Source organism: Chiloscyllium punctatum, chromosome 1 (assembly GCF_047496795.1).
Source record: "Chiloscyllium punctatum isolate Juve2018m chromosome 1, sChiPun1.3, whole genome shotgun sequence".
NCBI lineage: Eukaryota > Metazoa > Chordata > Chondrichthyes > Orectolobiformes > Hemiscylliidae > Chiloscyllium > Chiloscyllium punctatum.
Window position 1 is genome coordinate 133617101 of NC_092739.1, and position 72089 is coordinate 133689189.

The window sequence follows — 72089 nt, forward strand, 5'->3', positions numbered from 1 at the left end:
TCTGGGATGTGCAATGGTGATGCAGGCCGAGGTGACCTTGGGTGACAAAGAAACTGGGCTCAAGTAACCAGGTGAGAGAGAGAGAGAGAGAAGACGAAGGAGTGGGTTTTTGGAACAACTGGAAAAGGAAACAACAAAGGTTAAGAGAACAGCATTGTCAGATGGGTGCATTTCATATTAGAAACATTTTTATTGCAGTGATTAGTTATAGAGCCCTGCCTTGCAAGATAAGTTAACCACTACATTGAACAGCATTTTGTACATTTTGAGGTGTATTGGACCGCTTAACCCTTTTGAAAAAGGCTATAATGCATTCAGGACAGAAGAAAATAGTGCTTCAAAACTCTGTAATGTTGATCTGAAGTGATTTGTAGCCACAGCCATTTAAATTTGGAAGGAAGAATCTGCTTTGTAGTTTTCCCATAGAGTAAAAAACAGACACTGCTTCTGCTTAATTAATAGACATCAGGAGTATCTTGGGGAAGAATAACATAACCACCTTTATTTTGAAGTCTCCAATTTTTGTATTTCTATTGATCTGCTTTATTGGAAGTGTAGAGGTAAAAACAATGACTACAGATGCTGGAAACCAGATTCTGGATTAGTGGTGCTGGAAGAGCACAGCAGTTCAGGCAGCATCCAAGGAGCTTTGAAATCGACGTTTCGGGCAAAAGCCCTTCATCAGGAATAAAGTGTAGCAGACCGCAAAGAAGGTTACCTCAGAGTACAATGGGATCTTGATCAGATGGGCCAATGGGCTGAGGAGTGGCAGATGGAGTTTAATTTCAATAAATGTGAGGAGCTGCATTTTGGAAAGGCATATCAGGCAGGACTTATACACTTAATGGTAAGGTCCTGGGGAGTGCTGCTGAACAAAGAGATCTTGGAGTGCAGGTTCATAGCTCCATGAAAGTGGAGTCTCAGGTAGATGGGATAGTGAAGAAGGCATTTGGTATTCTTTCCTTTATTGGTCAGAGTATTGAGTACAGGAGTTGGGAGGTCATGTTGCAGCTGTACGGGGCATTGGTTATGTCACTGTTGGAATATTGTGTGCAATTCTAGTCTTCTTCCTATCAGAAAGGCGTTGTGAAACTTGAAAGGGTTCAGAAAAGATTTACAAGGATGTTGCCAGGGTTGGAGGATTTGAGCTACAGGGAGAGGCTGAACAGGCTGGGGCTGTTTTCCCTGGAGCGTTGGAAGCTGAGGGATAACCTTGTAGAGGTTTATAAAATTATAAGGGGCATGGATAGAGTAATTAGACAAAATCTTTTCCTTGGGTAGGGGGAGTACAGAACTAGAAAGCATAGGTTTAGGTGAGAGGGGAGAATTTTAAAAGGGACCTAAGGGGCAACTTTTTCATGTAGAGGATGGTGTGTATATGGAATGAGCTGCCAAATGAAGTGGTGGAGGCTGGTACAATTGCAATACTTAAAAGGCATCTGGTTGGGTATATGAATAGGAAGGGTTTAGAGGGATATGAGCCACGTGCTGGCAGGTGGGACTAGATTGGGTTGGGATATCTGGTTGGCATGGACGAGTTGGACCGAAGGGTCTGTTTCCATGCTGTACATCTCTATGACTCTATGACTCTAACAGCTGGGGCTATTATGAATGTGTTTAAAAAGTTACAGAAGAGTTTAAAAAGCTATAGGGCCACATCTATCAACTAGAAGCTGTGTTGACAGTGTGACAATTTTGAATGGTTATTAAAGAAGTACCTGCATTTGATATGGGTCATGAACAGAAGTTCTTTTTTTTTTGCAAGTGAATAACCACTTGAAGGGATTCAGGTTTTATTAATTGGTCAGGATTTGTCTTACTGATAACTCAATTAGTTTGTTAGACGTCTGCTTTTTATATCCCGTTCAAAGCATTTCTATTGGGTTGGTCCGTGACGTCAGTGACACCATCGACTCAGTTCCGATGAGTGGTATCACTGGTGGTGGAAGTGACGTCAGCGATGTCATCATCGGGATTCTGGTGAGTGACATTTCTGGGGGCAGAAGTGGCTGCGGCAGTGCCAAAATATCAAACCAGCAGGCAGCGGAGGGCGCTGTGGTAGGTTGGTGCACTGACCATTACACTGCTGAAGCCAGGCACCAACTTGGAGACATGTCCTCCTACTGCCCCATCGACCACAACCTCACCAACCATCACCAAACCTTCATCTCCCAGACCATCCAGAACCTCATCACCTCTGGGGCTCTCCCACCTAAGCTTCCAACCTCATAGTCTGAGAACCCCGCACCGCCCGATCCTACTTTCTACCAAAGATTCACAAATCTGTCTTCTCCGGTCGACCCAATGTCTCAGTCTGCTCCTGTCCCACTGAACTCATCTCTGCATACCTTGACATCGTCCTGTTCTGCCTTAATCCAAGAACTCCCCACCTACATTTGGGACACCACCAACAGCCTTCATCTCTTCCAAGACTTGCATTTCCCCGGCCCCTACGCCTTATCTTCACCATGGACATCAGGTCCCTAGACACATCCGTCCTCCTGATGAAGGCCTCCAAGCACTTTGTTTCTTACTCTCATGCTGCCTTCCACTGTAGTACCCTTCCACTGACACCCTCATCCGCCTGGCTGAACTGGTCCTCACCCTAAACAATTTTGCCTTCCAATCATCCCACTTCCTCCAAACCGAAGACACAGGCATGGGCACCCGTATGGGCTCCATCTATGCCTGCCTCTTTGTCGGGTACATGGAACAGTCCATATTCCCTAGCTACACTGGCACCATTCCCCATCTTTTCCTCCGCTACATCAATGACTGGATTGGTGCCACCTCGTGCTCCCATGAGGAGGTTGAACAGTTCATCAACTTCACCAACACCTTTCACCCCAACCTCAAATTCATCTGGACCATCCCAGACACCTCCCTCCCCTTCCTGGACCTCTCCATCTCCATCTCTGGTGACTGACTAACCAAGGACATCTACTACAGACCCACCGACTCCCACAGCTATCTGAACCACACCTCCTCCCACCCTGTCTCCTGTAAAAATGCCATTCTTTATTCCCAATTCCTCTGCCTTCACCACATCTGTTCCCAGGATGGCCAATTCCACCATAGAACATCCTAGATGGCCTCCTTCTCATGTGGTTGATGGTCGATGATGCCCTCCAGTGCATCTCCTCCACTTCCTGCACTTCCTCCCATGAACCCTACCTGACCCAACACAACAAGTACAGAACCCCCCGGTCCTCACCTTCCGCCCCACCAACCTCTGTATACATCGCATCATCCTCTGCCACATCTGCCACCTACAAACAGACCCCACCACTAGGAATATATTTCCCTCCCCACCCCTATCAGTGTTTCAGAGAGACCATTCCTTCTGCGACTCCCTTGTCAGGTCCACAACCCCCACCAGCCCACACCCCACTCCTGGCACCTTCCCCTGTCACCACAAGAAGTGCAAAACCTATGCCCATACCCAGCCCCTCACCTCCATCCAAGGCCCCAAAGGATCCTTCCACATCTGCCAGAAATTTAGCTGTACTTTCATCAATGTCATCTACTGTATCCGTTGCACCCAGTGTGGTCTCCTCTATATCTGGGAGACAGGATGCCAACTTGTGAATCATTTCAGAGAACATCTCTGGGACAGCTGCACCAAACTACCCCACCACCCTGTGGCTGAACACTTTAACTACCCCCCCATCACTTCACCAAGGACATGCAGGTCCTGGGCTTCCTCCATCGCCAAACTACCCGATGCCTGGAGGAAGAACGCCTCATCTTCCACCTTGGGACCCTGCAAGCACACAGGACTAATGAGGATTTCACGAATTTTCTTACTTCCCCTCTCCAATCTTATCCTAATCCCAAGTGTTCAACTCGGCACCGCCCTCTTGACCAGTATATCGTCTTTCCCATCTATCCACTCCACCCTCCTCTCTGACCTATCACCTTCTGCACCACCTTGTATTCCCAGCTGCCTTCCCCCAGCCCCAGCCCTTTCCCATTTAACTCTCAGCTCCGCCCAGTCCACAAGCCTCATTGCTGATGAAAGGCTTACTCCTGACACGTTGATTCTCCTGGTCCTCAGATGCTGCCTGACCTGCTGTGCTTTTCCAGGACCACACTCTTCGACAAAGCATTTCTATTGTCATCATGTGATTCTTGAGGACTGTACCTAGCAGATACTTGGTGAATGGTTATGATGCATTAAGAAAGTGAGGGAATAAAGAGGGATGACAGGTCATAGAATCTGTATAGTCAGGAATCAGGCCATTTGGCCCATCAAGTCCACACTGACCATCCGAACAGCATCCCACCCAGAACCAACCCCTACCCTACCCCATAACTTTGCATTTCCCATAGCTAATCCATCTAGCCTGTACATCTCTGGACACTATGGACAATTTAGCATAGCCAATCCACCTAACTGCACATCTTTGGACACATAGGTGTGAGTGGAATGGGAGCAAGTTGAATGGTAAGGTTAGGGGGTTCCTAAGAACTATTTTGGACAGCTATGATAATGACCCAGTTACCTGATGTGGGCCTTCTAACCAGCCTCCTTCAGTACTCTCACTCCTCTGACGTCAACTCAGGAGTTGGGAAACCCAAACACTGCCAGTTCACTTCTCCAGGAGACAAAAATATGGTGGCTGTGGCAGAGGTTTTGAGCTCATGTTTCCAAAGTTGAGAAATGGCCCAACACACTTCGCGAGCTCCATAAGAAAATCTGGCCATTGCTGTCACCCGTCACTTTGTATCCTAACTACTGATCCCATCCTACTGCCTGGTTCCTGTCTGAGACTTAGGCATACTGCTTATAATTTTGGCACCCTTTTTCAACCTGAGACCTCTTACAACCCCAAATCTTCTTCATGTCTAAGATGACATACTTCATTTTAGCATCGGTCTCTACCTCTGCCTCAGCTCAGCTGCTCAAATCCTCATCCATGGCTTTTCTTACTTCAAGTCTCAACTATTCCAATATTCTCTGGGCTAACTTTCTATTTGATATCCATCCACACACTCTGTTACCTAACTTGCATCAGGCCCCATTCTCTGACCACCTCTGCTCTCGTTGGCCTATATAACACAGAGTTTATCAATATCTTGAATTTCCATGTTTATCACGTTTCGTAATGCTGTCAAAACCCCTCATGGCCTCAGCCCATCCTGCTCAATTTCTGTGACCTTGAAATCAATGGTCCCTATCCCAGTCATAGAAATCTCTTCTCCCTTTAAGGATCATCAGAGGGGGTAAACACAGTAGCGAGGAAAGAGTAAAGTATTGAGCATCCTTGAAAATGGACAAACTATGAGACTTGGAAGAATTGTATCTGATACTATTAAGACAATCAAGGAAAGAAAAGGTAGGTTGTGATATAATTTTTTAATATTCACAGCATGCAAGCTTGCTGCTGGAAGACCGAAAGACTGCTAATGTTGTAGCTTTTTCTTTGGAAAAGGCAAAAGAGATAGATCAAGTTAGCCAGTCAGCCTTAGGTGGTTGTGAGAAAGTTATTGAGGGATAGTATAAATCTTAATTTAAATAGCACAGGTCAATTGAGGGCAGTCAGTACGGAGCTGTTCAGGGCAGGTTGTTTCTGACCAGTTTGAATGTTTTGATGAGGTACCAAGGAGGGTTGATGAGGTGTTAGATTAGGCATGAGAAAGTTTCTCATCGATTTGGAAGAGAGTTCAGCAATCAATTCATTGCAATGCGCCCAGGGAGACGGTGGGAATTATTTTGAATGATTTTGAAAGACAAATGATGTCCAGTACTGTGCCTGTGGTTGTCTGGAGGTTGTTTGTAGTTTGGCTCCACTTTTGTATAATAGTTAGACGTCTCTTCAGGTAACTCAGGGCCTGGTCTGTATTAGGGAGCTGTTCCTTTACTAATTTTAGAAGCTTTTAGTGTTATGATGAAAGTCTCTAATATGTTATAATTATTTGGGAACTTGGGTTCTAAACTGGAGGCAAATGGGTTTTAGTTATTAGTTATAGAGCCATAGAGTCACAGAGATGTACAGCATGGAAACTGAACCTTCGGTCCAACTCATCCATGCTGACCAGATATCCTAAATAAATCTAATTAGTTTTTGCCAGCATTTGATCCCTATCCCTCTAAACCCTCTATTCATATATCCATCCAGATGCCTTTTCAATGTTGTAACTAACCAGCCTCCACCACTTCCTCTGGCAGATCACTCCATACACGTACCACCCTCTGCATGAAAAGTTTGCCCTTAGGTCCCTTTTAAATTTTTCCCTTCTCACTCTAAACCTATGCCCTCTAGTTCTGGACTCACCACTCCATGGAAAGGACATTGGCTGTTCACCCTGTCCATGCCCCTTATGATTTTCTACACCTCTATAAGGTCACCCCTCAGCCTCCAGGGAAAAAGCCTCAGTCTATTCAGCCTCTCCCTCTAGCTCAAACCGTTCAACCCTGGCAAAGCCTTGTATATCTATTTCAAGTTTCACAACATTTTTTCTATAGTGGGGAGACTAGAATTGCACACAGTATTCCAAAGGTAGCCTAACCAATGTCCTGTACAGCTGGAATATGACCTCCCAACTCCCATACTCAATGCACTGACCAATAAAGGCAAACATACTAAACGCCCTCTTCACTATCCTATTTACCTGAGACTCCACTTTCAAGGAACTGTCAACCTGTGCTCCAAGTCTCTTTGTTCAGCAACACTCCCCAGGACCTTCCCATTGAGTCTATAAGACCTGCCCTGATTTGCCTTTCCAAAATGCAGAATCTCACATTTATCTAAATTAAGCTCTATCTGCCACTCCTCAGCCCATTGGCCCATCTGATCAAGGTCCTGTTGTAATCTGAGGTAACTTTCTTTGCCGTCAACTACACTTCCAATTTTGGTGTCATCTGCAAACTAACTAACCATAATCTGTGTTCACAATCTGTGAAGGTAAGTTTTTTTTAAAAAGTCAGAGGCTGCCTTTTTTTTAGCATTGAGTCAAAACATTATGTACAAAAAGCTAAATGATGAAATAAACTACCTGGTGAGATTAATGGCTATAGTGTTTACTAAATTAGGATATGCATTCCAGAGAGTCAGTGGAGAAGCCAGAAGCCTGAAGCAGTTCAGACGAAAAGATTCATTCAGTGAATCTGGTATTTAATAGCCTTAAAATAGTTAAAGGAAGTGGAAAATTCAGACTTTTTCCCTTAGAGTTAAGTAAGATAAGTTAGTGAGTTGGTCTGTCTGTGGGTCACACATAGAAATGAAATTTGCTGCAGCTCATAGGGCAAGCAGTCCTTGGCTGTTCCCAAAGGCAAAAGCAGCTTCTGCATGGTGTTCATTTTTTTGTTTACTTTTGCTGTTGCTGAATAACATGAATGTTTTCAACCATTTGAAGATTTTCCTGTATGTGATGGTCCTGCACTGAACAATGAGAATATTTTGGGGAATGAGTAGCACTTCCTTATATGAAATGGGAAGATGGATTGACACCAAAGATGGGTAAGCCATGTAGTCTGGTTCTTGAATAGCAACAGATTTACGAATGTGCACTTGCATTTGCAATGAAGTGTCAGCTGTGACACCTACATGTCCTGTGTTTAGGGTGAATGACAACTCCTGGCAACTTTGACCTGATGCATGGTTGGGCTATAAAGATGGTAGTAGCACCAGAAATCCAGGATGTTCCAGCAGCCTGTCCACCTGTGGTGACAGGGAAAGCACAACAAGCAGGGTATCACAGGGGCATGGTGCCGAGGTGATTCGGCTATATTCAGAAAATGGCATTATCAATCTCACAGAGAAAACCCTCCATGAAACTTGCCAAACCTGACACTTAGCTGCTTTCTGGTAAAACTCAGCCCTCAGTTGCAAACCAACAATGTTACCATGGATTTTTAGTGTGAAATGTCAAATCACCAATAACTAAGTGGATTGAATCACTAAGACAGCAATATTTCTGACACAACTTCGAGATTTCTACCTTTAACTGAAGATTTATAGATGCTAGAAGTGACAGTTGGGGGTTAGAGCAGATACTATCACTTTCATTGTCATTACTACAGCAAGCTCTTTGTTGTTAGCCTTCTATTTGTTCTTTCTAACATTTTTTATAAAACTTTCTTTTCTATAAATTTGTTCACATCTCTGAATGTGTTACTTCTTCATTTACTCTAATTCGGTGTCTATTTCCTTACCTTTCATTGGCTCTGTTTCTTTAATCTTTCAATAGTTGCCGTGATAAAGCATTGGACCCAACATTCAACATTACTGTACTGTACTTGTATTCTAATCAAGATCCTAGATATTTGTAGAGCAAACATATTGCAATATCAAAGGTGAGCATAAAAACTCAATTGCCATCTTTCACCAACAAAATTATGATTGAAGCAATTTCTGCCTGTAGATGTTTGTTCCATAATATAGATTAGCTGCCTCTTGAAAATTACGCTGGATAATTGAGAAGATGGATAATTGATAGACAAGCCTGAAATGATGATATGTTTGCTTGTTTGAAATTGGGTAATCTGCAATATGTGCTTATTATATTCATATTTATAATTTTGCTTGCACAAGTTCTGGCAACCATTTATCTAACAGATTTAGCTAGCATACAGCAATGTTTAATATATCTATAATATCTGAGAGTCGACAGAGATTGTTAAATGGTTCATTAAAAATACATATTTTAGTGACCATTTCTGAAGTGCTTAATAAGTACTTAATTAGCTTCTGTAGTGATTGTGACCAAGTCAGCCAGGTGGACCTCATAGAATATGAGTTCCCTGATTGGATCTGTTAATCTGGTCCAATCAGGGAACCCTGGCTGACAGATATAATCAGGAGTGTCAGAGGTTCTGTTCACTCTGAGAGCTGGCTCTGAGGGAGCTGGATCAATGTCAAGGACTTTCCACATGTAAATAAAGGTCGGCTTTGTGAAGGGTTATCAGTTTTTTTGGAGCTGGTTTAGTTCCCCACCAAAATCTTTCGAACTTTTTGATCCAGGAAGTATATGCCATTCCCCATGTGTAAATTGGCTGACTTTCATCAGCTCCCAGCGATGCTCTTAAGGACAGGATCCAGCATATTCAGTTAGAACAGAGTAGCAATTATTTACAATTTGCAGAATTGGTAACTATATATTACCTCACAATGAGCTTGGGAAGGTTGCAACAATTCTTCCTTTCATAGTTTGAAACATTTCTATTCACTTGCTTTTAATAATCTCCTCTGTAATAAAGAAAATCTCTGAAAATCTCTACGATCTTTGCTTCTGCCTTAGGCTTTCATTCAGGTATCACTTAGCATATTTTTACCACTTTGTAACTTCAAGACATGTGGTTTGATGTAGGGTTCTAAAATAAGCTTCAAATAAGCTTTCTGTTGTTTAGCTATTTTCCTCTAGAACTCCAGTCCTTTATTTACCTTATTATGGCTGTGTTAATCTATGTTGATACTTTTAATGCAAAACTGTTAAAAGCTCATCAGTCTGTAGGATGACCTATGTTTTTCACTTTCCAGACGCTGCCTGACCTGCTGTGTATTTCCAGCATGTTGTATTTTTATTATTGTTACTTTGAAATAAATATAAATTTGTATTGCTCAAAGATCTTGGTAGCTCTACTTCATTGAAATCCTCAATTTCCAAAAAAGTGATCATTTTACTCCACTTACCAGATGTGCCAACTGATGGAGTTGTGGTAATGTCACTGGTTTACTGATCCAGAATTCTAGAGTAATGTTCCAGGGAACTGTGTTCAATTTCCACCAGAACAGATGATGAAATTTGAATTCATTAAAGAGCTGATCTAAAGGTGACCATGTAATTGTTGCTAATTTTTATAAATGCCCATCTGTTCACTAATGTCCCATTAAGGAAGTTATTTGTCATCCTTTTTTGGTCTGGCTGGCATATGATTATTTTGTAATTACCCTATGAAATGACCTAGCAAGCCACTTAGTTCAAAGGGACAGTTAAGGACGGGCTAGCCAGCCACACCCACATCCAGTGAACGACTAACGACAGCTACATGTTTGCAAATCATTAGAAATAGGAACAAGACTTAGCTCCTCAAGTCTGTTCCATCATGACTCTTGACTCTCTGCTAAAGCAAAAAGTGTGCTTACTACAGCCCTTAGTATATATTTAACAACCATCCTCCACTACTGTTAGGGTAAATTTTATTGATTAATGATCCTCTGAGTGAAGAAATTTCTCCTAATTTCTATTTAAAACATGATTTCCCCATGTGTGAAAATATCCTCCATCTACCCTGTTAAGCCACCTCAGAATCTCATACGTTTCAATAAAATCACCTCTCATTCTTTTAAATTCCAATGACAGGCCCAACTTGCACAATCTTTCCATATGATATAACCACTTCATCCCAGGAATCAACCAAATAAACCTTCTTTGAATTAACTTTAAGGCATGTAAATCCTTCGTTAAATAGCAAAATCAAAACTGCACACAGAACTCTAGGTGTAGCCTCACCATTGCCTATAAGAAGTTGTAAGAAGCCATCCCTGCATTTATATACCTTTGCTCCTTTGCCAAAAAGGCCAACAGTCCATTTGTCTACAATTACTTGTTGTACCTGACTACTAACAATTTCTGTTTCATGTGCAAGGGCATCCAGTTTACTCAGTATCACTGCATTTTGGAGTCTCTCTCCATTAAAACAACAGTCTGTTTTTCTATTTTTCCTACCAAAATGGACAACCTCAGATTATCCCATATCATATGACATCTTCCAACGTCTGTCCACCCACTTTGTCTAAAGCACTTTGCAGATTCTATGTTGTCATACATAGTGTTTTTCTGCTTTTGTGCTGTCTGAAAACTGGCTGCAATGCACTCTGTCCTATTATCCTTAGTCATGAATATGGATTTTAAATAACTGAAGCTCCAACATGTATTACTCGAGGACTCTACCATCTACAGTTTACCATCCTAAAAAGAACCCAATTAATCTGACTCTTGTCAGTCAAAGCCATCAACCATGTCAGATCCATTTCCAGCATTTCTTCTCTCATTCCTCTTGCAGAACTGTGATAGGGTTTACCTTGTCCATTTTTCACCTCAACACCCTCCACATTCAAATCCTTCAAAACTTCAGTCACCACCAGCATGACACCACCCCATTGGGTGCATTTCCCTCCTCCTCCCCTCTCAGCAATTTGGAGTTTGTGGTCCCTCCACAACACTTTGCTCCACTTTGTAGAATACCTCCACTCAGTCTGCACACAAGACCCTAATCTTCTAGTTGCTTCCCATTTTAGTTCACCATCTAGCTCTGACACTCACATTTCTGTGCTCAGTCTATTACAATGTTCCTTTGGTGTCCAATGCAACCTGAAAGAACAGCACCTTCTTTCCCATAGTACAACCTTTGTATTCAATATGGAGTTTAACAATGCAAAGTCTTTCCTCAATTTTGGTTATTTTTCTTTGTCAAGTTCGAATGTGCGTTGAGCCTTCACATGCTTACTTTCAGACAGCGTGTCCTTTATTCTGCCATTAACACCTATTCGAGACCAATGCTCTGTTTCTTTGTTGCAACCATTTCACACTTTGTCTTTTGTTTTCTGACATCTTTGTCATTTCATCTCTCCTCTAACCTATGCCAGATCTTTTGTTTTACCTTTTGTTTTACCCTTTTTCAAAAACATAACATGCATGATCAACAGGGTTTTGTGCTGTGGTGGTATTGTTCCTATCTCTGGATCAGAAGATCCACATTCAGGTCCATTGACTTTACCCGTGATTTTTCCCATATAGTCCCTGATTTGAACTCTGTCGGTCACAGAATGGTTTGTTTGTAGTAATCTTCTCAACTTGGCTGCAGTTTAATGTATTTGTTTCCTACAAATCTTCCACTCTTTCGAAATATTACACCACAATAACTGAAACAGAAATTACTTCACTCATGAGTTAGATCATCTGTTATATTTTCCATGTTTGTTATAATGAAGATATTTCCCTAGAGAAAAAAATATTCGGTGATAACTAACATTGATGACCATTATACAATTCTTACTTACCTTTAAGCATTAATCACACACAACTCAAATAAAACAGAACAATGTTAACGAAACTTAAGTCTGACAATACTTGTAGAGAGAGAGAGTTAAAGTTCACTTGAGAATGTAACTTTAAAAAAAGTTCTGTGATTTACATATGAAAGAACTGAAGCCAACACGATCATTCTAAAAGATGAGAGGCTTAACAAGCAGTCCAGATCTTTTTCAATATACCATTTCAGTTGCATCACACTGTAAACTTTTGCTATAACTTCTGTGTCCACAATCACCTCCACAAACACTAGCTCTGAAAGCTAGTGTTCCCAAATAAACCTGTTGGACTATAACCTGGCATTGTGTGATTTTTTAACTTTGTCTACTCCAATCCAACACCGGCACCTCCCACATCATGTAGACAGAGAAACAGACTCTTCTTTGGAACTGCACACAGAACTGTTAGCTTTGAGCAGTGAAGTATTTCTATTAACTGTCTATTTTAATGCATCCATTTCCTTGGGATGAGTAACATCATTTTGCATAATTCTTGGCATTCAGGATTTTCAGGTCCATTTTTGTCAGACTACTGTAACGAACACATACAGTGCATTCCATACCCTAACTGTAGCTTGTGTGAAAGTTTTCTTTTTTGCAAACAATTTCAATCCATTTTCTAACATTTTCTAACATTTGCTTCTTTTCCAAACAATTTCAATCCATTTATGACTAAGAACAGTTTCTCCCTATCTACTCTGTCTGGACATTTTTTTTAGATCCCTACAGTGTGGAAACAGGCCATTCAGCCCAACAAGTTCACACCGACCCTCTGAAGAGTAACTCACCCAGATTCATTCCCCTACATTTATCCCTGACTAATGCCCCTAACCTACACATCCCTGAATGCTATGGGCAATTTAGCATGGCCAATTCACCTCACGTGCACATCTTTGGATTGTGGGAGGAAACTGGAGCACCCAAGGAAACCCATGCAGACACGGGGAGAATGTGAACTGATTTTGAAAACTGCTATCGAATCTCCTCTTTATCTTCTTCTCTCTAAGGAAAAATATACCCAACCTCTTCAATCTATCTGCAAAGCTGAAGTTTCAAATCTCTGGAACCATTGTTGGAAACCTCTTCTGCATTCCCTCTCCATGACATTCATTTTTCTTTCCTGAAGTGTGATGCTCAGATCTGTACATATTGCTGCAGCTGAGGTTTAACCTGTGTCTTGTATAACCACTGGCATTTTCAATGCACATTCCACCACTTTTTCCTCAATGTTAACAACTTTGTTGACACTGGCAACAGCAGGAATTCAGATGCTAAGTTGTCTTCATTAATAGGATATTATTAGCTGCCAGTAATTGGTGAGAAGCTCACTCAGCCGTTTTCGAGGGCAGTTAAGAACCAAACACATTGCTGAGTCTGGAGTCAAGTGTAGGCCAGCTTTCCTTCCCTAAAGGAAAACGTGAACCAGATGGATTGAAATGTGGCTGTGGTCACAGAGTTGTCCAAGGTCAGCTTTTAATTCTAGATTTTGTTGAATTCAAATTTTACAATATTGAGGTTCAGTCCAATGTCTCCAGAATATTAGGCTTATGTTCTGAACGATTAATCCAGTGACATTGTTACATTGCCTCACTACCTCCTCTTAGATAAGGGATAAGTCTTACTTTTTAATTTAACTGGTGAGCTAAGGGTGTCAGCTAACATTACAGTGCAGTACAGGCATTTCGGCCCTCAATGTTGCGCCGACCTGTGAAAACAATCTGAAGCTCGACTAACCTACACTATTCCATTATCATCGATATGTTTATCCAGTGACCATTTAAATGCTCTTAAGGTTGGTGATTCCACTACTGTTGCAGGCAGGGCATTCCATGACCTTACTACTCTCAGAGTAAAGAACCTACCTCAGACATCTGAGTTATATCTATATCACCCCTCAACTTAAAGCTATGTCCCCTTGTGCTAGCCATCACTATCTGAGGGAAAAGGCTCTCACTGTCCATTCTTTCTAATCCTCTGATCATCTTGTATGACTTTATTAACTCACGTCTTAAATTCCTTCTCTCTAACAAAGACAGCCTAATGTCCCTCAGCCTGTCCTCATAGGACCTTCCCTCCATACCAGGAAACATCCTGGTAAATCTTCTCTGAACCCTTTCCAATGCTTCCACGTTCTTCCTATAATGCAGCGATCAGAACTGTATGCAATACTCCAAGTGCGGCCACACCAGAGTTTTGTACAGCTGCAACATTACCTCATGGCTCCGAAACTCAATCCATCTAGCAATAAAAGCTATCACACTGAACGCCTTCTTAACAACCCTATCAACCTGGGTGACAACTTTCAGGGATCTATGCACATGGACACCGAGATCTCTCTGCTCATCTACACTACCAAAATCTTATCATTATCCCAGTTCTCTGTATTCCTGTTACTCCTTCCAAAGTGAATCATCTCATACTTTTCAGCAATAAACTCCATTTGCCTCCTCTCAGCCCAGCTCTGCAGCTTATCTATGTCCCTCTGTAACCTGAAACATCCTTCTACACTGTCCACAACTCCATCAACTTTAGTGTCATCCACAAGTTTACTAACCCATCCTTCTACACTCTCATCCAGGTCGTTAAGAAAAATGACAAACAGCAGTGGCCCCAAAACAAATTCTTACGGTGCAATAGCCTACCACGGGGAACCTTATCAAACACCTTACTGAAATCTACATACACCATATCAACTGGTTTACCCTCGTCCACCTGTGTGGTTACCTTCTCAAAGAACTCAATAAAGTTTGTGAGGCATGACCTACCTTTCACAAAACTGTGTTGACTATCCCTAATCAAATTATTCCTGTAGAGATGATTATAAATCCTATCTCTTATAATCCTTTCCAACACTTTACCGACAACCAAATTAAGGCTGACTGGTCTATAATTACCAGGGTTATCTCTACTCCCCTTCTTGAATAAGGGAACAACAGTTGCTATCCTCTAGTCTTCTGGCACTATTCCTATAAATAATGACGATATAAAGATCAAAGCCAAAGGCTCTGCAATTTCCTCCCTAACTTCCAGAGAATCCTAGGATAAATCCCATCTGGCCCACAGGATTTATCTATTTTCACACTTTCTAGAATTGCTAACACCTCCCCCTTATGAACCTCAACCTCATCTAGTCTATTAGCCAGTATCTCAGTATTTTCCACGACAACATTGTCTTTTTCCTGTGTGAATACTGACAGAAAATATTCACTTAGTGCCTCTCCTATCTCTTTGGACTCCACACACAACTTCCCACTACTGTCCTTGAATGGCCCTAATCTTACCCTCGTCATTCTTTGTGCTCAGACCTGTGCTTTTGCCTGTGCGCAGACTGTGACCTCTAACCTGCCTGTGCTCAGATCCCATGACCTCTAATCTGCGTGCACTTAGATCATGTTGTTATAAAGAAGATTATATTTATTATTGCTTGGAGAACTCAGGTTTTGAAGGAATGCGGAAAAAGGAATTTGTTTCAAGTCTTGTAGACAAACCTGGAGTTCTTTAAATGGGATCTTTGGAAGTTCACTATAAACAATGAAGATTATTTTTAAATAAGATGTCCAGTAAATCATATGATAACAGCTTGCTCTCCAGTAGTCATTTGTAGAGCTTTCTGAATAATGATTGGCTTGGAGAGGTCAAGTTTGTTTTATCTGTTCATTTGGAGGAAGCCCATTTATAGCAAGCTGAACTGGAGGACAGCCTGCCTCCTGCTCCCCTAATCTCTCCCATGCTCAGTTCGTGACCTCAAACCAGTCTGCTCAATCCTTGAAACCTCTGACCTCTGATCCCATGCCCAGGCCCCGTGCACTCTGACCAGGACCTCTACACCCTCTAGTGGATCCTCCAGTACACTACAGCCTCTAAGTAATATTCAAGTGCTACACTTCCCAACGGGAGGCAATTCTATTAATCCAGACACCCAGAGATACTTTGGTGATCTAGGTTAAAGTCCCACTATGGCAGATGATGGAATTTGATTGAAAAAAAAATCCTGAAATTAGAAGTCTAATGATGATCATGAAACCATTACTGACTGCTGGAAAGACCCATCTGGTTCACTAATGTTCTTAAGGGAAGGAAATCTGCCATCCTTACCTGGTCAGGACAACATGTGACTCCAAACCCACAGCAATGTGACTGACACTTGACTGTCCTTGTGGCAATTAGGGATGATCAATAAATAATGGCCTAATCAATGATGACCACATCCCAGTAACAACATTTTATAAGCTCCCAATGGATCCAGTGTACTCCTCCTTCCTGTTTATTACACTGTCAGTAGATCACCCACACTCTGCACTCACATCCCCTTACATCACACTCTCATTCGACTCTCATTGAGCTCATGAGCCTCCTAGACACATGGAACCCTGCGCACTCTGCTCTCAGTAGATTCTCCTTGATCTATGCTCACAATGTGTCAATCCATGCATTGAACTCCAAATGGATCTACACTCTCCCATAATACATTCCCAGTAGATCTGGACTTTACATCTGGGATGGAACTCTTGTCACCTCACTGCCAGCAAATTCCCCAAGAACTGCATCTTCCAAATACACTGCACTGTCAGTCAGTCCCCACCTGTATTAGATTTAAATGTGCTACATTTCTTTCCATTGAGCCTGGAAGCACAGCAGGTCCCAGACCTCTTCAATCCCAGTTCATACCTTCATGGACAATATTTCCAATGGATTTCATTTGCCTCTTCATTCCTGGTTAGTCTCTAGTATTTTTCAGAGTGATTCAGTTCCCTACATTTACACTGACAAGCCTACTGCTCTGTGTTGGTCCCCAAATCCTATGTTCCCAATGCTCAATCCCCCACAGTATTACCTTTCCATTGGGTACCCACAGTCTGATATCTTGCTTTCCCAGGGTCAACACTGACAATGACTGTGATTACACATTCACTCTCAGAGTGACTGTGAGAGCTATCTGCAGCTGGGACCATATACATAGACACATACTCACAGAGTGACTGGGAATGCCATGCTTCATGAAGCTGACCCTAGTGAAAATGGGAAATGGGAACAGTATTTTGTCACACTAACAGAGATTTGCTGAGGATAGGTTGCCAAATAGAAAAAGTAATGAACATGCACAGGAAAATGCTCATGCCATACAGATATGATGAAGAACATAAACAGAGACAGATATGTGCCACCATTTTAAGCTTTGTTCTGTGCTGCATAACAGTGAAAGGTTAAAAGAGCATACCACTGCTGTTTGCCAGCTTTGGCCAGCTGATGGCACTGAGCTGATTCATGGTTCAGGGAGGGAAGGTCGGGCTAGCAGCGTGTCGTTATCATTTGATGGGACTTAGAGAAGTATTCTTACTACTTCCGACACCTATAGCTATAACTGCACTAATTTCCTTACCATACTTGAAGTGTCTTCCAGCAATAGAGAGCATGGTGTATGCTAACCAACTTGTTATTTATGTGTTGTTGCATGTGTCTAGAAAACTAGTAAAAAGTGTTTTGCTACCGCAATCTGGCGATATTGCATTACATAAATAATAAAAAGGAATTACATAGAATTAATCTTCTGCACAAAGGGTCTTTAAACACACCTTCATAGCCTCTGTAAGAGTCCCTGCTCTGGGCACAGCAACAACCATCCCGCTAATAGTCTACATTTCAGGCATACCTTGGCCAGGAGTCCCTACTCTGGGCACCGGCTCCACCACAGCCAATGACCCGTCGAGCATCGCGGTAAACTATGACTCGCCGAGTCCTGTGTTTCTGGCTCAGACAGGAATCTGAATCTGAATCCTTCCCCACAGTTCCCAATCATAGCTCTTTCAGTCACTAAGAATTTTCTGGGAGGTGGATGAAATCATTCTGGGAGTATTACAGAAAGTGAGCAAGGCAATGTTTTCGGAATTGTCAGGCTGGAGTTGGGGTTGCATGTGTCTGTGAGAAAAGGGGAGATGATTGTGGCAATCGCACAACATTTGCAATTGTCAGGAATGCCATCAGAATCTTTGCAAATGATTAAAATTCAATTGAAAATGAAGCAGCCTGAAAAAGTGCAGTGCAATAACTCTATTTGTAAATTTGTTTTTATTCTTTTTGTAACTCAAAATAACTCCTGATTGTGGTGACAAAACACTTTTCACTGTATATTTCTAGATATGTGTGACAATACATAAATAATAAGCAGGAGAAAGTGAGGACTGCAGATGCTGGAGATCAGAGTCAAGAGTGTGATGCTGGAAAAGCACAGCAGGTCAGGCAGCATCCGAGGAGCAGGAGAATCGATGTTTCGGGCATATGCTCTTCATCAGGAATGAACGATTCATCCTTATGAAGGCCTTATGCCTGAAATGTCGATTCTCCTGCTCCTCAGATGATAAATAACAAGTAGGTTAGCACACACTTTGCTCTTTATTGCTGGAAGACACTTCAAACTTCAGTTTGAATTATGATAAAGAGCAGAGGAAAGAGAAAAGGAAAGGAAGACCCAAGTAGAAGAGAGTTGTTGAATTTTAGAGGTTGGATCTGAAAACTCAAAGTCAACTTAAACTGATGGAGATAGACATGAAAATTAATAATGATGAGGACAGTGATGGACAGCAAACCTATAAAGGCCTGGTGGGGATTTGTTTAAATGTATCCAAGCATTGCCTAACTTCAATGAGTAGGATGTAGAAGTCTTTTTAATTTCATTTAACAAAGTGGCTAAAGAAATGAAGTGGCCAATGACAATGTGGGCTTTGTTGATTCATAAAAGTTTGTAGGTGGAGCTAGTGAGGTATTTGCATCACTATCAGAGGAGGTATCTGGAGAGTATAATGAGGTGATAAATACTGTTTTAAGTTGGGGCAGCATGGTAGCTCAGTGGCTAGCACTGCTGCCTCACAGCACCAGGGTCCCAGGTTTGATTATGGCCTCGGGTGACTGTCTGTAAGGAGTTTGCACATTCCCCCTGTGTCTGCATGTGTTTCCTCTGGGTGCTCTGGTTTCCTCCCACAGTCCAAAGATGTGCAGGTCAGGTGAATTGGCCATGTTAAATTGCCCATAGTGTTAGGTGCATTAGTCAGAGGGAAATGGGTCTGGGTGGGTTACATTTTGGAGGGTCAGTGTGGACTTGTTGGGCTGAAGGGCCTGTAGGGAATCGAATCCAAAAAAAAGTGCATATGAGCTAGTCCTAGAAGCCTACAGACAATGCTTTAGGAATCGAAGGAGAGATCTGGTCAAACATACATTAAGTTTGAAAGGGTCAAACAAAGTAATTTTGATAGGTGGATAAAGACATTGAAAATACATCAAACATATAACGCCGTGAGAGAGACAATTATTTCAGAGGTGTTCAAGAATTTAGTTCCCAAAGTAGTGAGAACTCATGTGGAAGAGCAGGAAGTTAAGACTGCAAGATTAACAGTGGAAATGACAGATGATTATGAGTTGAGTCATAAATCAAAATTTGGCTTCTGACATCAATTTCAATCTGTGAGGGATAGGAATTGGGGAAAAGAAAATGAGATCTCATTGAAGATAGTAAAGGTAGTTTACCACAAGATAAAAAGGAAATTCATGAGGGGGAAAGAGAAGTAAAACAAAAGTCAGGCGTTTTCATTGTAATAAAGTAGGCCATGTGAAGTAACAGTGCTGATGGTTTAAAAAAAAACACTGGGAAGACAGATGTGGGAGAACAGGATAAGACAGTGAGTTTTCTTGAAGTGGTAAAGGAAAGCACAGTGGTAGCTAAAAAGCTGGAAAAGAATGTATAACCTGGCTGGTTGAGAAAAAAAAAGGAACCAGATCTCTTTAAATGAATTTACTTGCGAGGGTAAGGTTTACTCATGTATGCCAGGAGGGTGCATGTAAAGAAATTAAGATTTTATTAGATATGGGAATAAAATCAATTTTTGATGGTGAGAAATGAAGAGATATGCGGTTCAGAAGGAGTACTGCCAGAAAAGGTGGCCGTCTGTGGAATTCAAGAAGAAGAGCAGTGTTCCATTATATAAAGTGAGATTGGAGAGTCCTGTGAAAAGCGAAGAAATGGTGAAATTCTCAGTTCCAGAAATGCAGTTGATCCTTGGTAATGATACAGCTGGAGTACAGGTGGGAGTGATGCCTACTCTGTTTGAAACATTGGTGGAAAATCAGGCAACTAATTTCCTGTTACAGGAAGTATATCCTGGGATTTTTCTCACTGTGTGATAACCAGGTTACAAAGCCACAGGTTGAAGCAGGAGGAGAAATCAAAGAATAAAGATAAGGAAGTTAAAGTTCAATTGTCAGAGACTATGTTTGAACAAGTGGTTGAGAAAGATAAGAACAGGTGGAGTACAAAGTGAATATTTTTAGTTCCTAATTTCCAAATTAGCTGAATTATAATGGAAAAATGAAAAACTAAGGCAGTTGTATAAAAAGTCATACACAAAAGAAAAATCTCAGTGTATCTCAGAATGTTACTATCTTCAAAATGACATCTTGATATGGAAATGAAGACCATCACATATTCAGGCGGATGAGAAATGAGCAGAAGTATTACTGGTAGGTTATAGAAAGGAGGTGTTGTAGACAGCACATGATTTTCCAGTAGGAGGTCATTTGAGAGTAAGGAAATCTCAAACCAAAATACAAAATGCATTTATTGTCCTGGACTGCAAAAGGATGTGGTTGAATTTTGCCGGACATGTCATATGCATTAGGTAATTAGAAAACTTCAGGCAGTGATAAAACTAGCATCCTTAATACCCATTCCCACATTTGAGGAACCTTTCACAAGGATCTTAACTGATTAGGTAAGATCCCTACCTAAAACAAAGGGTGGCAATCAATATTTGTTCACCGAAATGGATGTATCGACTAGATTTTCAGATACCATTCCATTACACAATATCATGGCTAAAAGGATTTTGATGAAGAATTCTGGATGACGAGCTTATGCCTGAAATGTCAATAGACCTACTCGTAGGATGCTGCCTGATCTGCTGTGCTTTTCCAGCATCACACTCTTAAACTCTGATCTCCAGTATCTGCAGTCCTCACTTTCTCCTAAAAGGATATTAGAAGAGTTACTCAATTTTTTTTCTAGATATGGACTATCCATAGATATACAATTTTACATCAAAATCATTCAAGGAAGTTATGGATAGCTTAGGTATAAAACAATTCAAATCCACTCCACACATTCCAGAATCACAGGGAGAGCTAGAAAGGTGGCATCAAATTTAAAACCAATTTGAGGGTTTCTCGTCAAGACTATCCAGATGATTGGGATAAAGGAATTCCATTTGTACTTTTAGCAATTAGTGATGCACCTAATGAATCAACTAAGTTCAGTCCATTTGAATTAGTTTTGGGGCATGAAATGAGAAGACCCACTGATATTAATTAAGCAGATATTGGTAAGTAAGACATCAGAGATCACACATTTGGACTATGTGTCAAATTTTAGGGAAAGGTTAAATAGAGCAGGTGAATTGGCTAGACAGAATTTAAAAGTAGCACAGCATGTGATGAAGCAGGAAACAGACAAGAAATCAAAAATCTGCAACTTTGCAAGTGGTGTTAAAGTGTTAGTGTTTCTCTCAGTGGGAGTTGAATCTTTAAGGTAAGGTTTAGTGGGCCTTATCAAGTCAAAAGGAAATTAAGTGAGGTGAACTATTTAATAAGAACGCTAGTCAGAAAGAAATTTCACAGAATGTGTCATGTGAATATGTTCAAATGTATCTTGATAGGGGAGCAAAGGAAAAGGATAATGTTTACTCATTACAATACAGAGTGAAAAAAATAAGTTTAGAGGATTCTGAGTTGGACATTCCTCAAATTAAATTGGACAATGAGGAAATTCTCAAAAATTGGGATAAATTACTGAGCTACCTTAGAGAAGAAAATTGAAATGACCTGAATGAGTTATTACAATCTTATGGGGATGTATGTAGGAAAAAGCTGGGAAGTACTAATCTAAATACACATAATGTAGATATAGGACATGCTGTTCCAATTAAGCAACATCCTAATAGACTTAACCCTCTAAAGTTGGCATAGATGCAAAAGCAGATTGAATGCATGCTCAAACAATATAATTGAAGTAAGTTGCAGTGAATGGAGCTCACCTATAATAATGGTACCAAAACCAAATGGTACCCAATGCTAAGTTAATTCAGTTGCAAAATCTTATTTATATCCTATTCCACCTTTAGAAGACTGTATTGAAAAGGTTGGACAAGCAACTTATATTTCAAAGTTGGACTAACTCAGAAGATATTGGAAGGTACCTTTATGCAGAAGAGTGAAGGAAATTGATGCTTTTGTGATGCTGAATGGACTGTGTCATGTTGTTTGGTATGAAAAATGATCTGATGATCTTTAGTTACTTGTGAAAGGAACATTTGGAATATCTACCGGAATTGTTCAATTGACTTTGGGAGGCTTGGTGGTAAAGCTGGCTGAGTGAGTTTGCAAAAAGCTCAAGTCAAGTTCCTGGGTCATGGCATTGGACATGGACAAATGGCCCCACAGAATGTGAAAACAAAGCTTATTGAGGTGGTTACCATACCATCAACAAAAAAGGAAGTGCTACAATTCCGGGTACTGAATGGTTTTCAACAGACATTCGTACTGAAGTTTAGCAGTATGGTTGCTCGTAGAAAATTTCAGTGGACGGAGGAATGTCAGAAGGCATCTGACAGCCTGAAAGCTGAGTTAACCACTGCCCCAGTATTAACCATACCTAATTACGCAAAGCCATTTAAGGTGGCTATTGATGCACCTGATGTGAGTGCCAGTGCTATACTCTTACAAGAAGATGATGAGAAGATAGAAAAATCTATTGGGTGTTTTTTCAGAAAGTTGAATAGTCATACAGAAATATTCTATAATTGAGAAGGCGACTTTGAACTTGATGTTAGCAATGCAATATTTCAATATTTATATTTCCAACAATGTGTCTGAGATAATTGTGTTTTCCAATTATAACTCCTTAAAATATTAGAAATATCTAAGGATAAAAGATCCAGACTGTTTAGATGGAGTTTATTATGGCAGCCATTCAATTTGAAATGTTTACATTTGGCAGGTTAACAGAACATAATGGTCGATGCAGTGTTGTGACTTTGATGAAGATGGAGGCATTTGTTAGCAGGAAAAAAATGTATTGAAATGAACTGTTCTAGTGAATGTTTGTACGCTTGAAGTCAAAGTAATGTATATATGTTGTAGTGTACTAACTGTAAGACTTCAAGGTTTTTAAAAAGTAAGCTATCTTTGTATGTTGCTAGTTCATTTCTTTTAAAGTGGAAGGTGGGATGATAGTATAGCTTTAAGGGTGCATTTTGTTCTTTTGTTTTTGAAGAGTGGTTTTAAGTCAGAGGTACTGAGCTGTCTATTAAAAGCCCTTAAGGTAGGCAGCTTGTGAGGTGGTGGGTTTTCTTTTTAATGTAGGAACAATAGAAGCAGCCTGAATGGATGGAGAAGCTCTCACAGAAACAGGATGTTTAGTTTTCGTTTTTCAATAGCAGCTGCTGGGACCTTGAAGCTGGACATGGAAGCTGTTTTTCCTCTGCCAGTTACAGCTAAAAACTAAGAGTTCTCTTCCTGCTACTGGAATTGTATGTGAGACTGTCTATTTTATTGAATTTGCCTTTGCGAAGAGTGTGTTTGTGAGATGTTACTATGTTGGACCAGTTGCTATTTAATAGTTAAATAATCTATTATCCTGTTAAGTTCTCCAATATAATTAAGTTATTCCAATTTCTTCTTGCTTTTCTTGTGTTTTAACTATAGTGTATAATTAAAGTATGCTTTAAATTTGGTAGTTTGATCAATCGAACTGCATCCAGAATGCAACATCTGGCACTTTTGAAAATAGTCTGATTGTTCTTTCTTAGCTCCATGGTAAATTACTTTGTATTTCTACACATTAGACTTCATCTGCCACAATTCTTTCCACTCAGACAATGTTTTTGAAGTCCTCGCTGTACCTACCTATACATTTCTTACTGTATCACTTGCTTTGGTGCCATCAGAAAGCTTAGATATGCAGCTCTATATTCCTTCATTTCAGTTACTGAATAATAGTGAACTTTCTATATCTCATCACTCTATTCTCAACAAGTTGTCTCCTGTTTCCTATCTAAATGCAGGCCCATGTCACAAGGATACCTTCAATTTCATACACTCTTATTCTTACTATAACCTCCTGAATGTAGGATCATAAAATGCCTCAGATATGTACAAATAGATATGGTAAGCATAAAAAAAAAGTTATTAACCTATTTTCCTAACCAACTGGCTCAGAGATGTTATGATACATCTCTGGAGTAGGTGGGAATTGAACCCAGGCCTCCTGGTCCAGGGAATGGGGACATACCAGTGTGCTACAAGAGGGCCCCAGAGCTACAACAATTCTATGGTTGCCATTAAACTAGCTGCCTTTTCACTCCAGATTTTGCTTCGTTAATTCATCTGCTATGGTGGGCTTTGGATATTATGACTGTTGGTAGATTTGATGGCAATTGGTAAGCTCAGTTGACTGGAGGACTGATTTGGGATACAGTAATATTAATATTGTGGGTTAAATTCCCGTCTCCACTGAAGTTTCCATGAAACGTTCTCCTTCTCAAACTCTCCCTTACCTGCGGCTTGGTGAACCTCGGGTTAAATCATTTTGTACCTTCCCTCTCTAATGAGAAGCAGGCCTAAGGGACGATGGGAACTTTACTTACCTTGCTAGATTAGTCAATGAGGAGAAAGTGAGGACTACAGAGGCTGGAGATCAGAGTCGAGAGTGTCGTGCTGGAAAATCACAGCTTGTCAGAAGCAGGAGTATCAACATTTTGGTCATAAGCCCTTCATCAGGAATGAGACTTGTGAGTTGGGGAATAGAGAGATAAATGGGAGGGTTCGAGGGCTGGGGGGAAGGTAGCTGGGAATGCGATAGGTAGATGAAAGTGAGGGTAATGGTGCTAGGTCAGACAGGAGGGTGGAGAAAATGGGTGGGAAGGAAGATGGACAGGTAGGACAGTTCAAGAGGGCAGTGCCAAGTTAGAAGGTTGGATATGGGATAAGGTGGGGTATGGGCAACTGATGAAACTGGTGAAGTCCACATTTATCCCATGTGATTGGAGGGTCCCAAGGTGGAAGGTGAGGCGTTCCTCCTCCAGGTGTCAAGTAGTTAGGGTGTGGTAAAAGAGGAGGCCCAGCACCTACATGTCCTGGGGGGAGTGGGAGGGGGAGCTAAAGTGTTTGGCCGTGGGGCGGTGGGGTTGCTTCATGCGTGTGTCCTGGAGATGTTCTCTGAATCATTCTGCAAATAGGTGCCCTCACTCCCCAATGTAGAGGTGTAGTCAATGTGACAATTATCATGGCTTTCTGAAAAGTAGGTCATATTTGACTAATCTCGTAAAATATGTCAGTCTCAGACACCAATATGTTGCCCTTGGGTTTCGTTTAGCCTTCGCTTATATCTATTATCACAGGGATACACATTCTGATGGGGAGACATTCATTATGATACCAGCATTTCAACTCTCTATTAAAAGGCCCGTGAGCATAATTTAGGCTCTACTGACATACTACATTAGAGTTCAACAGGATTGTTGTTACTCACTTCCCGGAGAACAGGGAGATTAGATGATTTGCCAAAAAGGGATTCTTAACCTCCTGCAACTGATGTTTAGCAGTTGTAAATGCTTACAACAACAAAAGTAGATCATTCTGTTCCCCAGGCATATTTCCCCACTCAGATAACTCAAATATGTTAACCTGTCTGTGATCCAGTCATTGGAGGCTATAGGAATTGAGCTTCAGCTTGTTCCCATGTTAAGTTAAATTATGGCTGATCTTTATCCGAACTTAAACTAAACCACCTTGTTTCATATTCCACATTAATCTAAGTAACATAAATCTGTCATTCTATTAAAAAGCTTTTTGCTTAACCTAGCCAAAAAACAGCTTTCTGGCAACCTGATATTGATGTCCATGAAGTGCTTCTGAGATCCTCAACAGCCTAACTCTGATCTATTATCATTAAATACTTCAACTGCTATTAAGCATCAATATGCAAAGGAATGCAACTTTAGTTTACTGATACGTCTTGAAAAATTAAACCCTATAACCTCCAATCTGGTGAATTTACACCACCCTCCAAGACCATTGCATCCTTCCAGAGGTTAAAGGATGCAGAAATGAACTAAATCATCCAATGTGGTGTGAATGAAAGCATTTCACATCAGTCACACAGCTTCTAGCCCATTTGTACTCCAGTAGTTTGAGATGTAGGCTAACATTTGTCAGCTTTTAAAATTATTTCATGACTGCCTGTCAGCTCCCAACTTCCCACAATGTTAAAAATTGGTCTTTCTGATTGGTCTTTCTTAGCTTCAAAACAAATGGCTTTGCACTTACTCAATCGAACTCCATCTAACACAGTTCTGCCCACCCAATATAGAAAGGATTCATTACAACTATCTCCATCCACCTACATCACTTACATTACTTGTCTTGGTGCCATCAGAAATCTTGGTTATACGCTTTCTACTTCTTTAGAGCAGTTACTGTAAAACATAGTAAAATGCTGAGACCACAGTACAAGTTCCTTGGACCACCATTAATCACATGCCATTGGTCAGAGAAAATGCTCTATTATAAAACCTTGCCTCCTATTACTCAGTTACCAACCTATGTCACAATACCTACAATCTCAAATACTTTCACTTTTACAATAGTCTCCTGAGTGGAATCTTATAAATGCCTCTATATTTTCAACTAGATAATGTATATAAGATGATCCCTCTCCACCACGTTTGTGATATCCTCAGTTTTTTTTTACTAGGTTGATCAGATATGATCCACATTTCATAAAGCCATAATTACTTAATTTCTTCCCTATTGGTATGTCTGTGGAATATATATTGATGATGTTAAGGAGATGAATATGGTTATAGAACAACATGTGGACATTAAACTTATAGACTGACAGTGAGACAGTCAGTCACAGACTGCAATAAGAGACCTGAGAGCAGCTGATTGTCAGAAATAGTCTCCAGGCACATGACTACCAATGAGCAAGTAGGCATTTACTTAATGAAACAAAGATAACAATTCCAAACTACTGAGTTGGTATTGTCCTTCACAATTTCCTATACAATTTAACAGCGCTGAGACAAACCTATCAATGCTTGTAATCAGTTCATGGTATTATCTTTCTTGATTCTCCCTTCACTAAGTAAATCTATTCAGACTTTCCAGTGGAACAGATTCAGTCCCAGGTAAATCAGTCATGATGCAGCTCCATTTCCATCACATCAACTGATTGTGCAGCCTGTTGTTTCCAGTTTATTGATGAAGTAAAAAAGAACATATTGTGATGTCTGCTATCATTGTGATGAATGTTATATATTGTGATACCACTGTCTGAACCTTTAGCAGAAAAGCCCACAATTTGTTGAAAATGTGTTTAACAAACTCTTGGGCTGCATCCATGTTCTCATACCTTACTGTACTGGACTTAACAACAGGGAACAGGGAGAACAGGGAGATTGGACAATGTGTTGCAATAGGATTTGTTGCCGTCTGCCATTGATTTTCAGCAATTTCAGCAGTATATCTTTATATCAAAAGCATAGACCATTCGGTTCCCCAGGCATATTCATGCCTTTTATCATGTACCATAAATATCTTCTTTGATCCATAATAATTGATAAACTATAAGAACATGAACAGGAATAGTTCATTCGGCTCTTTGAGTTCATTGCTGTGTCCAATTAGATCATGACTGAATTGCATCTCAACTTAATTTAAGTCACCTTACTTCAAATCCCACAACAACCTAAGTAACATTGGCTATAATTGCACAGTATAAAACTGTGCATCACCACTGGAAATGACATCACTAACCCAAAGAAACTCAAACATATAAATAGAAAGCAGGAATCATCATCAGTGTTTCACTAGGAGGCCCACTGAAGATATTACCTAGTATGGTGATGAAACGTCTGGAAATGAACCTTCCAGCTCAGCGAGCAAACCTACATCCAGAACCTCAACCTGAGCTACAAATCTTCTCAAAACTCACAGTATAAAACTTTTCAATTAATGTAGTCAAAAACAGATTTTTCAAATGGGATAGTGATTTCTAGTTTTGTTTATTTGATGAGGTATTTCCTGATATCTTGAACAGTTTAACTCAAATTTTAAAATATTACAATTGTTGTAGATTCCCTCACAAGAAGAAATCATTTCTTGCTATCTATCAATGTACCATCAGAGGCTCAGTACTGAACTCTATCTTCCAATGTCTTCCAGACCAGAGCTCTTTAGAGCAAATATTCCAATCTATTTTTATTCCAGTCTAATTGAAATTAAAATTGATATTTAGGTAGGTTTTTTTTAGTATCAGCTCTAAGCTTCTCAACATTTTTTATTCAGATTAATCTTTCTTAGCACCAAAGCGGCTAACATTGCTTGCCCCACATTGAACTCCATCTAGCTCAGTTTTACCTAGGTGGTCTGGAAATGGTCCTTTACATAATTCTGCATCTGTCCACATTACCAACAGCATCATTTGTCTTAGTACCATCAGAAAAATTGGATACTGTGTGTTGTGTCATTTGAGTATATAGTACATTTTTTAAGAGACACAGTCATAATATCATTGTGACCTGAATGTACAAAGGTCTCAGAACCTACCTTAACTGGGCCACTTAAAGAAAGATGGTGGTATTGTAACATGTTGCCCCATCAGATACAAATAATCTCTGGAGGCAGAGGCGGACAACATGGTGGCAAATCATGGTGCCAGAAAAATGATAAGAATAGAGTTCCTAAAGGCAGACACTTGAAATCCTGGCACTGCACCGATTTAACGTGAGTGCAGACCTGAAAATTAAATAGCCAGAATGCATTCCGCTTAAAATACTGATTCTATAAAGTTAGTTTCCTTGCCTCTCTTTATTTAAGAAAAATGTTGACAGCTTGTTTTCCTACTTAAAAGCCAAAATAAAGATAATAAAAAGGCTTCCTACAGATTAAAAGTTTAAAACAACACCAGTCAAGGCTACTGTCAAGGCTTAAATACAGAGCCATCCAATTTGAACTAATAGTTTCTATAATATTAAAAAGCTCTTTTCTGAACAAAGGCAGCTTACCTGTGTGCAAAGATCAGTGGGTTTCACTGTTTTCTCTCTCCAACTCAAATCAGAACAGGCAGAAGAATGCACAATGTTATCAAACCTTATTTGATGGCAATGCCAGCTGGTGCTAAAATTTGCAACTATATGTTTGTATTCTTGAAAGAAATAGGCTGGAAGTGATTAAAATTCAGTAAAAATGCTGCCACAATAGAAAACAAAGTGAAACGGAAATGGATAATTTTTAAGAAAGTATCAGAGCTAAACACATAAGAGAAATAAAGAAATAAATTCTGGACTCTACTTCAATTAAACAAAATAAAGTACAGACCTTCAATGGGAAATGGAAGACAAATAGTTACTTATGGACTGTACAGCAAATGGTATCTTTACAGAATTACAACTATTCAAGCACTGTACGCAGTTTTATTTTGTATTCAAACAATAAGTGATCCTCAGCAGACATCTTGAAAATCTTACTTCTTTTCAGCAGTTGGGGTTTGTAAAATTGATACATCAGTCTTTACATAGATGGCAAGAAAGATTCAGAAAACATCTGGAAAATACATAAAGAACAGCTGAAGGTGCATCTTAACTTCAGGATTAACTGACTCCAACTCATGTCATACAAATAGAAACCTCAAGAGTACATTGAGAAGTTTGTTACAAATGTCAGAGTAAAATGTATAATTGTGATTTCTCTGAAGAAGCAATCTCCAAGCAACTCAGTGAATTATTAATTGTCTCTACACTAATTAAAATCTTCAGGAAGGATCTTAAAAGGCCACCCTATTGAAGCCTTGCCTGAAGCTGGACACATCAAGAAGCCATTGTGGCAGGTCAACAACAAAAATGTACAGGAGGTGCAGCCAACACCGTTGCTATAATCAACAAAGTGCACAAGACTGACAAGAACCGGAAAATAATGTTTTGTTGCAATGAAACAAATGATGTCCAACATTTCTCCACGTTTGCAAAGCATGTGACAACAAAGGGCAATGAGCAGACCAGCAAATTTGCAATGAGCAAATCAGCAGGTGACCAACAGAATGCCACAACATCATTACACTGTCAGCAAGGGAACTAATAAGCACATGCTCAAATATAAATGTATTGACAAAATGAAAAGTCAACCCAGCTAAAGCAAATTTTGGAAAACGACCAAGCTTTCCATATTAATGTTGATGGTATAAGGCGAGGGGAAGTTTTTTTACAAGCATTGACATCATAAATCCTTAGAATACTGACAGCACACGTTAAAAGCTAAAATCAATATTAGAGCCAGGGCCAATGTATTATCACTGTGCATCCCAAAAGACACGTACTCCGCCTAGTGGAACTCCAAGGTACAAATTACAGGAGGCCATCTCACAGCATATACTGGATAACCATTTCCAAGCATTGGCGTAATATGCACATTTGTCTAGACATTCAAAAACCTGGTAGATCATATGGTTCAGCAAAGATAGGACAATCAGGGTGAAAACATCTTGGTAAAACCACAATACATGAAATTCAAATCTCATTCACTGTTATGACCAGACCAGGCATGATACAATTGAATTAGCTAGAATTGAAGACATCCTTAAGGTAGGTCTTGGCAATTAGCAACCACTGAAGATGATAAACCACAAGAATTGCTAAAGGCTATAATCTAGGGATTGTTAGATAGCATTAAAGAAGTATCCAAGAAGATCTTTCCATTTGGTCATATAGAGATGAATTCATATATCACATTGTCATTTTTCCAAACATGTCCTAACACCAAAAAGCATTAAGCCAATATATTGTGCCAAAGTTACACCAGGGAGACATTGACATTGGGTCCTAGCACATGAATCTGTGTACTGGCTAGACATGAATCAGCATATTCAACAATCTTAAATACATATCAGCTATGTCAAACATATTAGCATTAATCGCAGAAGGAGGCTATACATCAGAAATGTTTGATTCCCTTTTTGGGTGATTCCCATAACAGACGAACCTCAATAATCCAGCATTCAATTATCCGAATTTTGGATTATCCGAACAAGATTACAAGGTCCTGATGCTTGGTTAAACTGTATTATCCGGCATTTGATTATCCGAACATTCGATTATTTGAACAAAATACTCCCCGCCTAAGGCGTTCAGATAATCGAGCTTACTCTGTAATTGACAAATTTGCAACAAAACAAATGCTTGCTATTTCTCACTCAATTATTTCCAGCTTAATCAGTTTACCAGAGTGAATAGTGTCTGACAACAGACTATAGTTCACTGGAAAATTATTCCAAATCATGAATGAACAGTGGGGAGTGACCCATCTTACATTGAGTAAGAAATACAAGGTGACAAATAGTCTAGCAGAATATTTGGTATGAGCTATCAAGTCTATGACCAAGTGCCGAGCAACTGTTGGATGGTGTCACATCAGCCCTGGCTTGATGATAAGAATGTGGGGTCATGACCACTCAGATGTGTGGAGGTATGAGGGGAAGGGGTATTGGATTTGGTTCGACAGCAGGGTGATAGTTCAGGTGCTGAGGGAATGACAGATCAGATTCTGGGAAATGTAAGAGCTTGAGGGAAAGTGTTATTGGGGTGTGTAAGGTAAATATGGAACCAGCATCTGCAGTTCTTTGGTTTTTTTTGTTAAGAAAGGTGATAAAGGGCTTACGAAAGGTCCTCCCTGATGAATGGCTTCTGTCCAAAACATTGATTCTCCTGCTGCCTGACCCGCTGTGCTTTTCCAGCATCACATTCTCAACTTGGACTATGTATTTAATAGGCTTGCTAGTTTTTAAGTAACTATTTTCCATACTTGAGTTAGATGTATCTGAATTCTCCAATTTTGATGGGGGATTTTCAGAAGGTTCCAGGTGGGGAGAAATTGTCCAGTGAAATCTTCACTTTCGAGGGCAATTTCATTGAAGTCTGCTATGCTGGGGATTCTGCGGGGGGTTTGATGTGCAAATCTCACCTGCGTTAGAATAACAACTGAAATGGCCAATGGAAAATTAAGCCAAGATTTAAACATCACATTGCTGAATTTTCATGTAAGACCGAGAGAGAAAGGACTGGATGACCATTCCCAACGCAACTTATTCCAGGGAGGCAAGCACAAACAACCTTGCCCAGCAACCGACTGCCTCAGCACTTCTGACACCTAAACAAAAGAGGAGAATGGAAGAGATGCACAGCCAGAGTGAGGGGAGAGACACTGTATTTTGGGCAGAGAATCAAAAATCCAGTTACAGTCAGAGCAGCAGCAGGAGAGAAGCAGAGCGAACCTGCCGGTCAGTGGTGGCAGTGGAGCTTCCTGGGAAAAACCTGAGGGTTGATCCCCACATCAAGCTCAGTCAGAGAAGAAGCAGGAGAGGTGCAGAGCGACCCTTCACTGAACCTTCACAGAGCACTCGAGGCAATGTTCAAGCAGTGGAGCTGGGCAAGAAGAAGCAGCTGATTGGGTGATTGAGGTAGGATTTAAAACTAAAGCTGTCAGGTCTGTGAGGCCTTCTTACTGGGAATCAGAGTCTCAGAGTGGAGCCTGTGGGGGAGGACCTTGTGCTGAATTTCTTGAGGAGTATCTAGAGGGTGTCGGAGTACACTTAAGCATGAAATCAGGAAGGCTAAAAGAGGATACAAGATGGCTTTGGCTGATAAGGCAAAAGAGAATCGAAAGAGATTCTGCAAGTACGTGAAGAACAAAAGGTAACTAGGGAGAGAATGGGGTCTCTTAAAAATCAACAAGGTCGTCTACATGTGGAGCCACAAGAGATGGATGAGATTCTAAATGAATATTTCTCGTCAGTATGGATGCTACGGACCCTGGGAAATAAATAGTGAAGTCTTAAACAGAGTCCACGTTAGAGAAGAGAAGGTGCTGGAAGTCTTAAAAAGCATTAAGGTAGATGAATCCCCGGGACCTGATGAAGTGTATCCCAGGACTTTGTGGGACACTAAAAAGGAAATTGCAGGGGCCCAAACAGAGAGGTTTATATCATCAACAGCCATGGGTGGAGTGCCCAAAGATTGGAGGGTGGCTAATGTTGTGCCATTATTTGAGAAAGGCTGCTGGCAAATGCTTGGAAACTAAAGACCGATGAGCCTAACAACCATGGTGGGAAAGTTGTTACAGGGATTCTGAGAGACAGGATCTACTGGCATTTGGAGAGGCAAAGATTCATTTAGGATAGTCAGTATGGCTTTGTGCATGGGAAATCATGTCTCAGGAATCTGGTTGAGGTTTTTGGAGAGGTGACTAAGAAATTAGATGAAGGCAGTGCGGTATACATTGTTGACATGGAGTATAGCAAGGCTGCCGACAGGGTCCGCATGGTGGATTGATGAGTAAGATCAAATCTCACAGGATCCGGGGAGCTAGTCAATTGGATACAAAATTGACTTGGTGGTAGGAGACAGAGGGTGGTGCTAGAGGGTTGTTTTTCAGGCTGGAGGCCTGTGACCAGCAGGGTGCCACAGGGTTCGGTGCAAGTCCTGTGTTGTTCGTTATTTATATAAATGATTTTGATGAGAATTTAGGAGGTATGGTTAGTAAGTTTGTGGACGACATCAACATCGGATGGTGTAGTGGACAGTGAAGAAGGTCATTTGGGAATGCCATGAGATCTTGATCAACTGGGTTGAGGAATGGCAGATGAAGTTTATTTCAGATAAATGCAAGATATGGTAAAACAGACCAGGGTATGACTTACACAGAAAATGGTAGGGCCCTGGGGAGTGTTATAGAGCAAAGAGATGTAAGGGTACAAGTTCATAGCTCCTTGAAAGTGGAGTCACAGGTAGACAGGATGGTAAAGAATGTTTTCATCAATCAGACCATTGAGTATAGGAGATGGTGCACCTTGTTGCAGCTGTACAAGATGTTGGTGAGGCCACATTTGAAGTATTGTGTGCAGTTCTGGTCACCCTATAACAGAAATGATATGATTAAACTAGAAAGAGTGCAGTAAAAATATTAGTAGGATGCTACCTTGACTGGAAGGTTTGAGTTATAAGCAGAAGTTAGATAGGCTGTGGCTATTTTCCCCGGAGTGTAGGAGACTGAAGGGTGACCTTGAAGAAGTCTATAAAATCATGAAAGGTGTCGATAAGCTTAACTCGCTGGTACGGGAGTCTAAAACTACAGGGCATAGGTTTAAGGTGAGAAGAGAGAAATACAAAAGCGTCCAGAGGGGCAAATGTTTCACACAGAGGGTGGTGAGTATCTGAAACGGGCTGCCAGAGGTAATGGTGTAAATGAGTTCAATTTCATAATTTAAGAAACAATTGGATGAGATAGGTATGGAGGGATATGGACCAAAGGCAAGTAAATAGGACCCGTTTAAATTGTGAAAAATGGGCGACATGGGCAAGTTGGGCTGAAGCTCTTGCTTTCATGCTGTGGGCATCTATGGCACCACTTGTAAGAAGTGCAGTATCATAAGCAAAGGCCATAGAGAATGTTACCTCTCAACCATTAGAGTAGCACAGAGTGAAAGGGACGACAAACCATAGTAAAATGGTATTTATGATTTGAAATTGTCATTGACTTGTTTGTTTTGAATTTCAAATTTAAAAATGATCTCATTATCTGTAAGCACTTTTGCTGTTTTCTTATTTCCATACGTTCGGGGTTCAGTTATGTTTGGCATTATTGTGACCAGTGGTGTTCTGCAGGGAGCATTGTTGGCACCTCTGTTGTTTGTAATGTATAAAAATGATTTGGAGGACAATACAAGTGACCTGATTAGTAAGTTTGTGGATGACACAAAGATGAAGGGAGCTATGGATAGTGAGGAGGATTGCCAGAGAGTACAGCATGATCAGCTGGAGAAATGGCAGATGGAATTGAATCTGGGCAAATGCAAGGTGATGCATTTTGGAAGGTCTAATGCAGAAGAGAAGTATACAGTAAATGGCAGAACGCTTAGAATTATTGACAGATAGTGGGATCTAGGCACACAAGTCCACAGTTTCCTAAAAGTGGTGACACAAGTGGATAAAGTGTCAGGAAGGGTTTTAGCACTTTGCCTTCATTGAGTATAAACATGTTGCAACTTAGTCAGACTACAATTGGAATATCTTCTGGTCACCACACTACCAGAAGAATATTGCCTGGTTTGGAGAGTATTAGCTATGAGAAGATTATGGACAAACTTGTTTGTTTTCACTTAACTGTTGGAAGCTGAGGGGCAAACTGATGGAAGTTTACAAAATAGCGAAGCATGAATATAATGGACAGTTGGATTTTTTTTCCCAGTGCAGAAATGTCAATTACTAGTCGACAGTTAGACAAGTGACTCCAGCCAAGTTCCAACAACGATACACAATCAGTTCTGAGGTCTAAATGCTATTTAAAACACAAGTAGACACATGCATGTGAGCCATGGTTGAAATGAATTTGGCAGTTAACTGTCAGTCATCGTTAATTGGTGCTTTTTCCATATCTCTTCCAATTAGTACTCACTAATCAATTAGTACCCTTCTTTCATACAATATAAATGTTGATTTATTTTTATATTGGTATTCTTGCAAATTATTCTGACGAATAAATGATGGAAACCTTCAACAAAATGTACCTTTTATCAGCAACAGACAGGTTCTGTACTACCAAATTATTTTGTTGATTTATTTCTTGTTCCAGAGCATGCCCCAACTCTTAAATGCAGCTTAAAGAGGTCTAGCATTATACTCCCATAAAGAATTAATTCCAAGAGGTTTGACAAGGTTTTCCTGAGGGAGTTCCCAAGTTAGACAATCTGTTATTCCTAGTGTGAGGACTTTACTTGTCCCCTCTTTATTTGTCTTGGAAAATTCACAGAACTCTTGCTTCAGAAAAGGTCAGAATAACAGTTATTCTCAACAATTTGGAAATTTCCACAGAAAACTTGTGAAATTCTCATGAGGTTTTAGACCTTTTTTAACTTCTGCATTTACTCAAAGAATGGAATCTGGTTCCAGAGGTTCTACTCTGATTCCTTCTATCTTTGGAACATTCACTTTCATCCATTACAAAGAACAAAGAACAGGGCAGCACAGGAGACACATGCATGAATTTGGCAGTTAACTGTCAGTCATCATTAATTGGTGCATTCTCCAGCCCACCACGTCAGTGCCAACACATGATGCCTTTCCAAACTAAACTCCTTGTGGCTCTATGTGATCTGCATCGCTCTATTCTCTGTCTCTTCGTATATCTGTTCAGATCGGCTCTTAAACATTGCTATTGTATCTATTTCTACCACCTCTTTTGGCAGCATATATCATGTACTTACTAACCTCTGAGTAAAACAAAATTGCCTCTCATATTTCCGTTAAACTTTCCTCCTTTTGCCTTAAATCTATTTACTTTTGAGTCTAAGTGGAATTTCCACCCTGTTTTGATATGATTTGGCAGAGAAGACAGGAGGAGAGGAAATTTTGAGGAAATTTGTTGCTAAGTATCTCCATTTTTCTAATTTGTCCATGGTTAAAGGATAGAAAAATGAACACCATGCATGTAACCTTGATTAGCAACACATCCTTTCTCCTTTATGCATGTGCTATATTTAAGGGTGATGTTTGAATTATAAACACAGCTGAGTGCCCCTGAATACCTCGTTGAGAGGAGCTGGTAAGATCAGCACAACATTCTCTCAGAGGATTATTTAAGATGTGCGAAAGCCAATGAACATTTGGCCAAGCAAGTACCAGTTTCAGGCAAGGGAATGAAAAAAGGATTTTGAGAAAGAGCAAAACAGGATGGGAATTCTTATTGCATCATTTCTAATTTTGATACTTTCCAATGTTAAAATTCTTTGAAGCATTTCAGATCTGCTACATTTATATGATAAGAAGAGAGCACAAGACCATAAGAGGTAAGGTCCAAGGGAGTGTTGCTGAACAAAGAGACCTTGGAGTGTAGGCTCATTGCTTCTGAAAGTGGAGTCACGGGTGGATAGATTAGATTGAACATAGAACATAGAACATAGAACAATACAGCGCAGTACAGGCCCTTCGGCCCTCGATGTTGCGCCGATCAAAGCCCACCTAACCTACACTAACCCACTATCCTCCATATACCTATCCAATGCCCGCTTAAATACCCATAAAGAGGGAGAGTCCACTACTGCTACTGGCAGGGCATTCCATGATCTTACGACTCGCTGAGTGAAGAACCTACCCCTAACATCAGTCCTATATCTACCCCCCCTTAATTTAAAGCTATGCCCCCTTGTAATAGCTGACTCCATACGTGGAAAAAGGTTCTCACTGTCAACCCTATCTAACCCCCTAATCATCTTGTACACCTCTATCAAATCACCCCTAAACCTTCTTTTCTCCAAAGAAAACAACCCCAAGTGCCTCAGCCTTTCCTCATAGGATCTTCCTACCATACCAGGCAACATCCTGGTAAACCTCCTCTGCACCCGTTCCAGTGCCTCCACATCCTTCCTATAGTATGGCGACCAAAACTGCACACAATATTCCAGAAGCGGCCGCACCAGAGTCTTATACAACTGCAGCATGACCTCAGGACTCCGGAACTCAATTCCTCTACCAATAAAAGCCAGTACGCCATATGCCTTCTTCACTGCACTATTTACCTGGGTGGCAACTTTCAGAGATCTGTGTACATGGACACCAAGATCCCTCTGCTCTTCCACACTACCAAGTAGTCTACCATTAGCCCAGTAATCCATCTTTTTATTACTCTTACCAAAGTGAATCACTTCACACTTAGCTACATTGAACTCCATTTGCCACCTTTCTGCCCAGCTCTGCAGCTTCTCTATATCCCGCTGTAACCTGCCATATCCTTCCTCACTGTCTACAACTCCTCCGACTTTCGTATCATCCGCAAACTTGCTCACCCAACCTTCTAACCCTTCCTCCAGGTCATTTATAAAAATGACAAACAGCAATGGTCCCAAAACAGATCCTTGCGGAACACCACTAGTGACGGCACTCCAAGATGAATCTTTGCCATCAACTACTACCCTCTGTCTTCTTCCAGAGAGCCAATTCCTAATCCAAACCTCCAACTCACCCTCAATGCCATATCTCTGTATTTTCTGCAGTAGCCTACCATGGGGGACCTTATCAAACGCCTTACTAAAATCCATATATACTACATCTACCGCTTTCCCCTCATCTACCTCCTTCGTCACCTTCTCAAAGAATTCAATAAGGTTTGTGAGGCACGACCTGCCCTTCACAAAACCATGCTGACTATCCTTGATCACATCATTCTTATCCAGATGTGCATAAATCCTATCCCTTATAATTCTCTCTAAGACTTTGCCCACAACAGAAGTGAGACTCACTGGCCTATAGTTACTAGGATTATCCCTACTCCCCTTCTTGAACAAGGGAACCACGTTTGCTAGCCTCCAGTCCTCTGGCACTACTCCTGTAGACAAAGAGGACACAAAAATCAAGGCCAATGGCTCTGCAATCTCCTCCCTTGCTTCCCAGAGAATCCTAGGATAAATGCAATCAGGCCCAGGGGACTTATCTATTTTCACCCTTGCCAGAATTTCCAACACCTCTTCTCTACATATCTCAAAGCCATCCATTCTACTTATTCGTGCCTCAGTATTCATATCGACAACAATGTCCTGTTCCTGAGTGAATACTGACGAAAAGTATTCATTCAGCGCCTCCCCAATCTCTTCAGCCTCCACACGCAACTTCCCATTACTATCCTTGATTGGACCTATTCCTTCCCTAGTCATTCTTTTATTCCTAACATACCTATAGAAAGCCTTAGGGTTTTCCCTAATCCTACCAACTAAGGACCTTTCATGTCCCCTCCTTGCTGCTCTTAGCTCTCTCTTCAGGTCCTTCCGGGCTACCTTATAACCTTACAGTGTGGAAACAGGCCCTTCAGCCTAACAAGTCCACACTGACCCGCCGAAGCACAACCCACCCAGACCTATTCCGCTACATTTACCCCTTCACCGAGGATAGTGTAGAAAGTGTTTGGTAAACTTTCCTTTATTGGTCAGAGTATTGAGTACAGGTGTTGGGAGGTCATGTTGCAGCTGTACAGGACATTGGTTAGGCCACTGTTGGAATATTGTGTGCAATTCTGGTTTCCTTCCTATCAGAAAGATGTTGTGAAACTTGAAAGGGTTCAGAAAGGATTTACAAGGATGTTGCCAGGGTTGGAGGATTTGAGCTATAGGGAGAGGTTGAATAGACTAGGGCTGTATTCCCTGGAGCATTGGAGGCTGAGGGGTGACCTTATAGAGGTTTATCAAATCATGAGGGGCATGGATAGGGTAAATAGACAAGGTCTTTTCACTGGGCTGGATGAGTCCAGAACTAGAGGACATAGGTTTAGGTTGAGAGGGGAAGATATAAAAGAGACTTAAGGGGCAACTTTTTCACACAGAGGGTGGTACATGTATGGAATGAGCTTCCAGAGGAACTGGTGGAGGCTGGTACATTTGCAACATTTAAAAGGCATCTGGATGGGTATATGAATAGGAAGGGTTTGGAGGGATATGGGCCAGATGCTGGCAGGTGGGACGAGATTGGGTTGGGATATCTGATCGGCATGAACAAGTTGGATCGAAGTGTTTGTTTCTGTGCTATACATCTCTATGATTCTATGACTCTAAATAGGAACAAGAGTAGACTGTTCAGCCCATTGAGACTGCTCCACCACTCTGAATCCTGGCATTTTTGACATTCCTCACATCCACATTCCTGTCATTTCACAAAGGACCATAAGATGTAGGAATAGAATTAAGTTGTTTGGCTCATTGACTCTGCTCTGCCATTCGATCATGGCTGATATGTATCTCAATCTCATTCTCCTGCCTTTTATTGTAAACCCTTGTTCCCCTTACTAATCAAAAGCTTAACTATCTCTGTCTTAAATGCATTCAATGACTTGCTGCCTTCTGTGGCAATGAGTTCCACAAGTTAACCACTTTCTGGGTGAAGAAATTCCTCCTCAGCTCAGATTTGAAGGGTCATCCCTTCACTCTGAGGCTGTGCCGTCAGGCCATAGTCTCTCCTATTGCTGGAAATATCTTCTTCATGTTCACCCTACCCAGACCTCTTGCTATTCTGGAATTTTCAATTTGATCCACCCTCATCTTTCTAAACTCCATAGAGTGCAAAACCTGAGTCCTCAACCAATCCTTGTTTGACAAGCCTTATCAAGGTGAAATGTCCTTTGATCTCTCTCCAATGACAACACATATTTTCTTAGACGCACAGCCCAAAACTGCTCACAATATTCTAAAAGTGGAATATTGCTCTTGTATTGTCGCTCCTTTGAAATGTATGGTAATATTTCATTTGTCTTCCTAACTGCCAAATGAAAGTGCATGTTAACCTTAAGAGAATCCTGATCTAAGATTGCTAAATCTCATTGTGCTTCAGATTTCTGAAGCTATTCCTCTATTAGAAAATATGCTTCCTACCGAAGTGCAGAACGTCATTCCACAGACCCTTTGATTTCCCTGCAGATCACAAATCTATCCACCTCAGCTTTAAGGTGGATGTCCTCACAGCTCTCTGTGGCACTCAACCCAATGGGAGAAGAAATTCCTCCTCGTCTCAGTCTGACCTTGGAACCCCTTAGTTCTGAGACTACATCCTCTCGTCCTAGACCTTCCCATGCGTGGAAACATCCTCTCAGCATTTGCCCTGTCAAGTCCTTTAAGAATCCTATAGCTTTCAATGAGATCACCTCTCATTCTTCTAAGCTCCCAATGAGAAAAGTCCCGACCTGTTTAGGCTTTGTTCATTGGATAATCCCCCATGCCAAGGATCATCCTCGTGAACTTTCTTTGAACTGGCTCCATATCTTTCCAGACGTGGTCTCACCAGCACCTTGTACATTTGCAGTAATACATCCCTTCTGAGTAAGTCGCGAGTTTCTACACATCTGCATTTATATGGCATGAGGGCCTATGGAATATGTCAGAATTTTATTGTAATATTGAAGTTCAGACAAATGGAAGGGTTCATGTGACCTTTTCTGAATTCAATTTGACTGTAGGTTTCGGTAGCTAAGTTGTTCAAGGTCAGAGGTTAGCTTGGATTCTTGAGAAGGAGCTATAAAGTATTTATGCTGAGAGACAATGGCAGCAGTCTCTGAAACGAAAACAATGTGCTAGAGAAACTCAGCACAGTCTTCTGTAGAGTTTCAGGCAAAAGTCCTTCATCAGGATGAAAAGTCATAGTTTCTAACAAGAAGGGGATGGGTGGGTATGGCCAGATTGAGGGAGATTGGAGATCAACAGTGTCATCGAGCAAAAGACACAAGGCATTGTAATGATGCAGGGAAGACAGGATATGGACCCAGATTTAGGTGCTAATCAATAGGATAAAGATGAGGTATGACTAAAAATCAAAATGCAAACACTGGAGTTGGGTTGGAATGTGAGTGGTTATTACGTAGGTGCAGCAAGTAATCAGCAATGCTATTAGAATGCTATATTCTCTCACAAGGGAAATCAAATGTAAGAGCAGTTATATAGGGCAGTGATAAGACTGCTTCTGGAGTGCTGCACACAATATTGGTCACTTTATTTAATGAAGAATGTATTTATATTGGAAGCAGTTCAGAGTAGGTTTATCTGATACGAATAATGTTCCTTGTGGGCCATGTTACCTTCCATTTTTCTTTGCAGTACACAGGCTGTTTAGTTCACTCTGTGTACTCCCTTAAGATTGCAGCATGTTCCAGCTTGTAGACATTCAAAACAGAATGTTGGCTATAAAATGCTATTTTATTCCTAGTGCTGTAATTTCTGATTTCCATGCCTGTTCAGGTCTATGCAGTTTAGTGTTGTCTGGTGAATGAATAGGTCTAAGTTTGTAAATACAGCATTAGATCAGCGTTTGGCATCATAACAATACCTGCTGGCACATACAACGGAGACCTATTTGGGGCCCTTCCTGGCAAAAATAAGCAGTATACCTCATTCTATTGGGCCTCTGCGTCTCCATAATCTATCTTGTATTCTTTCACTTTACTGGGATAATTGCAGAGTATTTGAAAATAACCACATTACTCTAATCTTTAAAACATAATTATCTTGTATATTTACCTCATGCTCCAATCTGAAAAGCGGCATCTGCTATAAAAGAATTAATTGAAGCCTACTGCGTGAGTATAATGATTAAACATTCCAAATAAGCAGTGGGTTTGCAAAAGTCAAATCATATATAATAATGTTTATTTAAATCAACGTTGGCGGAGTAACAGATTAACTGGAGACGTTTAAATTGGGTCTAATCTTTGCTAGTTGTTATAGACTACATTAGAACTAATATTTGATGAGTTAGTACTTTATTTTGGTGAATCAAATCTGACAATTGATAATCTTCTATCATTTTTGAGGTTAGTTATTGCTTTCTCTCACACCCTGGTTATACATAGAATTGAAGAGTTATTAAAATTACAGTTACGTCATTAGTACAAGTGCCTTTTTTTCATGGAGGTGCCACCCTTCCCAGGTTTTGAAAGGACTTCTGTTCTAGCAGTCGAAGCTCCCATTGTAAACAGACAGCAGATGAGGCCATCTGTTATTGCTACATATTGTCTGAGGATGTGGCATCATTTATTCCCCAACCCTAAATTTCCTTGAGAAAATAATTATAAGACTACGGTCTCTCGAGTGTTTAGGGTGCATGTGCAGTTGTGTAGAGTTCCAGGAGATTTTCACATCACAATGAAGGAACAGTGATGTAATTCCAGATCAGACTGGTATGTTACAATGAGGAAGTGGTAGTGTTTCCATCTGCATTCTTCCCTTGTCCTTCCACGTGGTGCAAATCACAGATTTGGGGCCAGCTGAAGACTCCTTGCCAAGTTACTGAGGTGCATTGTTTGGATAATACCCCCGGCAGTCACAGTGTGCCAGTGATGGAGGGATGTATGGCTAGGTTAGTGTCACTTTCTGCTCCATGATGACACACAGGAAATTGGTAGTGGGAAATAGCATTTGGTAATTCCAGTGAAAGTCAAGTTAGGGCTGTCAGAGCTCAGCTTACTAGAATTCTAGTCTCAGGCCAGCGATAGTATTTGTAATGAGACAGTACTTCATGCAGCAGTGAAAAGGGTCTTTGGTGTTTTTGGTAACTTTGGAGTCATTTTAATGGCAGTTACTTGAACTTTCACAAATCCTTCACACATGTTGCTACTGTGCTAGCCACATTGTGATTTTCTGTTGATTAAAATGAATGATTAATGATTTGTGAGCACTGAAGCAGAAAATCACACCAAAATAGCATTTTACTCTCTAAACCTTGTGTTCTTCTTCATCATTGTAGTGAAGTAATAATTTGTATTCTTTATTTGAGATATAACTTTGAAGATAATATTCACTGGGAGATGGCAGGGCATATATGAAACCTCACTCACTGCTGCTTGCAGACTGACTGCATGTCGTGGGACATTGTATCTTGCCAAGGTCAGTAATGATACAGTAGTTTAAGGATAAAGAGTAAAGATAAGGTAGAATAAAACAGAGTAATGATTAAATAGTTATGCACGCTTCAAGGTATGTGCACATCACAGCTCAACATGCCCTTTTTTCTAACTTAAGGTTTAACCTTAAAGAAAAATCCAATTATTTACATTAAAAGTGAAAGAAAATAACATAATTGGGGAATTGCCTTTAACAGCAATGTGTGTACATGCCTCTGAAATGTATCATTAGTTTGTTTATTTATCCAGCTTTAGATCTTTGCTGGAGGCTGCTGTACACTTTCAGAATGTTGATCGGGCTGCTTTGCTTACATTGGGACTTGGCTATGTTCTATTTGGGATATAGTTATGGATCTTCTTTTAGTTGTGGGACTGTCTTGAAAGAAAGAAATGGTAAAATCTGTAAGCAATGAAACTGATCTTGTACACTTGAAAATGGAATTCATTTCAAGTTTCACGTTATTCTTTCTGGGATTTGACAGCTGCTTCACTGTGTTCCCCTGATGGTTGGTGTTCATACTCAAAACAATGTTGCTTCTGGGTATGTGCTGATGGTTTCTGTTAAATCACAGGTATCATCAATCATGTGTTCTGTTCAACTTTCGTCCAATATTCAAATTGGATAACTTGTTAATCCTTCATGACTGCTCAACAAGATATTCAAATCGGATCCAAAACAAGTAATAAATATATTTTTGTAGCTGTCCTTTCAAATCATCCATTCCAGTAATAATCATCTGTGCATGAGCATAACTGTTTTCGGGTCAGGCTGGGCTAAAACAAAACCTTCCACAGGAATAGGGCAGTTCAGATCCCAATACTGGTTTGTGACACAGTATCCCCCACCGTTCCCCTTATATGCCACATGTCCAGTCAACTCTACTCCTGAGTCATAGAATCATACATTACAGAAGAGGCCCTTTGGCTAATTGAGTCTGCACTAACTCTGAATCTACACTAATCCCACTTTCTTCCCACTGTCCTTCCTGATACCCAATTACATCTTCCTCTCATGCCTTACTAATTTGAACCATTCCATCCACTGCATTGGTGTTATCATTATTATCCTTGTAATGATGAAGTGCTAATGTCTTGTCTGGACATAAGTTGTCTATCACAAATTCCAGCATCATCATCCACAGCACCATTTCATGATTCTGTAAAACAAAAAAACAAAAAACCTAGCTTTATGAGCAGATTTGATCACAGATATATTATGATTATATGCAATTGAACTTAATTGTACATGAAGTTTGGGCCTCATCTAAGTCTCCCATCCCTGTTATTCACCTTTGGAATAGTGTTAGCTTTCTCTGATGTGGGGATCAAGATTCCCCAATAGTTCAATTTTAACATTTCTAGGCTCAATTTGGAATAGGTGTTCAACAATTTAGGTGTCATCATCGGGGGTGTATCTATTGAGAATATTGTCTGCAATACCCCACTTTGAAGGGCTGGCTTCATGCACTATGGAGTATGGTCCCTGTAGAGTTCCTTAAGCACTCCCCCCTCCAGCATAATTAGAGACCATGACCCTGATCTCCCAAACCCAAATAACATTAAGTTAATGTATTTCTCTTCAAAAAAACTTTTTTTTCACTCCATAAGTCACACCAAAACTATAGGCAAGATTGTTACTACATTTTGGCTGTGTCCGTTTCATTAAATTTTATGGAGAATTCTCTCTGCAGGATCTAGCAAGTTTTCTCATGCTATCATCCCAAATCCCCCTCATCCCTATGGCATTATCCAATGCTAGTCCAATTCTACCACTCATCATAGCAATAAGAACCTGCTACTGCAGATATATCCCAGAGTAGGCTGACATTCCTAGTACTGTGCCATATTTACATACCCCGAGTAGTGCTAGCTGCCCTGGACATGGCAGAGAGGGGGAACTTGGTATCCTGCCTTGCAGACAGTGACCTGGAGGTCCTGGTGGATGGATGATGCAAATGGGGACCATCTCCTTCTCACAAAATGGGCAATGGGGATCATGGTGGGCTGAAGGGCCTGCTTCTGTGCTGTACTGACAGACCCTGCTAGCCTGGACTGAAGTGATGAGAATCACCATGATTTCAGCTGTCTGGCAGTATGTCCAACAGTGTAAGAAGAAGATCAATGACTAACTCAGCTATGCCAGGCTAAGTTCCACCATCTTTTCTCTGCTACCACACACTCACTGTAGCTCTGCTATTGCACTCATCTCCCAACAAGCCTTACGCTTTACCAATCTTGCTACTGCATGTCACATCTTCCCACACTCACACTCACCCACCCAGTGCACACTATAAACCCTTCTCACTCACTAGTGACTCCTCACCAGAATTCAGCCCACCTGCATCACCACTGACTAATGTTCTATCCACTTCCTCCTCACTCAACCACTTCCTTTCTCTCAACAGCCCACAATGAGGCAGAAAGAATAGGAACAGATGGTGGTGGGTGCTCAATATTTGGTTTCTCAACCCTATGAGAATTTGACCATGACCGCTCCAAGTCCCTGGCATGATACTGGCAGCTGTCCTTGACATACCGCACCTGGACTCCCTAAGTGAAAGGTGTCTCCTTCGATATGACTGAGGATTACACCCTCTGACTTTGAGACACAGCCATTTGTCAGCTACTAGCACATGGTGTGGGTGTAACACTGAGGTAACATGGTGCCATGCAGCAACATGCCCATCCCCATTGACTGGTAGCAGCTGCCTGTCTTTGTGTCTGCACTAAAAGGTAAGAAAGGATAAGGCAAGGCAGGCAAGGCAGAGGTGCTGTGAGCATCCAGGTAGGCACAAGATGAGTCAACACAAAGACAGCACGCGAACAGCTCTGAGATGCAACCTAGTCCAATCTGTGTGCTGTCCCTGTCCTTGTAACAGCCTTCCCAGTGAGAAGTGCTCATGTGTTCCAAATTTTATAAGAAGTGCTTGAAATTTGCAGCTACAAGGAAAGGTTGGACAGACCACAGTTAATTTGCTTAGAAAAGATGAAGCTGAGGAGTGACTTAATTGAGATGGACAAAACAATGAGGAGCTTGACTAGAGTGAGACTTCACCGTAGCAGAGAGCTTAATAAGCAGGAGGACGGGTTTAAGGTGATTGATAGAAGGATTAAATGAGACATGAGAGAAATTCTTTCCACCCAGAGGGTGATGTATGTTTGGAATTTGCCGCTCAATTTTGTGGTTGAGGTGGAAACTCTCAACTCAAAAGGAATCAAGTTATAGCCACAGCTTTCCCATTATCTAGTTTTGATTTCAGGCACAATGGAAGGTGACTGCAAACTGACTTCATGTCCTTCCCCCAATTCTCAGATGGCAGTGAGGCAGTGGAGGAGGGGTGGTGGAACAGGTGTACTGCTGGTTTGCCAACTCACGACACATGGTGGAGGCAGCATAGCAAAGATAGACTCTCTTTCAGTTATGTCTTTTTACCCTTTTTATTCGTAATCTATTCAAAATGGCACCAGACTGTGGCGACAGTTGAAGCTTTTCATTGTATTTTACTGCATTAATCATTGTCACAGGCAAGTGACAATAAATTATTCAAATTCAAATTCACATTTCCCACCCCCACCCTTCTTCAGCATTTAGACCAACCTTTTCCTAGCTACAATCAGTTCTGAGGAAAGTTAACTCTGCTTTCTCTCCGTGGATGCAGTCAGACTGCTGAGTTTTTCCAGCAATTTCTGATTTAGTTTCTGATTTCCAGCATCCACAGCTCTTTGGTTTTAAGATTAAGTCACCTTGTTCAAGATTCCTACACCAGAGACAATGTTACCTCTTCATCTACCCAACTGAATCCTTTTATTATTTTAAATGCTGCAATTAGATTATCTGCCAATTATGCAACTGATGGAAATAGTAGACATGTTAATGCATGCTGTCATAATTTAACACATTAATCCCTAAAATACTTCCGGTGAATCTGCACCACAACTCTTCCAACAACAATATATCTTTCATGAGACATTCTAAACTGAACACTCTGCTCCAAATGTTGTCCACATGAGGCCTTTATACAATTAATGCATAACTTGGTCCTTTTTGTATTCCAAGCTACTGATATCATCTACCAAGCATTTTTGATTGGATCGTGTTCCTGACCAACATCATTAAATTATTTTTGTACCTAGATAGCTTTGCTTTTCCACAGTTCCCAGTCCCTTGTCATTAATACTGAACAGCAGTGGCTCAGATGAAGTGATGGACTGGTGAGTATACAAAATAACATTACTGTAAAGTCCTCTAAAACCATATATTTTCATATTTATAGGATGCACATTGAACTATGATGAACAATTTTCATATTTGTATACTGAATACTATTATACTCTTTATTACTGTTTTGCTTTTGTTTATGGATGGAGCCATGTTAATTTTCAAGAGTTGAAATGGGATAACGATGGAAAATCATCTGAGAAGTGCTATTGTACGTCAGTAAAGGCCCAGTGTGATACTTTTTTTTTAGATTAGATTACATTACAGTGTGGAAACAGGCCCTTTGGCCCAACAAGTCCACACTGACCCGCTGGAGCGCAACCCACCCATACCCCTACATTTACCCCTTACCTAACACTACGGGCAATTTAGCATGGCCAATTCACCTGACCTGCACATCTTTGAACTGTGGGAGGAAACTGGAGGAAACCCACGCAGACACGGGGAGAACGTGCAAACTCCACACAGTCAGTCGCCTGAGGCGAGAATTGAACCCGGATCTCTGGTGCTGTGAGGCAGCAGTGCTAACCACTGTGCCGCCCACAAGCTTTATGAAGCAATAGTTATTGACAAAACAGTGATTGACATCCATCTTGATTTGCAGAATCACAAGTGTTACTCAAGATAGAATTGTGAAAGCGCTTCAGGTAGCACTCCTTAAATCAAGAAAATCAACTTCAGCTTTTAACACCTGCGGCACTGTGGGAAACTAAATACAAACAATGGAGCTGTCAGAGGAGGATTACAAATGAGAAATGACTGTGCTCATTCTTAAAAACTGTTAACACTGAGTAACATATGAAAGTCATGGAATGCCAGGACTGATTGGAATCAATGGTTATCAATGTTTATTCTAAAGGAGTATAAGGTTCTAACCAATCTGTTCATTTTCTTCATGTTTGACAGCCCGGGCTTCAGCTGTCTACACTGTAAGTTCTGGAATTTTTTCCTAAATCTCTCCTTTATTATATGAAACTGTCATTGGTTTTTCGAAAAACTCATCAGATTTACTAATGTCCTTTACAGAAGGAAACCTGCCATACTTACCTGGTCTGGTCTTGAACCTTTGCAATGTGTTAACTCTGAAATGTCATTCATTTTCAGGACAGTTGCAGATGGGCAAACAAATGCTGGTCTTTTCAGCAATATCTAATAAAGAATACAAAGGTGCACATTTTTGTCATATAGTAGCATGGCATATCAGGTTCGATGAATGACAAATTAAGTACATTTCTCAACAGTGCTCTGTTGTTCTGTGATCTTGAATGCAGATACTCCTCAAAACAGCATTCCAGCAAGTTACTTTCTGTGCACATAGAAAATCTTCAGAGGTTTGGTTATTTGCACCAAAGTCACTAAACAAAATTACTACAGGAGTCATTGGATAACAGCAAGCTTCCTTATATGTTTCAGCCTATTACCCCAACCTCCTGAGGTAATATGGTTTCAGCAATAAGTCAAATGATTTTTTCTTAGGAAGCCAGTCATGCTGAAAGGTGAGAGAGAAACTTGCCCTGCTGATGTTATTCATTCTTAGGAATATAACGGGTCCTTTCTATTCATTTGATGAGGCAAGTATTATGTTCTCTTGAAAGGAGAATGCGAAATAAAATGTAAAGGCAAAATGATTTTCATGACTATGGACAGAGTTGTAAAACTCATAAAGGGCTCAGGTCCAGGAGGAGACAACATTCTGAGATGATGCCCCAGTGAATTGTCAGCTTTTGTGGGTTTATTTTGGTATAATGGGTGCTAAGGGATTGCCAAGCCTTCCCCAAATGCAGGTACTCCTGCTTCTGGCTACAAATCTCCTTGACATCCTTCAGTTCTCACACAATGCTCATGCTATCATTAAGAATCCATTGCCTACTTCAGGCAACTGTCCCAAGTACAAGTTGTTCTGGTATAACATGCATTTCGTCAACGTGATCGATGGATTGTGGACGCTGTTGGGATAATGCAAACATTCTACTGAGCAGGTATAGCGATTTTCTACAAAGTGATTTTCTATAGTGGTTTTTCATAGCACGGTTTTCTACAGCATGAGGTTTCAGAAGAAAGCAACTGTCGCATTATAGCAGAATGACCTGTAACAAGGGGAGACTTCCATCACAACCTGGGAATTATAGTTTTGGAGGTGCAGCAACTTCGAGGAAATTCTTGGCCTTAAATTCATAAAGAAAGGATATCAAATTATAGCTCCATTCCAAAGAAAGATCATGAGAACAAAAGTGTAAGGCAAAGAAAGCCAAAAACACGCTCAAATAAGTGAGTGCAATAGGTCAGGGTTTTGGATTACTCCTGCTGGCTGTGCACCTGCAGGAGTGTACTGAGTTCCATGTTTAACACACTGTCAATGACAATGTCACATCTGAAATACAGTGTATTGCACTCACTGGGACCTGTCTCCTGCTCAGCTTCTCATGACATATGCACAAAAACACTCCTCAGTACAGCTGAGTGAAAAAGCTCAGGTAAGTACAACCCAGGTGCAGGATTTCTGCCCTCTCTTTGTCACCACCTGAACATGGCACATCGACCATCCATTTTGCCAGGCAAAAATAAATATATTTATGGTATAAATATAACATAGCTATCAAGGGTGCTGTTCTACAATTTCATCTACCTGATCTATGTAAATTGACAGATTATTAAAGTATTCCCTAAACTGAAATATATTTCAGTTACCCATAATCAATTATTTTTGATTTTTATACTGTGCAGTTAGACAGTTTATCTCTTCCATTTACAATCCTTATGATGTTCAGAATAATTAATTGAAATATCTATATTTGACACTAAAAAGTCGCCAGCTTTTTCTACAAATATCCAGCTCAGCTACTTCCTTGCAGAAACACTCAATTATCGTAGGATCATTCAGGGCGGAAGAAGCCCTTCAGCCCATCGAGTCTTTGTCCACACACACACACAGATTCAAGAATAGCTTCTTCCCTGCTATTATTAGACTGCTCAATGGACCCCTTGCTTCATGCACCTCCTGTGCAGTGTAACCTTGTATGCTGAGCTCTGTCTAAGCACCCTATGATCTATATGTTCTTGTTTGCTAAGATCTGCCTGGATTGCTAGCAAAACATAGTTTCTCACAGTACTTAGGTACATGTGACAACAACAAATCAAATTTAAAAATAAACAGAAACACAGAGGTCAGATTTCTGCGGTTGGGATCACTTCCTGCACATGTGGTCATCCAGGATACTGGATGGAATCATGAATTCACAATTATGACAGGTTAAATATTCCACATGGTTGACTTCACCTGCTATATCTTAAACATAAACTTATTTAGTTTTACTTGCTAACTTTTCTAATTATTTAATCTTCATGATATTCCTTTTAGCTTAATTTTAGTCTCTGTGATCTTGGACATTTTTGAATAGGTACAGTCAGAAAACTATTTGTAAATATAATAGTTAAGGATAGGTGGTGATGGTTATGTGATGGAGATTAAAGATTATCTGCTGATTACACTGTACTTTGAACTTTAACCAGTATGTTCCTTAATGCAGTCAGGACTCAGCCGTATAAACTGTAACCTGATACTGATTGAGGATGAAGAAAAGCAAATTATTCACTTGAACACAGTTATATATTCGGTTCTGAAACTTTGTAATGTAAAAGCAAATTTAATCTGAAATTAAGGCAGAAAATGCAAGATAAAAAGCTCTGTAGATGTCTGCAGTGAAAAGCAAACGTTAATACTTCAGATTAATAATAATCTGAATGCTATCTCATATTATCCTCATGAGGGTCATTAACTTGAAAGTTGACAGCCAATATTCACAGGGACACATAGACAAACCTGGTAAGGCTAGGAAGGCAGAATCCTTACTAAAATAAAGACAGCACCAGAATTATCATTATTGTATTTGTTTTCGCACCCAAGAGAGTCCAAATCAATTGCTTTGCATTTTCCCAGACGACCACTACTGGCAACTTATGTATTTGCCATCTCTATCAGTATTTGGTACTGGATAAAGGTTTTTTGAGTAGCTCATTACCAGAAATCCTCTTTGTCTTTGTTTTGCCTTGAATGGATTTAGTGATTAGTGGTAGATGATATACCACTGTAAAGTATCTACAGAAGAGGTACTTTCCTTAGAAGACAAGAAGGTTTACTGTATAATAACAATAAATGTAACTATATTTGGTCAGGCATAATTACTAAGACCTTAGTAAGCTTGTTCATCTTCTTCCATCAAAAAAAATAAAGCAAGAATCCTTAACTCCACCACAAACTATGTTTGACATCAGTAGAATTGATTGAGCCAATGTAACATGAACATCAACCCCTTTGGAATCATTGCATTATTCTCCCTTCAGGCATTTCTCCCATAGTAAACCCATTGTATAATTACATAAATATCTATACTATACTTACCACTACACCATTGGCCCATAGGTCTGTGATACGACAAAGGCAAGTCTGGATATTTCACCCTTTTCTCAGAATGTGTTCTTTTTAGACTTGGAACAATGATAGGTCTCTTACTTGAGGATTGTTGGCCCTAGTTCTGATCTGTGAATAACTCCTCCAGTGGAAAATCGTTTATCTTTCCGACATCCTTCATTGAAGCTGTTCTGCTTTGTAGACTTGTTGTCGGTCCATTAGCTAATCTGGAGGACATGTAATTCCCTGAATGCCCAGCAACCCTCCTCCATTAGCCCATATAGGTCCCCCATCCTGTCGACTTTTGATCTCATTTCAGACTCCTGGATTTCTGAGTCAGTCATAGTGGTTGGCACAGTGGCTCAGTGGCTAGCACTGCTACTTCACAGTGCCAGGGTCCCAGGTTCAATTCTAGCCTTAGTGACTGTCTGTATGGATTTTGCACATTCTCCCCATGTCTGTGTAAGCTTCCTTCCATAGTCCAAAGATGTGCAGGTCAGGTGAATGGGTCATGCTAAATTGCCCATAGTGTTAGGTGCATTAGTCAGAGGGGGGTGGGTTACTCTTTGGAGGGTCAGTGTGGACTTGTTAGGCTGAAGGACCTGTTTCCACACTGTAGGGAATCTAATCAATGCATTTTCTTTCTCAGTAGAAGAGGCAGTCTCTTTATCACAATTTCTGAATTCAAGTTTTTTTCATCCTGACTATATGTGTGGGTATTGGTCTGGCTCGCATGAGTCATATGGAGCTTATCTCCCTTGAGTTGTTGATCAGGCAGATGTCCTTATTTGCACTCTGCAATGATGACTGGTGAATTAAGCTTTTTCAGACTCTCAATTGTGTTACTGAATGACTGCTGCTCATTTAGTGCTATCACTATTGCTAACATTGACTCTTCTGCTTTGTTTAGCAGACTGTTTAACATCATCAATTAAAGATTCATTTGTGAACTCAGGTGAGTTGGACTGCTCCTTCTTGTTTTTAGTATTTTACAGGCGTGGTTTCCAAAAATGACAATCCTGTATAATCTTAGATTCCATAACAAGATTTTAAATCTTCATTCTCTTTTGAGATCTCAAGTGACCACAATGCTGACTGAGTCTTCAGGGCTCTTCACCTGGCAGTGTCTAAGTGTCCCCATTGCTTCCTTTCCAATAAATATTCCTGAAGGAAAATTTGAAAAACTGGTCTTCTGTCATGCACAGGTAGATCATCCGTGATTGTGAAGTTATGTTGGTGCTCAAAGTATGTGTTTGATTAGTTTTCCTACAGTGTGGAAATAGGCCCTTCCGCCCAACAAGTCCATACCGACCCACCGAAAAGTAACCCACCCAGATCCATCTCCCCATATTTAACCCTGACTAATGCACCTAACACTACGTGTAATTTAGCATGGCCAGTTCAGCTGACCTTCACATCTTTTGGACTATGAGAGGAAGCCAGAGCAAACCCACACAGACATGGGGAGAATGTGCAAACTCCACACAGTCAGGACCTGAGCCAGGAATCAAACCAGGTCCCTGGCACTGTGAGGCCGCAGTGCTAACCACTGAGCCACTGTGATCTTGGCCAACTTGCAGGATTTCTGGTCTGACCATCCTTCAGCACACTTCTGGTGGAATGTTCTTATGGAATTTGATTGACTTGCTGCCCCATCATTCTTCTTGCCATTTGAAATGTATTGTTTGAAACATACTGTTTTGAAGTTCTGCACATAAGGCTGGTATTGTGGGTAGTGTATTTGCATGGATAGAGGATTGATTCACTAAAAGAAGGCAGAGTTGAGACAAGGGGGCATTTTCAAGATGTTACAATGTAACTAGTGGATTGTCACAGGGATCAGTGCTGGGGCTACAATTATTTACGATGCATGTTAATGACTTGGACAAGAGAAGTGAATGTACTATCACCAAGTTTGTGGATGACAAATCTGAAACAAGCAAAACTAAACAGCTGGAGAAACTCAGCAGGTCTGGCAGCATCTGTGGAACTGGTCACTGGACAGGAAACATTAACTATTGTTTGTTTCTCCACACATTATGCCAGACCGGCCAAGTTTCTCCAGCTATTTCTGTTTTGTTTGTTCCCCTTTAAATGCCTTTCTGTAAAGGAGATTCCTCTAAAGGTCTCTGTGTACATAGCCCCCTCTTATTCATGGCACCAGCAGAGAAATTTCAATGGGGCTACAGAATCAGGAAGGCTCAACATTTATCTAAGCTGAAAACGAGTGAAAGAGTCAGCCTCTGGGACTTGGGTGTTAATTCTGTGCTTGCTGTTTGATTTTGAGGCAATGCTGTACCTTAGGAACAGTTGCCTCCATGAAGTCCAGCCTTGCGTTCTGCATGGTCCTTCTATCATCTTTAATCTGTTTGGAAATATTGTATCATTTTTTCACTTTCTTTTCAAAGTGCAGGTTAATTTTATTATTGTAAGGCAGTTTTAAATGTGTTGCATTTCAATATTGCTTGTAATCTGCTGTTCCTTAAGCTTATATCTTTGTATTCACAATGTCTGTTTAAAATTCCCTTTGACAGAGATTCAAAATATAGCACAAGGTTATCATATTTTCTTTGCTTTCCAGGCTTATGAGTTTTGTCTTTTGGCTAATACTGTATTAAATTCTTAAATTCTGGTTTATATATGACTCCAGACAAAAATGTGGCTGATTCTTCAATCCGTTTGGAAATATTGTATCATTTTTTCACTTTCTTTTCAAAGTGCAGGTTAATTTTATTATTGTAAGGCAGTTTTAAATCTGTTGCATTTCATTATTGCATTTCAATGTTGCATTGCAATAAGGGATCATGCTGTAAGGTTGAGTGAAATAGGAGTTGGTGGGAAGGGTGAGGGCAGTAACAAATTAAAAATACTATATATGAATGCACGAAGCATTAGAAATAAGATGGATGAGCTTGAGGCTCTTTTGAAAATTGGCAGATACGATATTGTGGGGATAACTGAGACGTGGCTTCAAGTGGACAGGGCCTGGGAAATGAATATTCAAGGCTACACATGCTATTGTAAGGACAGACTGATGGGCAGAGAGGGTGGGATGGCCATGTTGGTAAGGGATAATATTCAGTCCCTTGCGCAGAGGGACCTAGAATCAGGGGATGTAGAGTCAGTGTGGATAGAGCTGAGAAATACTAAGGGTAAAAAGACCCTCTTGGGAGTTATCTACAGGCCCCCAAACAGTAGTCTAGATGTTGGATGTAAGTTAAATCAGGAGCTGAAATTGGCCTGTCGCAAAGATGTTATTACAGTTGTAATGGGGGATTTCAACATGCAGGTAGACTAGGAGAATCAGGATGGTATTGGACCTCAAGAAAGAGACTTTGTGGAGTGCCTCAGAGATGGATTCTTAGAACAGCTGGTGCTGGAGCCGACCATGGAGAAGGCAATTCTGGATCTGGTATTGTGCAACGAACCAGAATTGGTCAGGGACCTCGAAGTGAAGGAGCCATTGGGAAGTTGTGACCATAATACATTAAGCTTCAATCTGCAATTTGAGAGGGAGAGGGTACAGTCGGAAGTGACAATATTTCTGTTGAATAAAGGGAACTATGCAGCTATGAGGGAGGAGCTGGCCAGAGTTCAATGGTGCAATACCTTAGCAGGGATGACAGTGGAGGAATACTGGTGGCTATTTCTGTGTATAATGCAGAAGTTGCAGGATCAGTTCATTCCAAAAAGGAAGAAAGATCCTAGGAGGAGACATGGGTGGCTGTGGCTGATGAGGGACGTTAAGAAACATATAAAGTTAAAAGAGAAAAAGTATAACATAGCAAGGATAAGTGGGAAAACGGAGGACTGGGAAGCTTTTAAAGGACAACAGAGGATTACTAAGAAGGAAATACGCAGAGAAAAAATGAGGTACGAAGGTAAACTGGCCAATAATATAAAGGAGGATAGTAAAAGTTTTTTTAGGTATGTGAAAAGCAAAAAAATGGTTAAGACTAAAATTGGGCCCTTGAAGACAGAAACAGGGGAATATATTACGGGGAACAAAGAAATGGCAGAGGAATTGAATTGGTACTTCAGATTTGTGTTCACTGGGGAAGACACAAGCAATCTCCCAGAGGTAACAGTGGCTGAAGGACCTGAACTGAAGGGAATTTATGTTTGCCAGGAATTGGTGTTTGAGAGACTGTTAGGTCTGAAGGTTGATAAGTCTCCGGGGCCTGATGGTCTACATCCCAGGGTACTGAAGGAGGTGGCTCGAGAAATCGTGGCTACATTGGTGATTATTTTCCAGAGTTCGATAGATTCGGGATCAGTTCCTGCGGATTGGAGGGTGGCTAATGTTGTACCACTTTTTAAGAAAGGTGGGAGAGAGAAAGCAGGAAATTATAGACCAGTTAGTCTGACCTCAGTGGTGGGAAAGATGCTGGAGTCTATTATAAAGGATGAAATTATGACACATCTGGATAGTAGTAACAGGATTGGTCAGAGTCAGCATGGATTTATGAAGGGGAAATCATGCTTGACTAATCTTCTGGAATTTTTTGAGGATGTAACTCTGAAGATGGATGAGGGAGATCCAGTAGATGTAGTGTACCTCGACTTTCAGAAAGGTTTTGATAAAGTCCCCCTTAGGAGGTTAGTCAGCAAAATTAGGGCATGGTATTGAGGGCAAAGTACTAACTTGGATTGAAAGTTGGTTGGCTGATAGGAAACAAAGAGTAGTGATAAACGGCTCCATTTTGGAATGGCAGGCAGTGATCAGTGGGGTACCGCAGGGATCAGTACTAGGACCGCAGCTTTTTACAATATATGTTAATGATATAGAAGATGGTATTAGTAATAACATTAGTAAATTTGCTGGTGATACTAAGCTGGGTGGCAGGGTGAAATGTGATGAGGATGTTAGGAGATTATAGGGTGACCTGGACAAGTTAGGTGAGTGGTCAGATGCATGGCAGATGCAGTTTAATGTGGATAAATGTATGGTTATCCACTTTGGTGGCAAGAACAGGAAGGCAGATTACTACCTAAATGGAATCAATTTAAGTAAAGGGGCAGCACAGAGAGATCTGGGTGTTCTTGTACACCAGTCAATGAAGGTAAGCATGCAGGTACAGCAGGTAGTGAAGAAGGCTAATAGCATGCTGGCCTTCATAACAAGAGGGATTGAGTATAGAAGCAAAGAGGTTCTTCTGCAGCTGTACAGGGCCTTTGTGAGACCACACCTGGAGTACTGTGTACAGTTCTGGTCTCTAAATTTGAGGAAAGACATTCTGGCTATTGAGGGAGTGCAGCGTAGGTTCACAAGGTCAATTCCTGGAATGGCGGGACTACCTTACACTGAAAGACTGGAGCGACTTGGCTTTATACCCTTGAGCTTAGAAGACTGAGAGGGGATCTGATTGAGACATATAAGATTATTAAAGGATTGGACACTCTGGAGGCAGGAAACATGTTTCTGCTGATGGGTGAGTGCCGAACCAGAGGACACAGCTTAAAAATACGGGGTAGACCATTTAGGACAGAGACGAGGAGAAACTTCTTCACCCAGAGAGTGGTGGCTGTGTGGAATGCTCTGCCCCAGAGGGCAGTGGAGGCCCAATCTCTGGATTCATTTAAGAAAGAGTTGGATAGAGCTCTCAAGGATAGTGGAATCAAGGGTTATGGAGATAAGGCAGGAACAGGATAATGATTAAGGATGATCAGCCATGATCATATTGAATGGTGGTGCAGGCTCAAAGGGCAGAATGGCCTACTCCTGCACCTATTGTTTGTTGTCTATTGTCTTAACTGCCTTCTGGGATAGACAATAAGTGCTGCCCACATTTAAAAACAATATCCACATCCTGAGAATGAATAAGAAAAATTCTCCTGGGAATGTGAAGTTTTTACCCATATTATCGAACTGTCATATGCACCCCTTTTCTGCTTCATTGTAGCCTCTGTCTGAAAATAGCCAAAGGTTTTCCACATCCAGAAGATACAGTACAATGTTTGTAGAGTTTTAAAAATACAAATAGCTAACTGTGTACAAAATAAAAGAGGATTGTTTGGTAATCAAACTTCTTACAAACTGACAGTTTTACGAACACCTCTAGGGAGTTGAGCATGATGTGATAAAAGGAAATATTATACGTATTTTCATTAGAAAAGCAAAATACATTGTGATGCATATCTTTATCCATCTTTCATGCATCTACATTGGTTGGAGACTGTAATACTATATATAAATATATTGGTTCATTTACTTTATTGTTGTTAAAACATTACGACAATTTATTAAAATTAACTTGGTGCCACTATTTCTTTCCAGAACCACAGTCATCAGAGGGACTGAAATGTCCCCAGAACAATATCTACACTATTTGAGCTTATTGACCCTACTGGCAGAATCTCAGTTTTAAAGACAATTTTAAATTGCCTCTAAGCTTCTCCCAACCCTACAAAGCCCACCAGGGTATTTATGTGTCTCCAATTCTGTTCTGTTGAGTAACCTTGATTTTTCTTCATCTCATCATTAGTAACTGTACTGTGAACTGTTTAATCCCTTGCCTTAACTGTGTTTAGGTGAATTGCTTTTCAGAAAGTTAAAATCTTGGTCTAAATCTCTCTGCCTCTCTTATTCACCCGCCTCCCTTTCGACATTCCTTGGCAATAAGAAAAGGTTCACCTGTATAATTTCTTTTTATTGGCTTAGTGTCAATTTTGTCTGATTTTGCTGGTGTCATGTGATTGGTATATTTCACTATTTTAAATAAAAAATCTTTATTTATTCCAGAATTGCAATTGAATGTCACTGTCAAGGTCAGAACTCATTATGTGCATTAGGATATGAATTAGGAGGCAGTAGGTTATGCATCCCCTTGAATGTTCTCCGCAATTTAATAGGATCACGGCTGAGTGTACTTCCAGAAAAAGTGCTAGCTACAGGTACAATTACAATGTTCAAAATACATTTGGATAACTACATGAATATGAAAGGTTTGGAAGGATACAGGCCAGGAGTAGGCAGGTGGGGTTAGTTTAGTTTGTGATTATGGCATGGACTGGTTGGACTGATGGTTCTATTTCCACACTGTCCACCTCTATGGATTGTGGGCTTCAAGTCCACATTCTCTTCTTTTTTATTTATTTATGCCCAGGAAGAGGGTATTGCTAGCTAGACCAGCATTTAATTCCAGTATTTATTCTCCCCAATAACCTCACAGAATCACAGAATTATTGCAGTGCAGAAGGAGGCCATTCAGTCCATCATACCTTCATTGGTTCTTTTATCTAGGTGTGCTCTGTTATATAGTGCCAATGTCCTGCCCTTTCCTCATATCTCTGGAAGCCATTACCATCTGAAAAAAACTCCAATACCCTCTTGAATGATTGAACCTGCCTCTACCATATTTTCAGGCTGTGCGTTCCACACCCAAAGAACTTGCTCTGTGATTTTTTTTCTCTCCCATTACTCTTGCTCCATGCATATCACCTTAAATCTGTGCCATCTCATTCTTGTTTCTTTTACAAGCAAGAACAGCTTCACCCTATCTACTTTGAGCAGCCCACTTGTGATTTTCAAAACCTCAATCAGATCTCCTCGCAGCCTTCTTCTCTCCAAGGAGAACAGTCCCAACCTCTTCAATCTATCCTCATTTGCAGTTGCAACTTGCCTATAATGTGGCACCCATAACTGTAGACATTACTCCAGCTGAGGTCTATCAAATATTTTCTACAAATCCAACATTACCTTCTTGTTTTGTACTCTATGCCCCTAGTAATAATTATTAATGCTGATTTTTTTACCTTTATTTCTTTATTTTTCTAAATTATACATAAGATTTTATATCTAGGTATCTTTGTACCTAAGACGGTACCATAAATGGTAACTTTCTACACTTTTCTGTGTACTCATGTATCCCTGTACTTGTGTACATATGACAATAACTGAATTCTAACTTGAATAAAGCTGAGAACAGTGTGCTTAATTAGCTCCTCTCTCTACCTGTCCTGCCACCTTAAATGATCTGTGCACACATTCCACCAAGTGCCCTGGTTCCTACACCTCCTTTAGAATTGTACTCCCTATTTTATATTGTTTTTAAATGTCCTTCCCACCAAAGTGCATCGCCTCACATTTCTCTGCATTGAAGCTTATCTGTCACCCAGGTGCCCACTTCACCAACTTGTCAGTGCTCTTTTGGAGTTCCACACTATCCTCCTCACAGTTTACAATTCTTCCAATTTTATGATCATCTGCAAACTGGGAAATTGTCCCCTTCACACAAAGATCCAGATCATGACTATATATCAGGAAAAACAAGGATCCCAATTTGACTCTTGGGGAACTCCATGACAAACCTTCCCCCAACCTGAAAAACATGTCACTCAATCATTTTTGTGTCCAGGCTGTCACTGTCCCTTTTGTAATGCAACCTATAACTTTCTTCAAAAGTTGTAGCAAATTTCCCAAACCTTTGGCCAGGACATGTTATATAGAAACGGTGCTGGATAGATTTTAAGTGACATCACTTGTAGGTGTTCTGGGGATAGATGCATATGTAGTGAGCTGTGAAGATGAAATATCACGTGACAGCTCGTGTTCATACACAAGTCCAGCAAGCAGTTTTTTAGCTTGCTTTCGAACAAGACTTCCCATTCCTGCTGTGTAGTAGGTCCGATGGATGCGTATTTGAATCCATCAATAAGAATTATGTGCCTTTTGGTGTTATGGCCATGTGGGCTAAGATGAGCTATTCCTGGCTGTTTGTCTGGTTTATTGATATGCATGGTCAGGTTGGTCTCTATGACTCAATATAGTGGCAGAAATGGATCAAATCAACAAATAGAAAAAAAAATTGAGCAAGTCATACCAAATGCACTGCAGGGCATGGTATAAATTAGTAAACCCTACTATCAATCTGTTTAATCTACTCTCACATAAGTCATCATTCAGTCATGGAACTGTGTTATCAATATGTTTAGAAATGAAAAGAGACACAAACAAATTTGACAAGTACTTTACCTGTTCTTAACTTATCTGTAAGATGTTGCATTCTTAAGAGAGTAATATCAAACTTGAAACATTAACTCTGTTTTGTCCTCCACAGATAGCACCAGATCTCCAGTATTTTCTGTTTTTATTATTATTGATATTGACATGGACCAGGCCAGACCCCCTCAAAACATTTCAAGAAAGTAGCCTGGACCCTAACCTTGCGAGTTGTTTTGAGCAGGTGTAGTGGGGATATTCCAGGAGGGATGCAGCTGGCCCAACCACTTAGTTTTAAACAAAACAGAATTTATTTGCAAGATTACAAAATGAATAGGATATAGAATAACTTAACCTATCTGAAAACCCAACAGATTATCACAACTTAATGATGCTGTTCCAGATTCCTGCAACAATCCCCATAGGCACCCTTGTGCAAGAAAAGGAAAAATCAAACACAGGTTCTTACAGGAGAGATGTCAGACAGAAGGAGAATCAGCATGGACCTGGTTCTTTGGGTCCAGAGAGAGGGAAGATCAAGCATGGACCTGTTTCCTTGGGTCCAGCAATTTCACAACTAGCTGCTGACTAAAACCAAACCAAACAAGAGAAAAGCTGAGCTGGGAGAACTGGCCACTCCCCTTTCATTGTACAAGTGATTTTTGTAAACCTTAAAAACTTCTTTAAGTAGATCAACCCCAGACATTTCGGAGCCTGTGTCTTTACAACCTCCTGAAAATAAGTCAAGGACAACGTAACCTTGTTAAAGGAGCAGCATCGTCACAATATCTCAGACTTGGTCTTTGTTGTACCTCTGTCTCAGATATACAAGTAGAGTCATAGTGATGTACAGTGCAGGAAAAGGCCCTTTTGTCCAACTCATCCATGCCAACCAGATACCCTAAATTAATCTAATCCCATTAGTCAGCACTTGGCCCATATCCCATCCAAATGCCTTTTAAATGCTGTCATTGCACCAGCCTCCACCACTTCCTCTGGCAGCTCATTCCATACCCGTACCACCCACTGTGTTAAAAAGTTGCCCCTTAGGTCCCTTTTATATCTTTCCCCTTTCACCTAAACCTATACTCTCTACTTCTGGACACCCACCCCCCCCCCACCCAGGGAAAAGACCGTGTTTATTTACCCTATCCATGCCCCTCATGATTTTGATTAGATTAGATTACTTACAGTGTGGAAACAGGCCCTTCAGCCCAGCAAGTCCACACCGACCTGCCGAAGCGCAACCCACCCAGACCCATTCCCCTACATTTACCCCTTCACCTAACACTACGGGCAATTCAGCATGGCCAATTCGCCTAACCTGCACATTTTTGGATTGTGGGAGGAAACCGGAGCACCCAGAGGAAACCCACGCAGACACGGGGAGAATGTGTAAACTCTACACAGAGAGTCGCCTGAGGCGGGAATTGAACCCAAGTCTTTGGCGCTGTGAGGCAGCAGTGCTAACCACTGTGCCACCATGCCGCCTCTATAAGGTCACTCCTCAGCCTTCAACGCTCCAGGGAAAACAGCCTCAGCCTATTCGAACTCTCCCTATATCTCAAATCCTCCAACCCCGGCATCATCCTTGTAAATCTTTTCTGAACCCTTTCAAATTTCACAACATCCTTCAAATAGGAAGGAGACCTGAATTGCCCACAATATTCCAAAAGTGGCCTAACCAAAGTCCTGTACAGCCACAACATGACCTCCCAACTCTGATACTTAATGTACTAACCAAAAAAAGAAAGCATACTAAACGCCTTCTTCACTACCCTATCTACCTGTCACTCCACTTTCAAGGAACAATGAATCTGCACTCCAAGGTCTCTTTTATCAGCAACACTTCCTAGGACCTTACCATTAAGTGTATATGTCCTGCAAAGATTTGCTTTTCAAAATGCAGCACCTCACATTTATCTAAATGAAACTCCATCCATGACTCCTCACCCCATTGGCCCATCTGAACAAGATCCTGTCATACTCTGAAATGACCTTCTTCGCTGTCCTCAACACCTCCAATTTTGGTGTCATCTACAAACTTACTAACCGTATTTCCAATGTTCACATCCAAATCATTTATGTAAATGACAAATAGTAGAGGGCCCAGCACCGATCCTTGTGGCACTCCACTAGTCACAGGCCTTCAGTCTGAAAAACAACCCTCCACCACCACCCTCTGTCTTCTACCTTTGAGCCAGTTCTGTATTCAAATGGCTAGTACTCCCTGTATTCCATGAGACCTAACCTTGCTAATCAGTCTTCCATGGAGAATCTTGTTGAATGCCTTACTGAAGTCCATATCGATCACATCTACTGCTCTGCCCTCATCGATCCTCTTTGTTACTTCTTCAAAAACTCAAGTTTGTGAGACATGATTTCCCACGCACAAAGCCATGTTGACTATCCCTAATCAGTCCTTGCCTTTTGAAATACATGCACATCCTGTCCCTCAGGATTCCCTGCAACAACTTGCCCATCACTGACATCAGGGTCACTGGTCTATAGTTCCCTGGCTTGTCAGCACCACCCTTCTTAAACAATGGCACGATGTTAGCCAACCTCCAGTCTTCCGGCACCTCACCTGTGACTATCGATGATACAAATATCTCAGCAAGAGGCCCAGCAATCACTTCTCTAGCTTCCCACAGAGTTCTTGGGTATACCTGATCAGGTCCTGGGGTTTTATCCACCTTTATGCATTTCAAGACATCCAGCACCTCCTCCTCTGTAATATGGACATGTAAAATGGACGTGGTTCTTTGTAATGTGGACTGCATTTCAGCAATGCTGACAAAAGACTTATTCTGTTGAAACTCTTCATTTTTCATCCATCAAGAGAATTCAGAAGAGGTTTCAAAACAAAGGGAAGGTAACATTTTAGACTGTGTGAGAAAAGAGTATGGACTGTTGGCAAGTGAACTATGATTGGTAGAGGCATTGCCATGATGAATGCACCAGTTAGGACATTATAGTAAAGGTGCTATAGTAAACAGCTTTCATGCAGTTGAATGGACTTCCTCCATTGCTCACACGTTTAATGTTTGCTTCTTCACAGCTCTTCTAATTTTAATGGACACTCTCACACAATTTAATAGTACTTGTTCCCAATCGCTCTTGAGAAGGTTGTGGTGAGCTGCCTTCTTGAACTGCTACAGGCCATGGGGTGCAGGTACATCCACAGGGAGGGAGTTCCAGGGTTTACCCAGTACTAATGACGGTTAAAGCCAGGATGTTGTGTGGCTTGGAGGGGAACTTGTAGGTAATGGTGCTCCTATGCATCTGCCAACCTTATCCTTTCGGATGATAGTGGCTGTGGGGTTTGAAGGTGCTGTCAAAGGAAGCTGCAGTGCATTTAGAAAATGGTACTCACTGCTGCCACTGTGTGTCGTGGTGGAAGGGGAGAAGTTGAGGTTGGTAAACGGGCTGCCAATTAATCAGCTTGCTTTGTCCTGGAATGTATAACTGTCCAGATAAATACATGTCATTGCTATCTACAAATCACAGAGAAGCTGTGGCTAGGAACTAGCTCCTGTATTATTAGATCTCAATTCTCAAAACGTTTTTAGAACCAAACACAAACCATGGTAATTAGGCTGTACTGTTTTAAACATGTGCTTAAATTCAATGATTATTATTGAAAACTGCAAGAAATGGATAATGAAATTGATGAAGATGAAAGAAATCAGTCCCTGGATTTAATCAACTGCAAATTACAGCTGACAAAGTTCAATTAACTGAAATACATTAACATCCAGAAATTCAAATTGGGGCAGTTTGAATTTATTAAAACTTCAGTTAACTTGACCTTGATAACTGTCTTTATTTTAATGTAATCCTACCCTTTGTTTGTTTCACGTCCACAGTTCCATCAGCTCATGTTTATCTTGGAATAATGTGTCAAAGCACGGTGTGACAAATGGTCATACCTTTTAAAGCAATGAAATGTTATGGGCCTGAGAATAAAAATGAAGAGTTTTACATCAGGGAACAAATATTAACCTCATTCAATCTCTGCACCACCATTTAAATATATCCCTTTGAAGGCTAAAATAGGAAAAGTGCAGAAGTTTTAAGGAAAACCCAGGAAATGGTGAACAGGCACAGGAAACAAATATGAAAGCAAGTGGAGAAGGAAAATGACAAGGAATAATCTGATTATTTGGAGGCGGAGAGAATATAAAGGAGAAAAAAGCAAGTAGAGGTTAAGAGTTCGATTCTGTTGACTACATTCACCAAAGGGTAGCTGCTATTTGATAACCTATAATTAGATAAAGACGTACTGCAGAGAGATATAACATTCCGTGCTCAAGTTCACCTTACAATTCTGGTCAGCATTTTAACCCATTCATGGGTTATTTATATTACATAATCTGTGATTCCAAATTTGTAATCCATTCTTCTTGGAAAAGGTTTAGCAACATCACATGAAGAGCTTTCACTGCTAAATTGAATTCATATATTTCCTACTGTGCAGGGTGATGGAGGAGGAAGCAGATCTTTGATCTTTAAATTTGCATTTTATTTTTGTTTTGCACTCATATCCTGTTCTGCACAAGACTTCCAAATTAAATACCTTGCTCCATTCCTATAAAGTCATGCTGAGATCTATGAATATCTTTGAATCCTGCAGATATCCTGTAGAAAACCAGTTTCACTTTTTGTCCTGTCCAGGAAGATCAGTAACTTAAGACCATAAAACATAGGAGCAGAAATTAGGCCATTCAGCCCATTGAGTCTGCTCCGCAATTCAATAATGGCTGATAAGTTTCTCAAGCCCATTCTCCTATTTTCTCCCCATAACCCTTGATCCCCTTGATAGTCCCCTATTTATCTCAGTCTTAAGTATACTCAATGATCTGGCCTCCCGAGCCTTTTGTGGCAATGAATTCCATAGATTCACCACTCTCTGGCTGAAGAGGTTTCTCCTTATCTCTGTTCTAAAAGATCTTCTCTTCACTCTAAGTCTGTTCCATCTGGTCCTTGTCTCTCTTACGAATGGAAACATCTTCCCAACATCCACTCTGTCCAGGTCATTTAGTATTCTTTAAGTTTCAATTAGATCCCCACTCATCCTTCCAAACTCCATCGAGTATAGACCCAGAATCCTCATGTGCTCCTTATATGTTAAGCTTTTTATTCCTCAGACCATTCTCATGAACCTCCTCTGAACATGCTCCAGGCCTAATACATCCATCCTGAGATATGGGGCCCAAAACTGTGCACAATTCTCCAAATGTGGTCTAAGCAGAGCTTTATAGGGCTTCAGAAGTACATCTCTGCTTTTATAGTCAAGTCCTTTCAAAATAAATACCATCATTGCTTTTGCCTTCCTAACTACTGAGTCAATCTGCAAATTTACCTCGTGAGAATCCTGGACTAGAACTGCAAGTCTCCTTTGCACTTCAGACTTCTGAATTTTCTCCCCATTTAGAAAGTAGTTCTATCAAAGTGCATAGCCTCACACTTTTCCACATTGTATTGCATCTGCCACTTCTTTGCCCACTCTCTTAACCTGTTCAAATCCTTCTGTAGTCTCCCTGCCTCCTCAGTGCTTGTTGCTTCATCCAAATTGTTAATGTATAAAGTCAAAAATTGTAGTCCCAATACTGAGCACCACTTATGGAACACCACTTGCTGCCAGCTGCCACCCTGAGAAGGGTCATTTTATCCCCACTCTCTGCTTTCTGCCAGACAGCCAAGCTTCTTTCCATGTTAGAACCTTGCCTCGAATACCATGGGTCCTTATCTTACTCAGTAGCCTCCTGTGTGGCACCTTGTCAAAGGCCTTCTTGAAGTCCAGGTAGATAACATCCATTGGTCTAACCTGTTCGTTACTTCCTCAAAGAATTCTAGAAGATTTGTCAGGCATCACTTCCCCTTGATGAAGCCATGATGACTTTGCTGTATTTTACCAAACACTTCCAAGTATTCAGAAATCTCATCCTTCACAATGGATTTCAGGATCATACCCATGACCGAGGTTAGTCTAATCAGTCTGTAATTTTCCATGTTTTGCCTTACTCCCTTTTTAAACAATGGTGTCACATTAGTGATTTTCCAGTCCTTTGGGACCCTCCCTGATTCTAACAATTCCTGAAATATCACCACTAATGCCTTCACCATCTCTTCAGCTATCTCCCTTAGAATTCTGAGGTGTAATCCAGGTGATTTATATACCTTCAGAGGATTCAGTTTTTCTAGCACCTTCTCCATGGTGAAGGCCACCATACTCAGCTCTGGCCCTTCACTCACTTCAATTTTTGGGATATTATTCATGTCTCCCACGATGAAGACTGATGCGAAGTTCCTCAGCCATTTCCTTGTTCCCCACTACTATCGGCTGGATTAGTGGTGCTGGAAGAGCACAGCAGTTCAGGCAGCATCCGACGAGCAGCAAAATTGACGTTTCGGGCAAAAGCCCTTCATCAGGCTTTTGTCTGAAACGTCGATTTCGCTGCTCGTTGGATGCTGCCTGAACTGCTGTGCTCTTCCAGCACCACTAATCCAGTATTTGGTTTTCAGCATCTGCAGTCATTGTTTTTACCCCACTACTATCGCTCCAGCGTCATTTTTCACCAGCCCAATGTCCACTTTGCCTTTCCTTTACCCTTTATATATCTAAAAGAACTCTTACAGTCTTCTTTTATATTACTGGCTAGCTTCCCCTCATATTTAATCTTTTCCCTCCTTATTTCTTTTTTTGTTGCCCTCTGTTGGTCTTTATAAGTTTCCCAATTCCCTGGTTTCCCATTGCCCTTTGCCACATTATATGCTTTCTCTTTTGCTTTCATGCTATCCCTGACTTCCCTCGTCATCCATGGTTGCCTTATCCTCCCTGTACCATGATTCTTTTTCCTCGAAATGAATCTTTGCTGTCTCTCCTGAATTACTCCCAGAAAATCCTGTCATTGCTGTTCCACTGTCTTTCCTGCTAGACTCCTCTATCAGTCAATTCTACCTAGCTCCTCCCTTATGCCTCTGTACTTGGCTTTATTCACCTATAATACTTTTATCTCTGATTCTATCTTCTCCCTCTCAAATTGAAGAGTAAATTCAAGCATATTATGGTTACTGCCTTGTAAGTGTTCCTTAACCTTCAGATCCCTTATCAAGTCTGCCTCATTGTATGACAATAAATCCAATATTGTCTGTTCCCTAGAGAGCTCCATTACAAGCCACTCCAAAAAGCCATCTTGTAGATATTTCTCAAATCCTTTTTCTTGGTTCCAGGGACTTCCTTTACACTGATTTCAAACACTTTCTGAGTAAACAAGTACTGTAGGGTTTCCATACCCTCAAGTTTGAGCCATTTTCTGCTTCTGGAGTTTACTTCTAAGCACTAAGGACTTTTTCACCCACCTTGATTTTATGGAGACAGCTAACCTAAGAGCACCTTTTCTCTCTTACTGAAGCTATACACAATGCTTGACCTTCCGGATGCTTCTGCCTTTCTAACCTCTTGTCCCATAGGGCAAATAGTTGCTAGGCAACAGCACTTCTCTTTTTCTCGTCATCCCTTGTTTCTAATACATTGAACTGTTCATCTCCAGCTCAACTCCCTAGTTGTAAGCTTGCACAAAAACATATGTTTCACCAAACTTCAAAAATTCCCATTCATAGAACAAATCTAAAGTAAAACAAAAATGGTACTCTTCCCTTCTAAACAATCACAATGTAGAAGTGCAGATCAAACTTGAAAATATGCATGTCTCTGTGCACTTTAAAACTCAAGTTTCCAAATAATAACAATGAAACATGAATATTTATCACACAAACTCACAGAAATATACGAAAAGTATATTAAGAGGCATTTTCATCTTCTGTTCCAATTGCTTCTCATGATATCTATTCTATTTCTACAGATTTCACTTTGTGAGTAATAATATACTTACATTACACAGAGATAGTTGTCTTCAGTTAATTTGATTCACTCCATGTGATATCAAGAAACGATTGCAGGCACTGGATACTGCCCAGCACATCAGTACAAAAGATAAGGCTGAAGCATTCGCAGCAATCTTCAGCCAGAAGTACCAAATGAATGATGCATATCAGCCTCCTTCAATGGTCTCCAGCATTAAGGATACCAGTCTTTAGCCAATTTGATTCACTCCACATAAAATCAAGAAATGTTTGGAAGCACTGGATATTGCAAAGGCTATGGGCCCTGACAACATTTGGCAACAGTACTGAAGACTTGTGCTCCAGAACTTGCCAATCCCCTAACCAAGCTCTTCAGTTACAACACTGACATCTACTCGACAATATGTAAAATTGCCCATGCATCTCATGTACAAAAAAAGACTGGACAAATCCAACCCGACCAATTACCGCTCTATCAGACTACTCTCAATCATCAGTGAAGTGATGGAAGGTGTCATTAATGTGCTATCAGGCAGCACAGGCTCTGCAATAACCTGCTCAGTGACACCCAATACGGGCCACTCAGCAACTGACCTCATTACAGCCTTGATTTAAATATGAAAAAAAGAACTGAATTCCAGAGGTGTGGTGATAGCCCTTGACATCAAGGCTGCTTTTGACTGAGTGTGGCATCAAGGAACCCTAGAAAAATTGAAATTAGGGACTACATTCTCAGCTGATTAGTATCACATCTGGCTCAAAGCAAGATGTTTGTGATTTTTGGAGATCGGTCATCTCATCTCCGGGACATCTCTGCAGGAGTTCCTCAGGATAATATCCTAGGCCCAACCATCTTCAGCTGCATCATTAATGACCTTCCCTCCATTGTAAGTTTAGAAGCGGGGATGTTCACCAATGATTACACAATATTCAGCACCATTCATGATTAATCAGTCCATGTTCAACTGAAACAAGATCTGGAAAATATCCAGACTTAGGTTGACAAATAGTAAGTAGCCTTCTTGCCACATAGATGCAGCAGGTAATCAGGAAGGCTAATGGAATGTTGCCCCTTATTTCAAGGGTGGGGGGAGGGCGGTTGGAGTATAAGAGTAGGGAAGTCTTTCTGCAACTATACAAGGTGCTGGTGAGACCACATCTGTAGTACTGTGAGAAGTTTTGGGTCCCTTATTGGAGGAAAGATATCATTTTATTTCAGGGTGTTCAGAGAATGTTCATAAGGATGATCCCCAGTATACAGGCATTGTCTTAGGACCAAAAGCTAAACTGGCAAACAACTATAATTACTGGTCCTTAGAAAATGCAAGGTGATCATATTGAATTCTTAAGAGGCTCGATAGCATAAATGCTGAGGGGGTGTTTCCCTTCATGGAGAATCTAGGACCCGATTCTAGGACCATTTTAGTCTCAGAATAAAGTGATGCCAATTGAAGACTGAGTTGAGGAAGAACTTCTTCTCTCAGGTGGTTGAGAGTCTTTGAAACTCCTTGCCACAGAGAACTGTCGAGGCACAATCTTTATGTATATTTAGGGCTGAGATAGATAGATATTTGATCAGTTGGGGAATCAAGGGTGAAAAGCAAAGGATAGGACAGCAGATCAACCATGATCCTATTAAATGGCAGAGCAGACTTATGGGACTGAATGGAACTCCTGTTCTTATTTATTATGGATCTATGGTCACATATATTCCAGGCAAAGACCATCTCCAATCTAACCATTGCCCCTTGGTATTCAATGGCATTTCCATTACTGAATCCCCCACAATTAACATCCTGGAGGTTACCATTGACCAGACACTCAACAGGATTCGCCACATAAATATAATGGATACCAGAAACAGAACTCGTAATGCTGCAGTAAGTAACTCACTTTCTCACTCCCCAAAGCCCATCCACCATCTACAAGGTACAAGCCAGGAATGTGATGGGTGATGGAATATTCCCTACTTGCTTAGATGAGTGCAGCTCCAACGACCTTCAAGAAACTTGACAATATCCAGTAAAAAGCAGCTCTCTTGATTGGCACCACATCCACAAGCAGCCACTCCCTCAGCCTCCAATGATCAACAGCAGCAGTGTGTACTATCTACAAGATGCACTGCAGAAATTCACTAAAGATCCTGAGATAGTACCTTCTAACCAATGACCATTCCCAGGATGTAGGCAGCAGATACATGGGAACCTGAAAGACCTGCAAGTTCCCCTCCAAGCCACTCACCACCCTGACATGGAAATATACTGCTGTTTCTTCACTGCCTCGGGGTCAAAATCCTCAAACTTACTCTTTGAGAGCATTTGGATCAATCTACAGCAGGTGGACTGCAGCAGTTCAAGAAGGCAGCTCACCATCACCTTCTCAATGGTAACTCGGGACATGCAATAACTGCTGGCCAGCCAGTGATGCCCACATCTCACACAGGGTTGGGAAAAGGAAAAAAAAAATTCTTGGCCTTTCGTCCACTTTATTCTAATGGCCGTCTTGCACAGGGTCTCTGCACTTCCAAGATTTAGATGAATTCAGTAGTCACTTCTTCTACACTGTTAACAAAACAGACACCTGTTCCCACCATTTAAATGGGATACAAATATTATTCAGGGATTTTAGTCGGATCACTACTAACCAGAAACAGAGGAAAAACTATTTCAGTCAACATAATTGTAGTCTCATAATAACATTTAAAAAAAGTTTTGCTCAAGCCAAGGAGGAAGGAGAAAACACATAAATATGAATAAGGTCGTGGCTGTACAGGACATTTGTTTGGCCACTTTTGGAATACTTTGTTCAGTTCTGGCCTCCCTGCTATAGGAAGAATGTTGTGAAACTTGAATGGATTCAGAAAAGATTTACAGGGATGTTGTCAGGGTTGGAGGGTTTGAGCTATAGGGAGAGGTCACCCAACAGCTTAATAGTACAGAGGGAGAGAGGGAAGGGGTGACAGGGAATGGGTGACCATCAAATTCCCAGGAGATAGTTCAGGAGTGGCCTGAGTGCATTTCACTCTTAACCAGTGTTTATCTCTGAATATTGACAAAATGCTGGATCATCTGGGGAAAACAGTCAGATCTAAGCTCGTGGCAG